General features: G+C 35.0%; 3 protein-coding genes and 1 pseudogene across 5 annotated transcripts; 2 read left to right on the top strand and 2 right to left on the bottom strand.

Moving 5' to 3' along the window:
- Positions 1-14,882: 14,882 nt before the first annotated feature.
- Positions 14,883-19,543, top strand: LOC148611481 (uncharacterized). The gene is made up of 3 exons (XM_088592080.1): positions 14,883-15,346; positions 17,121-17,264; positions 17,986-19,543. The coding sequence occupies exons 1-3, from the start codon at positions 15,160-15,162 to the stop codon at positions 18,123-18,125; spliced, it is 471 nt and encodes a 156-aa protein (XP_088448206.1). The 5' UTR covers positions 14,883-15,159; the 3' UTR covers positions 18,126-19,543.
- Positions 19,544-28,982: 9,439 nt separating this feature from the next.
- Positions 28,983-30,990, bottom strand: LOC148611480 (uncharacterized). Its single transcript, XM_088595251.1, has 2 exons — positions 30,802-30,990; positions 28,983-29,240 (listed from the first exon to the last, which is right to left on the bottom strand). The coding sequence occupies exons 1-2, from the start codon at positions 30,982-30,984 to the stop codon at positions 28,983-28,985; spliced, it is 441 nt and encodes a 146-aa protein (XP_088451377.1). The 5' UTR covers positions 30,985-30,990.
- A 3,247-nt stretch (positions 30,991-34,237) lies between these two features.
- Positions 34,238-36,741, bottom strand: LOC148611479 (uncharacterized; annotated as a pseudogene). The gene is made up of 2 exons (XR_015924132.1): positions 36,623-36,741; positions 34,238-35,619 (listed from the first exon to the last, which is right to left on the bottom strand). The product of XR_015924132.1 is annotated as an uncharacterized LOC148611479 (transcript).
- LOC148611478 (uncharacterized) lies at positions 35,767-41,151 on the top strand. Of its 2 annotated transcripts, XM_088592082.1 has the most exons (4): positions 35,767-35,926; positions 38,197-38,404; positions 39,381-39,524; positions 40,169-41,151. In XM_088592082.1, exons 2-4 carry the CDS (start codon positions 38,221-38,223, stop codon positions 40,306-40,308), a joined length of 468 nt encoding a protein of 155 aa, XP_088448208.1. In that variant the 5' UTR covers positions 35,767-35,926; positions 38,197-38,220; the 3' UTR covers positions 40,309-41,151. The 2 variants fall into 2 exon arrangements, with proteins under 2 accessions (XP_088448208.1, XP_088448207.1); XM_088592081.1 differs by lacking the exon at positions 35,767-35,926 and having other exon boundaries at positions 37,970-38,404.
- Positions 41,152-58,371: the final 17,220 nt, after the last annotated feature.

The raw sequence follows: 58,371 nt of genomic DNA, 5'->3' as shown, positions 1-58,371 counted from the left end.
CACAAAATTCAATAACCCCAAATCCCCTTTCCACAATTACTCATGTAGCTACATGTACAGCTCCATGACGTCAAACGGCTGATGTGCTGGGCAAGATGGGGCCGTGGGACGTCAGAACTACAAGGGATTTTACAAGGAAGTCGAAACGCTGAAAATTCAAAGAAAGACTGTTATTTGTTACATTGTACATCAGAAAACACTATTGCCATTTTTCAATCTATATATACATGAAAATTACACACTGCCTAGTTTCACAAAATTTCACAATATTTGACTCCGTGACCTTCAACGGATAGCAAAATATCTAACAATATATTTTTTCTATTTTGTTAAATAATTCTAAATCTCCTTTTTCAGAACACTAATAATTCCAAAAAAGCATAATTATACTTAATATTGTTAATAATATAAACTTTTATTACACACAAAGTTTTTCACTTTTCAAGAGCGAAAATGTAGTACATTTTACTCTCGAAGCGTGTAAAATCGGTTGTTTTTTTATATGGAACAAGCTCTGACGTCCCACTGCTCAGGAACCGTCAGAGCAATCTCGGACTAACAGTTGGATAACCGGAAGTCATTGCGTATGTAAATATCTAGGTTGTTGCTGAAGAAGCCAATATGGCGGCGTTTTTCAACAATTTTAGTGGCACCTTGTTTTTTCACGAATTCAAAAGGCGTAACTTGTTCCGTAGATAATAATTTCTGTTATAGCCACATTCATAACCTATAACAGCTAAAAAGGTCATTAGGTAAGAAAAAATTGAGATTGATTGATTGATTGTTGGGGTTTAACGCCTGAGCAGCAATATTTCAGCTATATTCAGGCGATGATTATGAAGTGGATGATAAAATGAACATGAAACGATGATGAAATGAAAAAAAGGGATGGGACACAAGGATGATAGGGTCGACAAATTTTGATTGCCACTAGAAAAAAGGAAGGATGGGTAAGGTCGGGCAATTTAGCTTCCTGTGGTGGAGCGCGAAGGTTCCTACTCCGGGAGAATACCAAAGTAGGGTTCTTAAACGTGCGAGAGACGTGGCATCTTCCCCAACACGGAGCGCCACTATGGTTTGTGGTCAGGTTTTCCGTATTATAGCCTGACAACCCCAGCATGAAACACGCCAGGGGTACCCCATTCCACCACCTGGGGCACACAACCCAGTTGCTCTGTGGACAGAGCGCCCTAGCCCCCGGCTAGGGTTCTGAGCACTATTTAGTCGCCTTTTACGACTGAAATCTAGATCTGAGAGGAACAATTTTGAAACATTTACATCAAAATTTCGAATTTTCTTTCCGTTAACAACAAAACTGTATTTCTTCTTTTTCTGTAGGTACAATATAGAACGGTACTATTTCTCATTATTTTAGGTTAGCCTCTTGTGTTCCCTACTTCAGTAAATACTTCCGGACACTGTGGTTGGAAAAATTGTGCTGATACCCAAAATGTTTTATTAATTCCAGACTCTGAGATTATTATCCTTTTAAAAAATTGCAATACATATTTTTTTAAAACCGTTTTATATAAATATTATGATTTTTTAAAATTTATGTGCCTTTCGCAGAAAAAAGGGGAATTAAGACCTCAAACATCTGCTTAAAATACCAAGTTATGCTATGACTTTTCTCTCATTTTCAGTTAGGGAAATGATGATACGACTGGAAAAAAAGTCAGTTTATAGCTCCGTCATTGTTTTAAAGTGGTAAATTTATCCAAAGTATTACTATTGTCGCCTATGGGAAATAAATAGTACCGTTCCACCTGTAAGGATTGCCTCTTCTAAAATGTGTTGTCCTTTGGGCACTTAAGTTCTCATGGTAAACAGTTTTCTATGTCTCTTGTACTTCAATCTCGCAAAATCGATCCTACGATGTTTATAGTTAGAAAACATACAGCTTGTAGTTATGGTTGGTGAGAAAGTAACAAAATATCATTTTCAAAACTCAAAGATTTTACTACATGTTTTACATGTATCATTGTATGTAAACATGTGGCTCAATAATGAATTCTATACATCAAGGAGTTTAGCCCCGCACCCACACCCCTTCCAATTTTAACATGTAGATACTAAAATTGCAAACTCTTTCTATCTCTTTTTCTTTTAGGTAGAACTCCACAAAGGCCTTGGAATGATACCTGTCATGATTGAAATTGATATACATGACTGTACATCTGTAAAAACCTATTTAACCCACAATTTACTGGTTTGCAGTGTAGAGCCCCATTTTGAGTACTGAATAAACATCATATCAAGGAAAAGAACATTGATATATTTTCTTTTTTTTCTGTTTGATTCAGAAGTTTTAGTGATTGGAATTGTTTGTTTGTTTGTTTATTGGGGTTTAACGTCCGAGCAGCAATATTTCAGCTATATTCAGACGATGAACATGAAATTGATGATAAAATGAACATGAAATGATGATGAAATGAAAAAGGGATTGGACACAAGGACAATGGGGTCGACAAACTTTGATTGCCACTGGAAATAGGGAGAGGTGGGTAGAGTCGGGCAATTTAGCCTCCTGTGGCGGAGCCCTATGGTTCCTACTCCGGGAGAATAGCACAGTATGGTTCTTTAACGTGCGAGGAAAGTGGCATCTTTCCCAACACAGTGCACCACTATGGTTTGCGGTCAGGTTTTCCGTATTATAGCCTGACAACCCCAGCATGTGACACGCCAGGGGTACCCCATTCCACCACCTGGGGCACACATCCCAGTTGCTCTGTGGGCAGAGCGCCCTAGCCCCCGGCTAGGGTTCTGAGCACTATTTAGTCGCCTTTTACGACAAGCTTAGCGCTGCTGCAGGCCTATTCTTTTAACACCCGGAATGTTATGAATGGCACGTGACCCCTTCTTAGCCCAATCACTAAAAATACAATTTTTGTTTCCTAGTTTTTCTAGGAATAAGCTTTACTTGGGCTTAATGGTCAATACCAACAATGAAATTAAAATTTTGCAACAAATGTCATGCACTATATGGTCAAGTTCTATTTAATGTAAAGCTTATATATATTTACTGGTGTTGATTTGTTTAAAACTTTACATACAGAGAGTGTTTTTTTTATTTTGTATCTGCGTGGGTCACTGTGTGTAGCCTTTTCAGTGCTGAGAAGAGATCCTCTCGCCCTACTCCACTTAGTTTTTAGAATATAATATATTTAATGTTTCCATTTCTCCTAGTTGATATACATGTACACTGTTGTGTCTTTATAAGCTATAAAACATTTGTTTATTGTAAACAATCAGAAATGATTCTATTAATTTCGCAGCATATCATTTAAATGTATTAATTGTCTAATTTAAAAATAATTTGCGTAACTTTATTGATGAAAATTTAACCTTTTATTTAAAGTTGCAATTTAATCTTCATAAAACATTTTTTTTTCTATTTTATAGGACCAATTCCATTTGTATTTCATATGCAGTGACTAATCTCTATATTTCTAACTGATAAAAGGCCTGTAAAAACGTGTAGTTACTGATAACTATCGAAATCTGATAAAAAACTGATGAATATTTACAATAAATTAGAAATGAAACCAGGTTACAAATTGTTTTACAACAAATAACATAAAAAAGACTAAACTACTCACGACAACAACAAAAAAATAGAATACACAAGAGGGCAAAAAGCAAAAAAAAATCACTTTAAAGATCACACATAGAGAATAGTCATACTATTACATTTCTAATTGACTGCTATTTCTATTTCCGTTTATAAGGGCAATATGCCAATACGTAAGAAACTAAGATTAAATTCACATGAATTTTGTCTTATTTTACCGGAATAAATCAAAGTGCTGAGGCACTGAGTCAATGAAGACCTCATAAATATTCATTTAACCAAATTACAAGCTAAATAAACCGATCAAAAACTTAGTCATTTTAAAGAGAACCATCTGTTTAAATGAAATGCATATTAATATTGCTTGTTTATTAATGAATTTATGGATCTTCTTTTCTTTTATTGTTTTGGTATTTCTGGCTGTGTATGTTTTTGTCCTCAAATTTCATGACACTTTACAACTAAACCAGCATTTCTTCAAAAATATTATCTCCACTGTGAATCACTATCAATATTTGATGGAATTTCAAAGTAAGATAAAATCCTAGTTTTGAAATTTCGGGTTGGAGATGCATGAAGTAGAAATGAATCCTGTGGACTAGGGGAGCTAGGTTGACCATGGACCTAATCTAAAGAGAGAAATGAGCAAAAAAACTTCTCCTTGTTTGTGCTTAGTTTAAACATATTTTATTTGCATATAAACAAAAGAGATTGAACAAAAGTGAATCACACTTACGAGGTTCTCTCCTAAATACAGTATAATATACAATAACAAAATGACATTGAGCATGCATCAACTGTGTATACTTATAATAATCAGTTAAATTTAAAGATAGAAAATAAAGAGAAAGAAATAGAAAAGAAATAAAAAAAAAAAAAAAAATTGACAGAAAAGTAGTGGTGATGATGATGGTGATGATGGTGGTAGGAGAGTGGGTACACAAAGTAATATCTTACAAGTTACTAGACAACAGAAAATCTCTCAGAATCTTTGATAAAGGCTAGAACGTGCTTCAATAAACTTATGTTTTGATCATATGTTAATTCCAAACTACCACGTGTAAGAAGTTCAACATCTATTGTTAAAGTATCAGGAATCCAGTTAATGTGGTTTAAAAGGCGTGCTCTTATTTCATCATATAACGGACAATGAAAAAAGAAGTGATTAACATCTTCCATTCTTCCGCATCTACAAAAAGGTGCATCCACTATATTCATTCTGTGCAAGTCATGCTTTAAGGAAGATACAGAATGTCTTAGCTGGGTCAGAATAATATTTAGTTTCCGTGGACCAAAAGAAAAATGCTTTGGAACTTGCAAGATATTTGTATTACTTTTAAAAGCGGGCTTGAACTTAGAAATTGAATCTAATTCTCTCGTGCAGATATCGAGTTTATTCCATTCTTTAATTGTAGAAGGAAAAAACGACTCGCTTGTCACAGATAGTCTACAAAAAGGCTGCATAATGTCATTTCCATTTCGAAGTGGGTAATTTGTAAGTGACTGGATTTTAGGTGGAATTAGATCGCATAGGTATGCAGGTGCATTTTTATGTTCGATATTATACATCATGTTTAACTTTCTCCTATTACGTCTCACTTCTAATTTTTCCCAACCAGTTTCTCCGTAGAGTTTTTCTGAGTTGGTGAAGATAGGTAAACCTGTCACTATTCTAGCAGCTTCCAATTGAAGTCTTTCTAATTTAGACGAAAGACAAACCCCACAATTATCCCAGACTTCAGGAGCATATTCTAGTATGGGTCTAATGTAAACTAAGTATAATTTCTCTAATGTATTACGGTTAAGTTGGTATTTTAGCTTTCGCAAGATATTCAAGTGTTTTTTAACACTAGTTACAACGTTTTCAATGTGATCGTTCCATTTAGCATTGCTACTAAATGTAACACCAAGATGTTTGTGACAATCTGTGATTGGAACGCTTGTACCGTTTAAGGAGAAATTAAAATCAGGCTTTTCGATGTTTGAAAATACCATAATCTCAGTTTTGTCCGGATTAAATGACATAAGCCATTTGTTTGACCATTTGTCCAGTTCCACCAAATCATGACTGATAACAGAAAATATCTGCTCTCTATCAGAGTCAGAGTAACTGAAAGAAGTGTCATCTGCATACAGTCTGCACAGAGATGTCAAATTCCCTGCAATATCGTTTATGTATATTATAAAAAGGAGAGGACCGAGGAACGAGCCTTGAGGAACTCCAGCCGACAGAGAGCAGCTGTTAGAGGATGATGTGTTTAGAATCACCTTTTGACGTCTATCTAATAAATAACTTTTAAACCAGTTAACAAGATTTCCTGATATACCATACGAATCTAGCTTACACATAAGACCTTTATGCCAGACTTTATCAAAAGCTTTGGAAAAATCGCAAAAAACAAAACAGTTAATTTCTTTTTTCTCAAGTGAATTTAGGATGTTACTATAAATTTCAAGTAGTTGGTGGACAGTCGAATGTTTTGGAAGAAAACCAGATTGATATTTGTAGATGAGATTGTTGCTGTGAAGATGGTTGTACACATATTTGAAAATTATTCTTTCCATTACTTTTCCAACACAACTTATTAATGATATGGGTCTATAATTGGATGGTAAAGATGTATCACCCTTCTTGAAGAGAGCAGTCACATTTGCCAATTTCCAACTAGTAGGAAATTTGCATTGCTGAATAGATTTATTAAAAATTTTCTGCAATGGGAGAGCGATTTTATCAGGACACAGCTGAAGCATTTTATGACTGATAACATCGGGTCCAGATGCTTTATTTGGTTTTAGAACCTTAATAATATCAATAATTTCAGACTCTTCTATATGTACGTCCGATAATTTATGATTTGTTCGGTTTTGAAATTCCGGGACTTGATGATTTTCTTCATCCAATTTAGTGATTGAACAGAAATATTTATTTAGTAATGCACACTTCTCGTCATCTGCATATGCTATATCATTTAAATCCTGATCGTTTATAATATTCTGAAGTGGGGGTATAGAGTTGGAACCTTTGTTTGACTTTATCAACATTTTCATTATTTTCCAGTACGCTTTGGGGTTGTTAACATTTTCTAAAATGAAATTGTCCAAATTACTTTCGAATTTTTCTTTTGCTGATTTTTTAAGATTATTAACTCTATTTCTCTGCCTCTTGTACTTAAGAATGTCATCGTCGGTTTTTGATTTTAATGCCCTTTTCCGTAAACGGTCACGTTTTCTTATTTCCCTTCTTAATTCGTTATTAAACCACGATTTGTCATTTCGTCTGATGGTAACTTCCCTAGTTGGAATGGACCTCTCCGCGACGGCCAGAAATGTTTCTGTAAATATATCAGTCATTTGATCTACATCTGTACCGTCGGGAAGGAGGGCATTCCAATCCAGAGCCTGTAAATCAGCTGAAAACTTTTCTTTATTCGTTTTATCATACAACCAAATATGTCTTTTAAAGGCTACGGATTCTTTATGTGGGCACAGTAGGTATACTACAGCTGCATCGTGGTCCGATATTGATCTCGGAACATCAAAAACATCAGAAAAGCTGTACGACAATGTATCACTAATAAGTATAGGGTCTAATAAAGATCTACGTTGGTCAGTTACTCTTGTTGCTTTCTTGATCACATTAGTGAGATTAAACAGATTCATTGTGTCGAGAAGTCTATTATTTTCTCTGACAAGTAAATCCGTATTCAAATCTCCACAGATCACTAAACCGTGACTGTATAGGTAACTTGTACCTATCGAGTGGTTCAAGCGCGTGTAAAATTCCGAATCTGTACCTGGTGGACGATAAACATTACATAATAGAAATTTTTGACCCTTTGCACTAATTTCGACCCAGATAGTTTCATCAACATCATTTTCCAACATATTCATTCGTTTTACATGGATATTTTCCTTGGTTAATATCAAGATACCGCCACCGAACGCATTTCTATCTTTTCGATGAATGGATTTAGAAAATGATTCTAAATGGATTTCTTCGTCCTTAATGTTTGGATCTAAGTGTGTTTCTGTGATGGAAATAATATCAAAATCTTCACAAAACAAGTTTAAGAAATTAAGTTTGTTTCTGATACTTCGGATATTGATGTTACATATCGATAGTGAGTTGTCGGTGACCGATGACCTAGTAGATGATCCTGGACCAGGGTTCATCTCTATGTTACCGATGATCAAAATAAAATGGAGTACAAAAAGCAGAAAAACAATGTCAATATTAGGATTAACTGACTGCAGGATGGACAGATTGACGACGAGAAATGTACATTTTAGATTAATACACAACAATTCAAAGAAGGTGGATTTTGACGGTTTTAGTGGCCCAGATTTGACAAATCTTCTGTTGTTGAATATACCAATGGCTGCCCTGTAAGTACTAAGGTCACTACCCATCATCTAATACAGGGACAGATATAAGGTAAGTTACCACAGTACAGCCATGGTTATAAAGTGTAACCCGTATCAAATCATCATCACCAAGAGAAAAGATAAACAGATATAAAAATGTACAAAGAGAAACAATATAAAACACAAGATATGGAGACATATACAGGTAAAAGACAAATATCATTTCATTGGGGAATTTAGGGATCATTTTGAGAGATTTTCATGAACACAGAAATGCATTAAAATATGGTAAATCATAAAAGCTGAAAATTTGTATAACTACATGTACTTGTATTTAGTAAATTTAGATATAAAGCATCATTCTAAATAATTGCAGAGATATATCCATCACAATGCACATCGTACCCATTGGGTGGTTTTGTCAGGATTGACAGATCCGCAGAACTGCAACAGCAGAGGTCTAGGACATGTGTTACAGTTCTTCAGGCCTAGCAGCAATCCAAAATCAAAACAAAGTACAAAATACATTACGATGGAAAATACATAAACTACAATATAAAAATATATTTTAGAATAATTCTGAACACGGACTACAGTAACTACAAAACACAAACAAAATGAATTATTCGGGTATCATGAGTAATTTTGAATGCAATACCATGATATTTTGAATTCAAATGACATTATATTTCATTCATACACATCAAGCAGCATTTGTTTTGATTTTAAATAGCAGGAATGAATGATATACACTTGGTACTTATTATATACAATATATTAAATAACTACTGTTTTTTAACAGTGTCTACAAGCAAGATATTGGTATTAAGATTATAAAACCTGGTTAATGAAATTATTCCAAAACGAAATCAACTACTTTTTGATTCGCCGGAAAAGATTTAACTCTTGAAATCGTTTTTATAATTAATCATAAAGTCCAGAGAATTTATGAAGTTGTCGAGGAAAAACAATGAGAGAATGAACATCTTTTAATCACACATGTGAAATTTTCTAGTCAAGGTAAGTGGTCTATTCTAAAATTAGCAACAGGAAAAACCCTATGGTGGAACAGGTGAGTATCAATAACCAGGTAACAATAACAATGAAAGATCACGTGTTTCACTTTGACGTGGATATTTTAGAACCCAATACACAGTTCTAATATTAAAACATAAAGAGTACACAGACAAAGAAAGTATTTGGTTGACAGTTATGAATTGTTAATTTGGCAAAAGTTTATTAAGTTTCTACAAATTTATTTTTTATAATAACTAAGTTATTCAACACCATCATTGCTATTCTGGTCATCATTCCAGACACTTTATGACGGTGGTTGCTTGTTTGTGCTCTCTTTGACAGTGATTTGTAATAGATTAAATGAACAAATATGTCAATATTATTAGTTTTCAAACAGAATTTACTAAAGCTTGTCCTTGTCATTGTTGTCTAGATTAGGCCCTGAGTTGAAAATGTCTAAACTATACATTTGTTTACAATAAATAATTACATGTATCTTTCTCTAGGAATTTTTCAATTCAAACAAGGATACAAACCCTTGTTATGAAAACTACGTTGCAGTTTAAAGATCTTTAAACTAAAAAAAACTTTCTTTGTACCTCATATATTTTAGCAATTAAATTTTCCAATCAAGGTGGAAAGTCAAGGATAAAGAGGTGTAGTGAATACAGGAAATATTATGTCTTTATTTATAACAAATGCACTTTGAATATAAATCATCTTTTCTACTTTCCAAAACAAAAAGGTTACTTGTGAACCAATACCTCTTGACTATCAGTTTTTATGGTGAATCATTATTGCGCTCAAGCGGAGTATTTTATACCTGTCTGCCTTCAATAATGTATGTGCATTTATTTCATTTTTTCTGCATGATAGTTTCACCAATATGTATTATATTAAAATACATGTAACTCTTATGTTTTGCCAACGAATAAGTACTACGATATCAGACTTCATATTTGTAGTTTTTATTAAGAGATGTTACATGTACCAACACTTCAGAATCATGAACTTTGTTTCATGCCTAAATAGTGCCCCAGCACAAAAATAGTCCATTTTGCTTTTGCTTTCTTCTCATTACATTTAGTGAAAATCTAGTAAAACTTAAAAGGGATTACAACTGAAAAAAAAATCAAGGAAAAAATGATAACAGTGCCCTTGATAATTGCAATATGTTACAATATGTAAATGCATGAGAATATACGTGTATTTTAGCCACATCATATGGAAGTACGGAAACCTCCTCTTGATGAGAAATATTCTTACATGTAAATATAATTGTGTGCAAAATCAGGCAAAAATAGAGGTTGGGGGGGGGTTATCATATGATTGAAATTTTGCAAACAGTATTTCTGTAACATTATAATTTCTGTCCTACATTATAAAAAGTTTATACAATACATTTTGTACATATATATTATATTTTAGCGTTCTGAAATGTTATTCTTAAAATTTCTCTATCAGCTATCTTAATTAAGAAAAAATAAACACTTCTTTAAATAATTCATTTTTTTTCTTAAATAAAACATAACAAATCTTGCAAAAATGTAGTGTAGTGTACTTCATGAGCACATCATTGTTTCAATCACTGTTAATAACAGGTAACATAAGTAAGAGTAGAATAGATTACTTTTCACCTGACTGACAGGTGGTCATTGTTAAAACAACATCCCCTCATAACCAGGAAGATCATAAAAGTGGTTTGAAGTGGTGGGTTTAAAGCAATAAATTAAAGTCATTTTATGTACTAGACAAAACTTCTAAATACAGAAAGGGGAAACTTTACTAATGATATTGCTTTAGGGTTTCTCACATGTATGGTTTCTATTTACTTGATGATTCATAATGATGTCTGGACCCCCCATTTCAAAATATCTGGATCCATCCCTGTATGTTGATTTATTTATGAGTAATTAATGTCACACTGTAAAGCATATAACAAATTTGATACATGTATTATTATATTACAAATATCATAATTTCATGTATGAAATCTTTCATTAATACTGCACTGCATATGCCAGTAACCACAGTTAGAGTACATGCACATGTATTTTTGTAGTTTTCAGTAAAAATTTCCTGTTTACAGACATACAAATGTAAACTGCAAATTTTGCTAAGACATATGACAACTGTTCTACACTAGCAATGTTTACCGTAGATCTATTACCAGTTCTGAAAATTTTAAATCATTGTGTACATTGAAAGTATATGAACAAACTTATGTATACCTTCACTTACCTAATACATTGTACAAGTATGAATGTCCCTTAAAATCGGCTCTTAGGAAAGGTCTACTTTTGGGTGCCTTAATATCCATTATATTTTCAATCCACTTTCATGGACATAGAATTTCTAACCTAATTGACTTGTGTCTTTCATATGTCATGAAAGTCTTTTATCTAACTTTAAGATCTGCATTCTAAATGTATATCTTGACAATGCACTAAAAAGAACCATATTGATAATCAATTATGACTTACATGCATATGGATATAATACACATGTGCGTTCCATACTGAATATTACATGCCAAAATCTGTATCGCATGCGGTATCAACACAAGACTCCTATGTCAACCCACTTACAGGGCTATAGGTCGAGGATTGGTACCGCACCAGATACAGATTTTGGCATGTCATGTTCATTAAAACATATATTTTGATTATACTTCAAAAGTGTTCTGTGTACGGTTTAATATAAGGCATGCAATATAGGTCTAGGGTGTGATATAGGGTATGCAATGTAGGTCTAGGGTGTGATATAGGGTATGCGATATAGGTCTAGGGTGTGATATAGGGTATGCAATATAGGTCTAGGGTGTGATATAGGGTATGCAATGTAGGTCTAGGGTGTGATATAGGGTATGCAATGTAGGTCTAGGGTGTGATATAGGGTATGCAATGTAGGTCTAGGGTGTGATATAGGGTATGCAATGTAGGTCTAGGGTGTGATATAGGGTATGCGATGTAGGTCTAGGGTGTGATATAGGGTATGCAATATAGGTCTAGGGTGTGATATAGGGTATGCGATGTAGGTCTAGGGTGTGATATAGGGTATGCAATATAGGTCTAGGGTGTGATATAGGGTATGCAATATAGGTCTAGGGTGTGATATAGGGTATGCAATATAGGTCTAGGGTGTGAAATAGGGTATGCGATGTAGGTCTAGGATGTGATATAGGGTATGCAATGTAGGTCTAGGGTGTGAAATAGGGTATGCAATGTAGGTTTAGGGATGTGATATAGGGTATGCCATATATATGTAGGTCTAGGGGAGTGATATGCAGTATCTGATGTGCATATCATTATGTATTACTGAGAGTGCGATATAGGGTATGCGATATACATGCAGGTCTAAGGGTGTGATATACAGTATGCCATATAGGTCTAAAGGTGCGATAAATATTTGTACAATATACAATATAGGTCTAGGGTATCGCAAAATAGGTTTAGGCTTGTGATTTAGGGTATACAATATAAGTCTAGGGGTGTGATATAGGATATGCGACATAGGTCTAGGTGTGCGATAAACAGTATGCGATATAGGTCTCGGCCTAGGGGTGTGATATAGGGTATTTAATTACAGGTCAGCCACAATGATAACGATTGAAAATTTGAGAATGGGCCAATTTCTGATACAATCAAAATTAAATCAAATTATTTTTAACATATTTAGGAAACTTTTCAGCAGGAATGTCATAAGCGGGGACTTTTTATGCTCTAAAAGTTTGTTTGGTTATATATAAATACTTAATTTGTAATAGATATCCCTCTTTTTGATAGATATAGATCAACTACTGAATGTGATAAATATGCCACATGGCATCATTTCATACCAATCTAATTCAGATTAGATTTTAATTGCTCCCCCTTTTTCCTTTGTCGCATGACCTCATGTGACATAGAAAAAAGGGGGAGCAATTAAGATCTAATTTTAATTATATTGCTTTTCATTCTTACCTTTGAAACAGACAGTTTATTTTTCTGCTTTGAAATCATATTAATTTAACAATTCCATGATTCGAATATTTATTTTCTAGTTTAAATATTTCATATTGTTTGCTACATGTACATTTGTATGTTTATTCATGTACATTGTACACATTGCTTGCATTTTAAATTCCTAGGATCAAATCAAACACATGATATATATATATATATATATATATATAGAAGGGTCTGAAAAATTCCCAACGATGTTAGAACTGTCAAATTTGCGAAGCAAATTTTTGTCGTTCCCTCCGCGGGACTCGAACTCATACCGCTGTGACATCTTTGGCAACACCGCCTGCACTAAGTCCAGCGCCCATGACCACTCGGCCAGCTAGGCTATATAAAAATATAGCTTTCGCTGGCCGGATGATTCCTCCTCGTAGGATTAATCTAGGGCTGTAACTTAGTACACGATGTATGGTAGTACGGGACAATTCATCTAGGTGTTTTTATGTAGGATAGCGAAAGCTATATTTTTATCTGGCCGAGTGGTCTAGGGCGCTGGACTTAGTGCAGGCGGTGTTGCCATAGATGTCACAGCGGTATGAGTTCGAGTCCCGCGGAGGGAACGACAAAAATTTGCTTCGCAAATTTGACAGTTCTAACATCGTTGGGAATTTTTTAGACCCTTCTATAAGTTTACGTTATCTTCCCTGTATCAATTTGATCCGATGGAGCAGTGTAGAGAATAGAGTCGTCACATTCTGAGACGTTGTATATATATATATATATATATATATATATATATGATTTACATGTATTTAACAGTACAATGTGTATAAAATGTAGAACAACTTGAAAACTCTTAGCATATCCTAGAACAATATTTGCCATTTTAGTCAATTTTACATATGAAAATTATAATTTTCCCATATAAAGGAGGGATACCAACTTTCAAAGCCTCTTTCAAAATATCTGGATTCGCCCCCGGTCATTATTTAAGTTAATCCAGGACATTTTTTTCTTATATCACGTAACCTACATTTACATAAACAATGCAATTTATGTAAATTGCGTGAACAGTCGAAGTTGCGCCGTTGACACATCACGTTCTGGCAGTTCAAGTGGTGTAAGTGGTCAAATTTTAAACAAAAATCCGCGAGGGAACATTTTATGTAGCTAAATTGCGCACGGTTCTCTGAACATTTATCTCGTATTTTTTTATTCCGAAATAAAAACTCACGTAATTAAATATCTGTAAAAATCGTCAATTATTGCAAAGCTATGCCTTGTAGAGAGAAATCAATATTATCATTAGAAGCGTGAATCATTCATAGAATTTCTTTGATGTCGTGTATAAGACAACCGGGTTTATCAGTACTTTAGGTGATTTGTTTTTAAAATTGCATATTAAAGGAATTAAAGAGAATAAATATTACGATGCTACCATGACTACATATTTATTTAACGACCACGTGATAATTGTGTTCGCTAGGAAAGGAGGATATAAACACACGCTTACTTTAGTGAAATATATTTTCAGTAATGCAGAAAACGGTCAGGTTTTCCGTATTATAGCCTGACAACCCCAGCATGTAACACGCCAGGGGTACCCCATTCCACCACTACGTTCCACTTCATGTTCATCGCCTGAATATAGCTGGAATATTGCTGCTCGGGCTTTAAACCCCAACAAACAAACAAATCAAATGCACCATCCACTCGTTAAGTGAGGGTATAACATAGTCTATTTGTCGATTATAGAAAACCATAGATAATTTTTTTCGTATTATATATTTATAATGTAACGGTCCAGTAGGAAGTTTGATACTTGACTAAACAACAAAAATTACTTTTAATAACACAGACATCCTCAATTTTAAAGCCTACTATTTAAATTTGAATATTGAGGCGTTGGCTATCTAAGATCAGGTGATAACATTAGCAACGCCCTTATATAACATACTTCACAAAACCAGCCTTGTCTATTTCAAAATTGACTGTTCACTGTAATGCAAATGAAAATTGAATACCTTTAAGGCGCGTCTAAAACTTTTTAGACCTAAAAATATTGTCGCAGTCTATGAACAGTTCTGAAAATCGCTTGGTTACTCGCGTGATTGACATCTTGTAGCAACTTGTTTTATTTTGAGGATATTGCTAGGTGTATTTTCCCGGATATTTGCTAGGTATAAATCAATGACAAATCGTTCTCGAAAGCCGTCATAATCATCTTTCATTTATAAGACCTAGGAATTGAACGATACTAATATGGAGATAGCTGGGATACCACTATTTACCTTTGTGGGCTTTGTTCTTACAATAGCATCTTTTGTGTTTGATATCATTGGATTTGCTGCACCATATTGGTGGAAGTTTGAATCTTCTCACGGAGGAATATGGAGATATTGTTCAAGTTCTATATGTGTTGACTATGCTGATGCCCCAAGTTTGCCGTGTAAGTTTTATGTTGAGATAGATTCAGAAACGTAGGTTCTAACGTATGATATATTAAAAATATTGTATTTAGACCTCCTACATGAACTATGTTTACTAGAATACAGATTCATTCTACAAAAAAAAGAACAAAAAGCAGTATTTTTGTTGTTGTCAATGTACATTTTGTATGTAATTAGGTGGTACATGTAATTAAGCATTACGCTTCAACTCTCCCACTTTACCATCTACTATCTAATGACACGTTGTTTTTTTTCTAGTAAATGTTATTTAAATTAAGCATCAGATAATAACAGGCAGAAACCTCTGATAATGTTAGTACTATCTTTTTTTCCGGGCAAGTTGAGGATTCTTAGTTTTAATGATATACAGAAAAAAACACAGCCGTATTTTTTTCCAACGTTAATGACTGCGTGAAATTTTGAAAAGGGCTGTTATAGTTTAAAAAAAACCTGGACAGAATTGTACAGGTTAAATATCCAAAATGAATTTAGTATGCAGGGATAATGGATAATTATTTAAAAGGAACTGTTAACAATTTATTATATAAACACCAATATTTCCTTTTTAAAAACTCGTCTGAATATAGCCGAAATATTGCTGCTCGGACGTTAAACCCCAACAAACAAACCTTTTTAAAAATTACACGTTTTGTTTAAGTTTTTAATAAGTAACAGTCCTTTGATTGATTTTGATTTGGTTGATTACAGTGTAAGATGAATGCATGATTTTCTCAAAAATGCAGATCTGAATACAGAAAAGACTATTGTTACCTAAAAATATAGCATCCAAAGACGGAAAAAAATCAGTTTTATTCGGTGGGTTTTCATACACCATGAATCACCTTTACCATAAGCATTATCTGAATTTTATATGGACTAGTAGTAAAAATTACTTATTTTGATTCTAGGAACGTTAATCATTTATCTTTGCTTTCATTTGATGGATTTCAAATTTGGTGCGTGGCTTCGTAGGACTGCCGTTTATGGGATGATAGAAAAAAAGATTCTTCACAAAATCCCGCTTCTAAATGGATGGATGGATTGATTGTGGCTTTATATAGAAGGGACATATACAATTTAGGCGATTTTAGTGGTGCCCGATATCAATTTCCTGTGAGGGTTAGGGCATAAATAGAATACAGTGTGTGCAACATCATATTTGTCTTCATAGTTTCAATCTATTGTTAAGCCCCCGATATTTAGGTATTAACGCTGCCAAAGTTATTATTCTAGTTTGGTTATCTTTTTGTAATTTTAAAAGTACTAAACGTCGTCGGTATTCAAAGGCAAAGGCGATTAGACTCTTAGACTCTTGTGTCATTATAAAGCTTTTTAAATAAAAGATATTACGGTAGATAATTTTTACACACGGATGCATACCCCTCCTAATGTTCTTCATTTAATAATATTGACAAATGATGTTTAATAACGTTCTGATATTTTGCTCTGTATTTAATAAAAATCCAAAAGGTGCCTTTGCATTTTAATTTTTGAAAACTGTCATTCCCTGAAAAATTAATAAAAATTATAGGGTGGTCGAACTTGACATGTGCTCAGAAGAAATCAACATTTTACGGATCTTCATCCAAACGAATATAGGATGAACGTACTTGAAGATGAACTTGTGCCGGTATGATAAATTACTAAAATAAACCATTTTCATACGACGAGTTTACGGCTAAATAATATTTTCTTGAACGAAGAAGTGAATTACGATATCAAGATACATGTATCCTCATCGAGCTTGAACATATTGTATTATTATATTTGTAGCATGGCTTAAAGCCGTTCAAGCAATGGAGGTTTTAGGATTCCTATGTCTTTTAGCAGCATTAGTTGTCGTCATCCTGAAAATATTTGTTTTGAAAGATCAATCTATACTTAAATGGGTGGCAGTTGGATGCTTAGCGGCGGCAGGTAATTTAATACTAGTACATCGTATTTCATAATAATTTCTGTATTAGCAAAGTTATTAGCCCGAGACTTTTATTCTAAACATCCGTATTGGCCCGGTTCTAGACAATTCAATTATAGTGGAAATTGATATTGGCATAGGCATTATGACATATTGGACTGGTTAGTCAAGAAAGTTATAATTGCTTGAGATTGTCCATGTTGTCTTAGTTGTTGGTGCACGGCTAGTTATAGTAGATCTCGGCTACAATGCAGTCCAAAATAGCTAGCCTTAGACCAATAACTTGGTCAATATTAAAAACATTCCGCAATAACTGTTAATGCGTTTTTATGGTGGCTTAGTTTATAAAGAAAATGGAATTAAAATTCAATACTCATAAAACATCAAACAAAATAACTGAACAAACAGGAGTGAAAATGTCAATTTTTACCAGAGAGAAAATGTAACTTTTGCAATAATGATATCCGCTTAAACAAAACCTTGAACATAGTGTACACCCATTCAGTGTAATCATACATGTAATATATATAACGTTTTGATTACTTTTTAATATTCCTATGGGTTTTTGGACTTGCTCCTCGGACTCCTAGACAGGACATGAAATTCTGATAATTGTAATGACACTTATGACTAATGAACCATTTAGCAGAAGTAACTTTAATGTTGAGAGTAATACACAGAAAAAATATTTAATAAACTACTTCGTTTTTTATTCCTTTACAGCTTTGTTCATTCTGATTGGTGTCTGTGTGTACGCCGGTGAGGCCGGTACTGATGATTACTTACACTTTGCTTTTGCCTTGGTTATAATTGCTGCCATTGGTGCCATTGTCGCTGCAGTCATGTTTTGTTTGGACAAATAAAAGAAACATGACATTATAATTTGTGTGGTTAAGTACTGATAAAACAACTATAATGAACTATATTTCCTTGTTACTTCTTTATACTCCGTAGTTTAATATGGACGTGTTAAATATGCATGGAATTCGATTTATCTTGCAATGAGGTTATTTGTTAAACGAATAAAGGTATACGGTTATTTGTTTTGCTGTATCCGTACATTAGCAGGTTATCGACTTTCTGGCTCCTCCCACTCACGTGATCGGCGGAACTACTTTTTTTCTTGTATGCGTAAATTAATCATAGCCGCCACCATAGATACAATATATACAAATTGTGATTGCGTATCCGGTTAATCTTTTTTTTGCTGTTTTGTTTCGTTTTCACCAGAATGAAATAAAAGATTTTATGTAAACCAAATAATGATTTTGTTTGTATTTTTTTTCACCGTCATATATGGCAAATCCCAAATCTCGTTCAGATTTGATTCATTATCAGTTTGCAGACGACTTCCCCTGTCATTTCATTTTCATTCATGTCTGACTCGGAGCCTCGCATTTCCTACCCGTTCCGTCGCCTCATCACATATCTTCAATAATTTTCGACAATGTACCTACATTGTATATATAAATGTTTTTTTAAGTGATTGTATTTTGTCCTTCGTATGGTCCTGTATAAATGTACATATTTAACGTTCTTTTAGAGAAAATGATTGCTTTAAGTGGAAAAAAGGAGTGTGACTTGAAGTTTCCGATGTGGAATCCATAATCGTTGCCAATCTAACCTTTTTTGTAGCAAGTAGATGATATTTGATTCGTCATATCGTTTTATTATTTTTTCTTTAAATTCTATTTGATTTGACACAAACAAAATCTGTAGTGTTTAAATATAGGCCGTGCACGTTTTCTATACCAGTCGTATTATTGTCAGTAAAATATTAAGCTATCTCGAATAACACAAGACATGATAACAATTTATGGAATGTTTCCAAACTTCTTGTAAAGTTTTAGATGACTTAAATTAGGTGATATGTTGTTTTTGTATCACAAAATATAGTTTTAAAAGAATAAAAATTGTCTACATCCTACATGTAAGTGCATCGGTTAGTGTAATGCAACTTATCTTTAAATTTCTCTACAAAGAATACACATGGCGCCATAAAACGCGTCAGATATTAGTGTTATATATTATGCTGAGTCAGGAATTTATGCGCCCTAGGAGCGCTTCAGGATACGTCTGTATTGTACTAATAAATATGCAAACAACTTTGAGTTTTTGGAAGGGTTAACAGTTTATAATATGTTCATCGTTTATTGTTTTTTGATCAAATGTAGCTCTCTAATTCAACTCGTTGGAAATTGTGTACATTTAAAACGTTACTCAGATACTAAAGTTGTTTTAACATGTATATTTTTAATAAAAAAAGTTTGACTATTTTCAATTCGTGACAGATTATTACGCCTCTATAGATACAACATTCCATACGATGTAAACTAGTTGTCAACGGAAAACAATCTTTAAGTCATAAAACACCGTATCCACACATTTTTTTACAGCGGAAGGGGACATATAAATACCGGTGTCCGTCCGTCCAGTCACACTTGCGGACGCAACTCCTCCCAAACCACTTGACGGATTAATATGTTCAAGTTTCATACGATTTTTACTCACCATTATTAGTTTATCATACTGCGCCTCCGATTTGATTTGACAAATTTTAGAGGAGTTATGGGAATTTTGTACTGCAAGTTTTTGCGCCGGCGGGGGACATATGGTTACGAGTGCTTGTTTATATTTAAGTCGCTGAATACCACTATTTAGAAGAACACTTTTGTCACTAAAAATTTCTTTTATGTCCATTCGGTAGTGTTGTATAAATGAACATGGTCAAATGTATGATGCCGTTTGACAGCTCAAATAACAAGCCAATTTGTTCAAATAAGTCCATATACATGTAAAATAAAAAGAAATTCTTCTTTACAAGTTCTTTTGTGTTTATCTAAATGTGAAAGCATAAAACCGTGTAAGTGGGGGTACATGTACGCGCGCTACCTTGTGATAACTTATATAGTCAAAGGCTATGGGAGACAAAACAGGCAGAAAACTAAAATGATGGTTCCAATAGCAGGATATATGCACTCATCAGATAGTTAGGTCCCCTTTTATTTCTTAAATATCAAATTTAATTCTATGTTTAAATGCAATAAACATTCTCATTAAACAACTTTTAATGCGAACTAACACTGATTAATTGGATTTCAATTAACAACAATTCAATTAAAAATATTTGACTCTAACCCTTTATCAGTACTGTGTGTACCTGTTCATTTCTATGTTTTACAGGACTAAGTCAGTCGTTCACTGTCGATATATTCAAGTTACCTACAAATGCAAATGTTCTTTGACGCATAATAAAACATTATATGTTTAGCTAGGAATGAAAACCCTATAAATAGTAATCAATCCTAGAAGGAAAATATAGAAGAAATTTCAATGCATTTCAAAGCTCAAGAAAGGGATACCTGGCCATTGTTTGCTGCTCTTTTTTGGGCCAAATCTTAAACAAAAGGGTCGCATTTATAAAAATGGATGGAGCCTTTCTTTGCATTAGACCGACAGGTCGGTAGGTAAAGTTCTATTATTTACGATAATAAAAGACATTTTTATCTACTATCCATCTGAACGGCAAGAAACGCATTAAAGAAACTAAAAAGTGGCAGCTAAGTTTAAAACAAGTTATGAACTTGTCTTAATCCTAAAATATTTTAGTACGGTTACCGCCTCGTGTCATCGGAAGTCCGGAGAATACAAATAAAAATAAAATTTTGCTTAGACGATGGCAGGAATTTTGATCATGCTTTTGTAGATAATTGAGAGGTACGTGATTTATTTTAACGATTGTGACTTAAGATTGAATGCTTTGACCGACAGTTTCGACATGGAGGACGATAAATTGAGTTTCGACTTGATAATTCGGAAACTCGGAGAGTCCAAGTAGTAGAATGTAGTTTATCAAAATGCAGTATGTCGGAGATTTTAAATTAATTCATCTAGGTCTTCCATGTAAACCGACATCGAACTTCGACATTGACAATCGTATTTTTCGCAACTTGAGCACTGCTACGATGCAACGTGAATTTCGTTGTGATTTTAAAGATAAATTTAAAGTAATTTGTAATCAGAATGGTGATTTTAATCCACAGAATTCAATATTTACCATTTACAATAATACGTTTGTTAAGATACGTTTGAAGTCAATCCCAGTTCTTTTCTTTTATCTTATCCCTATGTTTGCAATTTGATGTTTATTTGAGACGAAAAAATAATCAACAATCGACATAATTGATTCAGTACATGAATACTTTGATTATTTCCTGGAAATACCATGCGTACATGAGTACCTACCGAATAGTAAAAGTTAAACTGATCAAATATAACATGTTATAGCCGTTTAAACTTTCGACATCGTCATTTGTACTCAAGCGTAAGATTACAAAATAAGCAAAAATCTGATGGGTCACAAATCACTGACCATGATGAAAATTTAGAAGTTGTAATACTATGAATGTCATTGGTGATTTACAAAAAATATACATCAGAATGGGGGCATGCTGTATTTGTATTATTCTTAAGCAGTAACAAGAGATTTAGATAAACAAATATCGTATCAGTAATTGACTACAAATTAACCAATAAATAATGTGTAATTCCTTTTTTTAAATTTAGAATTTTTAAAAACTCGTTTTCACTGCAGAAGATACTAATCAAAGACTATTATTATATTTAATAAACGTACATGAACATTGATACCGCAAAACAAACATGAACATTGATACCGCAAAACGTACATGAACATTGATACCGCAAAACAAACATGAACATTGATACCGCAAAACGTACATGAACATTGATACCGCAAAACGTACATGAACATTGATACCGCAAAACGTACATGAACATTGATACCGCAAAACAAGTTTTATTTGCACTGTTGTCTAAACACAATACATGCTCCTGACTCGTCAATTAAATAATGGACATTTTGAGATCTTAAGAATAGTGGATCGTTACTTGTACATGCATTGTATTTCTTTACCTATATAACTATCGTATGTCTTCATTTTGTTTAGTTTTGATGTGCGTTTTTGTTTTCACTAAGTCACACTTGGGAATTCTTCCAAGAAATGAATTGACAGTGCTATGCTATTGTACCGTGCTTTTGTCTGTGCCATTCGTCAATATCTTGTTCTTCAATAAATGGACAAGGTGATTCAAAATATATACCACTCACTCGTTAAGTGAGGGTATTACACCGTCTATTTTCTTATCATAAATAAAGAAGAGCATAGATAACAATTCTTGGTATAATATATTTATCATGGCACGGTCAAGTAGGAAGTTTCCAATGGTATAATACTGAAACAACGGGAGTCGTCACGTCTTTTCATTGGTTGATAAATTGATATTTGAAAGTAGGTATCAAGCATATGCAAATTTGGATCACAATTATATTAATCGAGGTTGTTTTTCATGTACATTCCATTTGATTTGTAGTTAAGGCTTTACAAAAGTATACATAGTAAATGTCGCTATTTACTTGCATATGGAAGACGGTGCATATCCTTACTGCATACAAATAGGGCGAATTCTCCGTAAATTGTCCCCAATCACGAGTATTGCCGTCGGTCGTAATTTTACAATCAAATCTTCCAATTGACAACACAAGAAACATTATTTTGCAATTATGTTTGTTCTGAAAAAGCAACACAAAAATGACTAGAGCTATTGCTTTTTTTTGTCAAAAATATATTTGAAGGTCGCCATTTGAGTAAATCAGGGCTGTCGACGATATGGAGTAGAATATTTTGCTGACAGATTGATTTGAGTAAATCAGGGCTGTCGGCGATATGGAGTAGAATATTTTGCTGACAGATTGATTCGCTCTTACTACTCGACCAGTAATGATTTCACGTCATTTTGAGCGGCAAAGTTATACTGTTTCTTCGTATAAAAGATTTTTGTTGAAATTGTACCTACATTTTTGTTTTCATGAAAGCGGGATGTCGATAAATCTGTAACAGATACGTTACATTATTTGTCAATATGTTTAAAAGGTGAATTTTACAATATCTCCAGTTGTAATATGTCGTCAGTGAAGCAATACAACTATAACTGTAAGGTGAGTAAGTCTTCTCCAATCATTCATCATCAATCCGAAATGTCAGAGGTACCATTTCTCCTTTGTTTAATTGTTACATTAAAAATTCAACAGATACGTTACGCATAAAACGAAAATATGTGTTAATTACAAGCGATGAACATTAAAAATATGTAACAATTTAGTTTGAACATGGCCTCAGCTTATATATCTAATATTATTATTCAATCAGCTCTTGCCAAAAAAAATCTAGAACAGAAAGTATAAATGTACAGATTCGTTACCAACAGAAACGTTACCGGTATCTAAACAATGGTAAAAACAAAATTGAGAGTGACGTTTCACCGCATATGTCTCTTCAATTAGAATGTATATGAACGTTGTATTTCCGGCTGATGCAATTGATGATATGAACCAAACTCCAAGGCAGCTCCAGTTCCGTACCGTTGACGTTCCTCCACTAATCACTGCATTCGGCCTTTTTCGTTTGTCGAACTTCGCCGAAGTGACCTCCAAGTTGAACTCGGGTTGCCAGTGAAGCCAACATGGCTGACGACGTTACAGGCTAAAAACCACTAATTCCACTTTCCATAGGCTTCTATGCTAATTTCACAATATTCAATGGCTTCTCTGGACTTTACCTTAACTTTAACCTGCAGAGGACTATATATCAGCATGATTCTACATATGTCAGCTCACAATCCTCAGAATGGCATGTGGGGTTAGCAGACTTGCAGTGCAGTACTGGTCACCGGAAGTGAAGGGTCTATAAATAGCATGGGAAATCCCAGTGTTTTCACAAGATAGGGGTATATTTAAAAATCATTATGGAGATTAGGCTTCACATCACAAGAAGCAAAATGCACCTATAAAATGTACAGAAATGTTTTTCTTTTCAGAAACTGTTTAAATTTTTTAAATAAGATGAGAACTTTTTTCACAGCACTATGAGGAACAGGGGTAATTTCTGCGTAGGACTATTTTTGCGTACGTTCCAAATGCTCATTGGTTGAATTGGTGGTCTGTAACCTACATGCAATACATCCTAGCTTTAATATTACGATTTTGATTGTATGCAAGAAATGTAAAGTGTTACGAATGTTTGACGGTGACGAATATTCGTTTTATAAAAATCTTAAAAAAAAAAATCAATTATACAGATTAGCGTTCTTGATTGAATACAGCACATGTTGCATCGTCTGCTCGACTCTAATGCAATAAATAGTAGTCCCGCCAGTGTTAAATTCAATGCCAATTTATAATTCAGTTTTTTGTCATTTAATTTTGTTATATTTTTTCTTCGTAGGACAGATATTATGCAGCAGCCGGGTAGCTATTATTTACTTGATTGTAAGTATATAAGCTTGTATGGTAGACCGATTTTTATAAGAAAATTTGGCCTAGTGAGAACCTGTTGAAAGTCTTTAATTTTTTTTACTTTGTTCTGCCAAGTTTATAATATGGCTAAAAATTATTTGCAAAACCTTTGATATGAACATACTTGTATTGATTTCTACAAAATGTAAATCAGTGGCAGATCTAAAGGGTAGCAACTGGCCTCCTATTATTTTAGCAAGCATGAAATCAAGCTTCGCTCTGCATTGAATTAAATTTACATCCATCTATTAGAAGTCCTGGATCCACCCTTGTTTATTTACTATTGATAATGAACTTAAAAGTAAATTGTGTCTTGACAGATTGTCCTAATTTTGACTAGAAAGTTATGTAAGAGTATGTAGTTGGTCACAACCTTGAATAGCAGCATGTGACCAATTTTTGTAATGTTTCTCTGTTTTAGATACTGTAGGAGACAGGAGTGATGAATATTTCTTGAATGACTTCATATAGACATTAATTTGTAAGCTAAATTTACATGTTCATATCAAAATAATGAAATAAATGTTCAAAGCTGAAAATACAGAATTAGTTTGATTTGTTTGTACAATGTGTTAAGTTTCTTAGATGTTACTCTTCTTAAATGAAGGAAATAAAGACATAAAAATATTGTCTGTTGATCTGCAGTCCACTATTAACATACTCCTAAATGAAGATAAGATTTTGATTACAAGTGAATTCTTCGCATCTGAAATAGAATTCTTTACAATTGATGGAGGAATGATTCAAATTTCTCAACTGTTTTATTGTTTATCTTGATTTGAACCAAGTTAAATTTTTTTTTCGATTGCTTCAACTCAAAAGAATACAACAGCAAATATTTTCTTTTTACATCAGCTTGCATTCGACATGCAAAGTAAAGAGGGTTGAACAGGTATTGTATTTCGAAATATTTGTAGAACATTCTTATAATATTACACTTTGAAAGCTTTAAGAGCAGAATGTCTACAATATTGAAATTAATTTAGTAATGTAAGTGTACATTTTTTTGTAGGTTTCAAGGATCTAAAGGTAACACAAAGAATGGAATGATGATTGAATTAGCTGTTGAGTTATTTCGTTTTGAAACCAATTGACATTTCAATGTTTTTTTTTTTTTGTGAATGCAATGCTTATGTTATGTTAATGAATGTAATGAATGTAAATTTAGTTTTCTTTGTGAAGGCAATTGCCATACTTTACAGATTAATTGTAAAATGAAGAAAGTCAAAGTGTAATTAAATCAGGACTTAATATTTACTTGAATCTTTAAATTCTGATTGCCATTAGACCACAGAATATGAATTTTACTAGAATCAAAGTGGGGCCTAATTCCTAAATAAATGGTTCCAGTAACAATCTCTAAAATCACTAACGTTGGGCTGTACACATCAAGGTTTAGACAAGAAAAAAACCCTGAAATAAACTCAAAAACAAACTCATTAGTCTTAAACAATAATTCTCCAATAACACATTTGAATTTGGGAATGCATTGTAATGCCCTTTCTACATTTTTACTCAAATCGCCTGCACTGAGTCAAGTTTTCTAGACCAGACTAATTGACCAGCTTACGGAGGTAGACCTAGGTTAAGGGACATAACTCATGAAATCAGTAATATGTTTGTATCACATTCAATTTCACTAAAATCTTTCAAGCTTTCATTTGAAACAGAATGAAATCAGTCCAAGTTACTTTGATGCTTACACGAGATTGTTATGAAACGGAGAATAGAATCGTTCCTATGATTTTTAAGAGTTGTGTCCCTTACCCTAGGTCTACCTCCATAAAATATAGATCCAATTTAAGTCAAGTTATTGTCTGCACAGTTTCTGGCCCATCACAATATTTCCTTCCAAGACTGTTATATAAATAATTCTATAGAATGCTTACCAGTACATGTTTCAGGTCCACAAAATCAATACCAACCTTTCTTGTTTGAACAAATATTCAAATAATTGCATGAAGACAAAGTATCCACAGATGACGAAAGTGCTATACCATCAGAAATGCAAATTTTCTCCCCATCATATAAAAAGTATATGAGCAATCTTGCTCTACTGAAAACTGGGAGCATAAACCCTGTACACTAATGTCATCACTATATGTAATCCATCATTTTCGGTTTCTGTAATTAAATTCTACAGAAAATATGGTGTAACAGTCTCACAAAACAAATTAAGAAATCCATATGAATGTTAAAAATTTATATTCTTGATTTTATAGCATTACAAAAAACTTAAGTAGCACTCCAGCTAAGGATCATGCAAAATTCTTTTGTCAATGTTCGTGGAGGCCATAACAACAATGTTGAAAGCGACCTCCTGCAAGAGCATTCAGTTCACAACCAGAAAACTCTTATAAAACAGTTAGGGGCCAACAAAACAAAAAAGGCCATCCAGAGAGCTTCTGGAGCAGGTGGCGCTATTGCTGATATAGCTGAAAATATTGGGAAATCTTTAGGAATACGAGAGAGATCATCTAAACATACTAGGACAGTGTCACAAGAGTACAAAAATGTCATATCAGCAATGTTAGAAGACATAAGATCTTTTGATTTTGCACCTGGCAGGAAGTTTGATGGGTTTGAAAAACTTGCGGAGACTGTATTTCATAGCATCAATGGCAATAAAATGTATGTAGATTTTGAAAGAATCATAGAAAGAATACTTGCAGGACAAGTCTTCAATGATAGTGACGACTATGATGATGATGATGATGATGATGAAGATAGTATTTCAGAAAATGATGAAGATGATCTGCCAGATCTCTAAAAATAGAAAGAAAATGACTGTTACAGCAGCTTGAAATGAACTGAATAAATTTAGCACTACATCATACATGTACCAATGTGTCCTACTTCACTAATTACTGGAACACATGTGTGCTTTTTTGAATAGCTGTCAATTATGATGACTTTAACCTCTTAATCGTAATTTATACCAGTATGTTTGAGTAGCTTGTATTCTTCATTACTTCATTTCTAATGCTTGTGATTTTTAACAAACAACACTAACTTGTGAAATACTGTGGTTCATATTAATTAAGACTTACCAATAAAAAATCTATTTAGAATACTAAAAATTAATATACATACCTGGAATTGGTATTCAACATAATAACTTACAAATTGATTTGATGTTGCCTAAGACAAAAATTTATATACATCTAGACTGTCTTTTGAGACAGTTTTCTCACATTTTTCTAAAAACATGTTTTCTTTATCAGGAGATTTACTAATTAGTTTGCAACCTCTCATTCCAAGTTTCTTTGCTAGGGACTGGGTCTCCTCCACAGTTAGTGTGCCACTCATTGCTATAAACTTTATAAACTTTGCCTTGTAGAAAATACCAGAGAGTTCACAAATCTTACTGTACATAGGTCTAAATGCATGGTGCCTGATAAAGATTTACAGAATTTAAGTGGAGCATAACCTAAAATATTTTCAGACTATTTTCACTTACACAAAACAAACTCAATTATATTTTATTTGCTTCTTAAAAATGTAATACATGTAATGTATATAATTCTGTAATAGGTGAGTTTTTTTTTATTAAGTGCTTCTTTTAAAAGGTTAAAAGAGCTATTGTTTGCATGGTCACATTACAATTATCTTTAATATTAATGTTTGTAAAAATAACACTGTCTTGTGAGATGGAAGAAATATATATTACATGTATGTTCGATTTTAAGTTAAATTTATATGATTGTAAGCAAATAATATACCGTCATTAAACAATATTTAACTTTACATGTAAATGTATCAATTAATACATATGTTATGTTAACTTTAAAAGTGTACTGAATAATTGTTGTAATTAATATATAATATCTTGTCCATTTGAACTGAATCTAAGGCACTGCAGGTCATCTTGAAATGGGTAGTGTAAACCTGGAATATACTAATGTACATGTTATCTCAAGCATAACACATGAAAATTGTTACTTCCTTTTGTAGTTTTCTCAAAAACAAAAGACACACTTAGTTAATTCTAATATCCCAAACAGGAATATCCATTTCAATTTTAGGATCAACTAAAGTTTAAATGTGAATCAAAACCACGAAACTACAAAATAGGAAGCACAAATACCAAAAGACAGAAAATAAGAAAACAGTAAACAAATAGAGGCTCCGTTGATAGTCTCCATTTAACCATACTTTTCAGATGATATACCATTATAAATTAAAGCATACCTAGATGAAAAGTATCAGTTGATGGAGTGTTGCAATGTACATAGTGCTATTAATACTCTTTTTCAATAAAATACACTTTCATTAAGATGAAAATGTAGATTCTTCCAAACAACAAACATCGAACACTTTAAAACTTTGGTTTTCTCACCATTTTTCAAAAACCAGCAGACTGTAGCAATTTTATACCATTTGGATTTGAAAAAAGTGATTCAGGGTGACAGTAAATTACCCTGAATTTGCCATCCATTATACCCTGAACATCACAGTTACAGACATTGTCACAAACATTGCAACTGACACTGCCAACCATGTCAATTTTACAAGCTGGAATACATCTAAAACATATAATTAAAATAATATGAGTCAAATTGCAAATTTTATTTACATGTATATGTAATTGATACAAACCCAACTTGAATTACTGGACACATATCAAAACATTCTGTTTTGCTACATGTACATGCAACTTGTGCCTACTCTACATAATACTAGGATACATCTATGTAGATAACATAATTTGGTTGACTGATGATTGTAGTGTAGTGTGTTACTTGCAATTCAATACTGTGTAGACATTTATACATGTACCTAGCAACATGTGAGCTCTATGTTTATTACTGTATGAATCTTAATTTCCCTTCAGATTCCCAATTATAATTATGAAAAGTGACATGTCCCAGATGTATAATACTAAAAAGAAGTAACAGGCGAAATAGTTAAAAATTACGATTCAATAAAAACAACTTTTCTATTTCTTTATCGTTCTAAAAAAAAAACCCATCCATTTGTGATACTTGGATACACATACAATGTACATTTGTAAGTTATAAGTCATAAAAAAATTGTTAATTTTCAAATCATTGATACTTAAGTTCTGTCATGGGTTGGAGTCAAATATTATAGTAATATTATACTATAGTGTAAGGTTTTCCATAGCTTAGTTATTGGTCTGAGGCTAGTAGTATTGGAATGAGACGTAGACTAAGTTCAATATGGTAAGCTGAGGACCAATAACTCATCCAATATGGATGACCTTATGCAATTATACCTTTACAGACTAATTAGTCCAATACGTCATATTGTCCTAAGCGGATATGGCTAAATCAAGTATTGGCCACTTTTATTTTTTGTATTAAATTGTCTGTTTTGATCATATTTAGGCTAATATTTGAACGTTAATCAATTACACATATTATTAAATAATCTGTAAAATCAGTCTTAACATGCTAACATGGATCTGATAAATAAGTTTCAAGTTACTCATAATGACCTCTGGACCACTACAGCCTATCTGGAATCAATGCATTGTTCAATACAGAATTGGTCTATGACACTTCATTACAATGATTAAGATAATAGGAAATAGGCAGCATTCATTTCTAGTGAGCATGAGACAGTCAAAATTTACTTGATATGGGGTCACTTTAAAATCTACAAAATACAATGTACAAATAACAATATGTATCTTTCTTTTCTCCACTGTTCAGTTGATATCCTCTGGGTGTTCAAGAACCAAACCAATCTTGGAAAAATATTATCATGATTGAGTTGTCATCAAAACAAAGCTTTCTAAGATAGGAAAGGCAATCATTGAGTTCGTTGTGCTGAAATTCTGTCATGTACATTTGTTTTTACATCCAAAGTTACATTTTGTATGTGTAAAATATTCCCACCATCCGTTGGGGACTGTAATGTTTCCGGATTCTGTACAAATTATGAATCATGGAAATATTAGCTGAAAAAATGATCAGACCCACTAAAGGAATGTGATAGGGGCTAACATGGGGTAAAAGTCTACTAGGTTGTCATACTCCAAAATAAGTGAACTTGTAGCCTTAAGTTTAAACACCTCAACAGCATGCAGAACATTTTTAATAATGTATATTTAGCTATATTTAAATTCAAACCTTTTCTAATAATTTACAAAAATGACATTTATTAAATTCCTAGCTTTGATGTATCAGGGGTGTAACAACCAAAGAAGCAGCATTGGAATCACTAACTACAAATGGAAAAGCCTGATAAATCAGACTTTTCCCATACCCAACAGGTAAATTTAAAATCAAATCCCCCTCTTCTTCGAGAAGATACTGAAGTGCATCCCTCTGTAATTCTTTCAGATGCACACCGAAGTGGCGGAAAAAAATTTCATCCATTTTAACCTTGAGACCGACGTACTAAGTCGTGAATGTGAAACAAGTCACACAAAATGTAGTTCTTTATTCGCTACGACAATGTTACACTAAAACATAAAAATACATATCAAGACAAAGCATTTCAAATCAACAAAGTACCAAAAATATTTTAATACAAGATGGTACACAAGTTCATCCGATTTGTTCTGCGTAGGGAAACGTGTTCGATTTGAACACAAATTTCTTCAAGCCGGTGGCAGTGGTATTCTGGAAGGGCAAAAGTAGTGCAGACGTGGAAGAGACCAATGCTCTTGAGTTTGGATATGAACGTCAGGGGTCATACTTTTTTTACATGTAAGTGAAGTCTGTAAAAAGTAATAAGATCCCATGTACTAAATTTCCATAAGTAAAAGACAATTTTCATATTTAACACAAAGTCATGCAAACATGCATTTAATTGTGTGGCCCTTAATTAGAATATTCATTAGTTCACCGTCATGAACAGGTCAACAACAATAACAACATTTATAAGTAACGTATCTGTTCTGAAAATATAACGTACCTGTTTTTCTTAAAATAATTGTTTGTAATTTCTGCATTTTCGATGCTTTATGGAAGAGATTGGAAATGGGTAGTAAATCACAAATCTATCTGCTTTTTGTCTCATAGCAACATAGAAAATACTTATTCGATAGGTAACGTATCTGTTGAAAATCGATAACGTATCTGCTTTGAATTTTACATATTCAATTTTCGATTCCAATAATCATTATATGCCACATATAGGGATATATTTTGATAGAATTACTCATCTATAGATGAAGCAAGCAGAAAATCAGTGTATTATGTAAATTGTAACTTGTAAGACACAACATTTTATCCAGCAGTAACGTATCTGTTGAAATTTCTGCTACTACAGTTTCCGCTAATATGAAACTGCTGAATGTTAGTAGGACATAAAAGTCGTTAGAAATGCTTTTGTTCAATTGTGTTTTCGTCCAAAATCCTGTCCTTTTATCAGAAAATCAATACTAATATTAACTAATAGTCGATGCATTTATTGAACACGTGATATATTTTTTTTTCAGAATGGACAAAACAAGAGCAGAGATACAAAAGGAGTATCGGGAGAGAAAGAAAAAAAAGACCCTAGAAAAAGAAAGAAAATAGAGTACCAGCAGCATTACTTTCCAAGAAAAAATTAAAGGAAAGGAGGAAGAAAAATACTGAGTATTGTGCAACATACATAAAAGCAAAACAAGAACTACAAAAGAAAGCCAAGAAGGATGTTGAAAATGAGATACAAGATAATGAAATTACTAGCACAAGTTCGCCTATTCTTTCAAGTTCTACATCACATAGCCATTGTTCGACAAGATCATCAGCTGATAAGATGATAGTTAGATTTGACTTTAGTGGAAAAAGTATGCCCGGAAAGAAAAGATCCAGGTCTCTACGAAGGGCTAGATACCAAACAAAAAAAAAATATCGCTTAAACTACAAAATCAAATTCGTATGACGAAAAGATGGCAGAAGAAATTCGAAAGGTTGAAAAAACAAAAACAACGTGAAAATATGGAGACAGAGCCCTTAGCCGAGGCACAGGATACCACTCAATCTACTCCAAAGTCAAAAACACTTTCTTGTTTGTTTGTTGGGGTTTAACGTCCGAGCAGCAATATTTCAGCTATATTCAGACGATGAACATCAAATTGACGATTAAATGAACATGAAATGATGATGAAATGAAAAAAGGATGGGACACAAGGACAATGGGGTCGACAAATTTTGATTGCCACTAGAAATAGGGAGAGGTGGGTAGGGTCGGAGCCATATGGTTCCTACTCCGGGAGAATACCACAGTAGGATTCTTTAACGTGCGAGGAACGTGGCATCTTTCCCAACACGGTGCACCACTATGGTTTGCGGTCAGGTTTTCCGTATTATAGCCTGACAACCCCAGCATGTAACACGCCAGGGGTACCCCATTCCACCATCTGGGGCACACATCCCAGTTGCTCTGTGGGCAGAGCACCCTAGCCGGAGGCTAGGGTTCTGAGCACTATTTAGTCGCCTTTTACGACAAGCTTAGCGCTGCTGCAGGCCTATTCTTTCAACACCCGGAACTGCACGGGGCAAGAGAAATGTAAGTGTAAGAAGACTTCCACATTTCAAGATTAAACTTTTTTAAATTGAACCTTTTATGTGCGGTTTCCTGAATAAATCCTTATTATGTAAAAGACTACGGAATGTCTGCGCACCTAAGACTTGCAGTCTTTTATAAAAGTAAGCTCATGGTTAACTGTCCTTTAAAATTTCGAATACTAAATCTACATACAATGTTTTTTTCAGGAAATCATTCTTTATAACCAGTGGCATTAGCAAATTTGATTTATTTGTTTTCTATATGACAAACATGCTGTTTCCTTGTAAACAATGAAAGTCCGGTCATTCTGCGCATGCATAGAATAAACACATGGGTATGGATAAAGGAATGATTATGAAATTTCAAATTAAGTTTTACAAATTGTTCAGAACATTCATTGAACAAAGCAAACTGTTTTAGTTGATTTTAACCAATAAAAGTTGCAAAACAATGGGTTCGAATTGTAGTTGTTGTGATACGTTAGTGATAATGTGATTTTTAAGTGGAGCTAAATTTACAAGTTTCTTTTATTAAATGAACTGATTAGGCAGTTATAAGGTTTGATAACCAATTAATATATATCTATTGTAAATGTCTATGGTACAGTCACAAAATCAAGCTATTTATAAGATGCTCTGTGAGGTAACACACAACGGACAGTAGAAGTTATCAGTTTTAGATATGTGTTCCTCCTCGGTATAATACTTCAAATGGACCCACTTGAGACAGCTATCACACTGTGCCCAGTTAACAATTTTAAGGCTTATATCCAGTCTCAGTTCATCTGGCTGACATTTTCCACACACGATGCAAGTTTCTGTATCCTCAACTTCAAGTTCATCACCATCCTCTAAAACATTTGAGTTCTTTTCAGAAGTTTTTGTTGACTTTGCAAGCCCTTTTCCTTTAGATTTGTTTTCTTTTGAAGACCCCTTCCTAAATTTTCCATTTGTTTTATTTTGAACTGATTTGTTTGCTTTTGACACTGCATTTGATGTTGATGGAATTTCTTTCTCAATGCTAGCATATGGTGTTTCAAATGGTTTTCTTTTCTTTTGAGCTGGTTCTTCTATCTCAGTTTGACTCAACTCATCATTTTTCTTTTCCCTCTTCTGTGTTTTATATGATTTATTTTTTTTCCTTTTTTGTCTCCTTCTGGATCAGTAAGTCTCTGAATGTTTCTTCAGTAATTGCTCCGCCATAGGGAGGTACAAAAGTTGTTCTTTTCTTCTTGGGTTTCTCAGTTTGATTTGACTTTTCAAATGTTTCTACTTTCTGTGCAAACAGTACTTTGATGGACCTCATATCTGTACGTTCATTCCTGCTAGGCTTGTTTGTTGATGACACTGGATTAATTTGTGGCACTGACCTTTTTGGCTGAACAGCCTCTGTGTTCAGTGGGGAAATCCCTGTCTTACGGAAACCTGACATGATGTTTGCAACGGTCATAGAACTGTTGTATGCAGTGTTAATGAATGAAGGTAGCTGATCACGTGTAATTACTGAATTAGGTTTCTCATGCATACGTTTGTGTAATTCAGTATTCAAACTTTTTTTGAATGGACTAAAGACACACACGTCCAGGGGTTGCAAAATGTGAGAACTATGTGGAGGGAGAACAAATAGATGAACATTTGATTTCCTGGCAGATTCAATTATATCATTGGTTGATGTGGGTAGAGTGCCCATCATACAATAGAATTAAAGGCCGTTGAGTGACATGGACAAGAAAATGGTTATTGAAAAAATCCAAGAAAATCTCAGTGTTAACCCATCCATTAGGAGATGTATTGTATTTGGTACCAGTCATTCCTTTGCTTACCAACTCATGTTTCAGACGCTGACGTTTATATATAATGTAAGGAGGTATGGTCTCACCAAGTGCGCTTACTGCAGCCACTAATGTTGTTGTTGATGACCTTCCTGAAGTAACAGAAAATGCATTACGGCCACGACGAGAAAGTACTTTGGGTGGGGAATGGTCAAGAGAGATTCCAGTCTCATCAACATTCCAGATTTGTGAGGGTTGGTTTATAAGACTATTCATCGAGAATACATTTCAACTCCTCAAAATACTTTGTAATATACTCAGCCTTGACATCATTTCTGACCTTTTCTCTTTTTTTAGGCTGGACGATTTTGACATTAGAATTTCGGGACAAAAAACCATAAAACCAATGTTTAGTCGGAGCTTTGTTTCTTCCTTTTAAAGTGCACATATTAGCTGCCATTTCCATTATTTGCCATCGTGCATACCCATAACCTTTTTCTGCCATTGACACACAATGCCTTGCTAACTCAACCTCCTCTGCAGTTGTAAAAATGGTCGGACTACCCATTCTTAAGTTATCAACCCCTGTAATATTGTTTAAATGTAATCTGAGTGTGCTTGCTGGGACACCATGTCTTCTAGCTGCACCTCTTATACTTTCTCCCCTAATTCTGACATCATCAAAAGCCTCTTTTAACATTTCTAAATGATAATTTGCTCTTTTTTTCCTTTGCATTGTCTAAAATTAAAAGAAATTAAAGAAAATATTTTTTTTCTAAAAGTTTTTTTTTTCATCAACATCAGTATTGCTAACACATTGAAATCTTTCCTTTATTCACTACTTTAGAATGATGTTCTAACCAATCAGAATATAGCACTATCTAAGGTCAATGTCAAAGTAAAGCAGACGCTCTTGTGTGATGATGGCAGATAAAACTTTCGTTTATCTTTATATATGTTTAAATTTGCTTATGGCAAATCATATCGTTCGGAGATTATTAAGAAAGGAACATGGTTTTGAGCTAATATATGAAAATGTATAACAGGTAAGCGATTCTAAATCACATGTAGTGCATTGTTTACTAGGTCATCATTTCATGGGTCATTACACATAAGGGAATCCCCTCTAATCCAGTCAATTTATCGACTTCTACATAATTTTAGAGATTTTTTAAATAATTTTACTTACAAGTGGTATTGAAGTTTGTTTGTTTGTTTGTTGGGGTTTAACGTCCGAGCAGCAATATTTCAGCTATATTCAGACAATGAACATGAAATGGATGATAAAATGAACATGAAATGAAGAAAAAAAAAGGATGGATCACAAGGATAATAGGGTCGACAAATTTTGATTGCCACTAGAACAAGGGGGGTGGGTAAGGTAGGGCAATTTAGCCTCCTGTGGCGGAGCGCAAAGGTTCCTACTCCTATCGAATACCACAGCAGGGTTCTTTAACGTTCGAGGAACGTGGCATCTTTCCCAACACGGTGCACCACTATGGTTTGCGGTCAGGTTTTTCGTATTATAGCCTGACAACCCCAGCATGTAACATGCCAGGGGTACCCCATTCCACCACCTGGGGCACACATCCCAGTTGCTCTGTGGGCAGAGCGCCTAGCCCCCGGCTAGGTTTCTGAGCACTATTTAGTCGCCTTTTACGAAAAGCTTAGCGCTGCTGCAGGCCTATTCTTTTAACACCCGGACCTGCACGGGGCAGTGGTATTGAAAGAACGAAACTTACCAAATATGTCTTGTATTCTTGATTGATATTTTGTTTTACGGATGAAAACAGGTGATTATCAATTTTCTATTTACGGATATGACGTCAGCGCAGACATACCGGATGCGCAGAGTTCGGGGAAAACACTTGTAATTGTCCAATCAATATTTTGATATTATTTCTTTATTTAAAGTAAAGAAAGTTTTATAACTGTCTTCAAATACAAAATATTAGATGTTTTAGATAATAATAAATGGTAACGTATCTGTTCTTATCTGATTTATACCTACCTTGCTGCAAGCCGTATATTTGTTTTTTGCTTTGCAATAGTTCAAACCAGCAACTTTAATATTTCGAAATTAACATACTAGTCTCCATATTAAAAGTGTAAATATGTTGTTACTAAGACTTTATTTTTTTCCCGTTTTCCTCTCACGATTGGGGACAACTTGCAGAGATTCTGCCATAGGTGTAAAACCACTATTAAAATTCCCATTACTTTATATGTTGAATTGAGCAAATTTCAAGGTCACAATCTTTTTTAAAGTTGTTAAAAATTGCAGCATAACTTTAATGGCTTAAAGAAAAAATAGTGATGTGAAGGTAGACAGGTACTAAAAATACTACTTTCGTTTTGGAAATTTGACAAATCAATGGGCTTAAAATCTAGACTCTAAAAAATGTTGTTTTCAGTGTGTAACCGGCCATGATAAGCTTTTAGATGATACCTAGTTTGCACATACTCGCTAAAACGCAAAAAATATACAATGCATCATAAGAACTACTTCGTTTTTACGAACTACTTTCTGGTGTGTGCAGGCGACTGATTCCCCTTAATAGTGGTATTATACCTATATAAGAAATATGAAATCATTGTGTCCAGTAGAAACGGAATAAACTTTAATCCTCGATCTATATAATTGGTCTAGACACAACGCATTGACTTCCTTAAAAGTCCAAAATTGATTAGTTAGCTACGAAAAGCAATCATACAGATAATAAAAGTCGGACGGACAAAACCGTACTATTATACACGTATTCCCAATATGAACACACTATGGTCATTAGTAAAATCTGAATGATTCATGTAAATTCAAATTATAGGGGGTCAACATAATAAAGGAGATAGACCAAACACGACGAACCACAGGAAACAAGTAAAAATAATGGAAGTATTTGAAGATTGAACTTGCCAAAATTCAAGATTGAACATGTTGGTGGTTGTTATGGTTAAAAATATCATAATTGACTAACCCACAATATCATAAACTGTAACGCCTACCATTTAAATTTGAATATTGTTTTGTTGGCTATTGAAGGTCAGGTGATGAAAACGATAACGCCTTACCTTGTGCCATACTTTATACATTTCAAAATTGACTGTTTACTGTGTGTAAATACATTTGCGAGTCAACCTTTTGTTTATAAAACCTAAAATATTGTCGCATTCTGTTGTCAGTTCTGAAAATCGCTTGGTTACTCGCGTGCTTTTTATTGCATGTTGCAACTTGTTTAATTTTGAAGATATTGCTAGGTGTATTTGCTTATTGATAATTCGTTCTTGAAAGGCGTCATAGTCATTTTTCATTTAACAGGCCTAGAATTTTATCGATAATAAGATGGAGATAGCTGGGATACCACTATTTACCTTTGTGGGCTTTGTTCTTACAATAGGATCTTTTGTGTTTGATATCATTGGATTTGCTGCACCATATTGGTGGAAATTTGAATCTACCCATGCAGGATTATGGAGACAGTGTACTGGTTCTGCATGTATTAATTTCAGTGATTTTGATTTGAATAGTAAGTTCCTTATTCGGAAAGATTTAGAAATAAACGTACATGTAGCTTCCAACCTATGGTATATCAGATATATTTTGCAGTTCATTTAGGTTTCTTCATGAACGATTATCATATTTACTATCATATTGACAAACATATTTGTTCTATTGTTTGAATCCTTATGTATTTGAGATGTAATATGACATTAAGCTTATTATCCCTAGTTGAATAATACGTCGGTCGAATCTCTGATAGTTACTCTCTTTTCGCACGATTTTAATATCGTTTACTTTCTACATACCTATATCCAAGTCCGAAACAGTCGTACTTTTTCTTCTCCGATACACCTTACATATAATAGCTGCTTAGAATTTTAAACTGGCTGTTGGTTGTGATAAAAAAAAAACTTTTTTTCTTCAATTTTCACGAAATACGCATTTTTTTAAGTGCTATGACAACGTTGTTAATGTTAAATATCCAACAAGAATTATACATGATGAAGATTTTATCATGACATCAAAGTTTCTTTTAATAGAAGACTAAAGATTAAGAATGGCCACTAAATGGCACTCAGAACCCAGACCAGGGGCTATGGCTGGGTTGTGTGCCCTGGAAGGTGGTTTGTTTGTTGTTTGTTGGGGTTTAACGTCCGAGCAGCAATAGGGAAAGGTGGGTAAGGTCGGGCAATTTAGCCTCCTGTGGCGGAGCGCAAAGGTTCCTACTCCTATCAAATACCACAGCAGGGTTCTTTAACGTGCGAGGAACGTGGCATATTTTCCAACACGGTGCACCACTATGGTTTGCGGTCAGGTTTTTCGTATTATAGCCTGACAACCCCAGCATGTAACATGACAGGGGTACCCCATTCCACCACCTGGGGCACACAAGCTTAGCGCTGCTGCAGGCCTATTCTGTTAACACCCGGACCTGCACGGGGCCATTTAACAATGTAAAAATGTCCTCATTGCGTTTGAAAATATTTGTTTTTTATTTTAAGCATGGTTTGAAGCCGTTCAAGCAATGGAGGTTTTAGGATTCCTCTGTCTATTAGGAGCTTTAGTTGTTGTAATCCTGAAAATATTTGTTTTGAAAGATAAACCTATACTTAAATGGGTGGCAGTTGGATGCTTAGCGGCAGCAGGTAATTCTATAATATTATGTTGTTACAATGTCTGTAATGGCAAAGTTAAAGATTCTTAGCATCTGTATTGGTCCGGTCCTGAACAATTCAATTATAGTGGACAGGGCATTGTGACATTAGACTTGTTATTCAATGAACTGATAGTTGCTTGAGATTTTCCATATTGTGTTAGTTGTTGGTCCTCGGCTAGCCATATTAGACTTCGGATGCGACACAGTCCAATATAAAAAACTGTTTATTGCGCAATAAAGAACATGCACATGGAAGATTTATGTTATTTTTCAATAGACAAAATTTTTATTATTGCCAATTCTTAAATAATCTACATTGAACTAACAGAGGTGAAAAGTTCAATGATTACAAGTTTTGCACTAATAATATCTACAGTATCCTGTGCATATTGTACACCCATTCAGTGCAATCATACATGTAATATAAATAAAGTTTTGGTTATTTGTTCAATACTCCTGTGGGGTTTTTGAACTTGTTCCGTTGGACAAGACATGAAATTATAATGATTGTAATGACTTTTATGACTAATAAGTCATTTATAATTGTAACTGTAGTTCATTTGTAACTTTAATGTGAAGAGTACTACGTAGAAAAATATTTAATAAACTACTTCGTTTTTTATTCCTTTACAGCTTTGTTCATTCTGATTGGAGTCTGTGTGTACGCCGGTGAGAGTATTTATGATGATTACTTACACTTTGCCTATGCCTTCGTTATAATTGCTGCCATTGGTGCAATTGTCGCTGCAGTCATGTTTTGCTTGGACAAATAAAAGAAACATGACATTATATTTTGTTTGGCTAAATACTAAGTACTGTTAAATATGCATAGAATTCGACATGAATGTTTTTTTTAAGAGATTGTATTTTGTCCTTGGTATGGTCCTGTTAAAATGTACATATTTATCGTTCCTTTTAGTAGAAAATGATTGCTTTAAGTGGAACAGGGAGTGTGACTTACGTTTCCGATGTGGAACCACCACTCGTGGCCAATTTAGACCATTTTGTTATCAAGTCTCATAAAATAATAACATAACATTTGATTCGTCATATCGTTTTATCAATTTCACTCATTTCTTAAAATTTTATTTGATTTGAGACCTAACAAATCTGTAGTGCTTAAATTTAAGGTTTGCATACAGTTCGTAATCTTTCAGAAAGTACACTGTACAAGGCAAACTCATCTAAGACAAGACATGCTAACAAATTATGGGATGTTACCAAACTTATATTAAAGTTTCAGATTACCTGAATAAGTTAATTTGTTGTTTTATATCAACAAATACAGTTTTAAAAAATACAAATCGTCTACATCCTAAATTTCTCTGTAAAGACTTCACATGGCGTCATTAAACGCGTCAGACACTTAGTGTCATATATTCTATTAAATCAGGAATTTATGCGCCAAAGGAGCGCTTCAGGATACTAATAAATATGCAAACAGCTTAGAATTTTGGAAGGGTTAACAGTTTATGATATGTCCATCGTTTATTTATATCTGTTTTAGATCAATATACCTTTAAGTTAACTTGTTGATAATTGTGTACATTTAAAACGTGACTAAGATGCTAATAGTTTTTAACATGTATTATTTTTAATAAATAAGTTTGACTATTTTCTATTCATTACATGTTATTACGCCTCTATAGATACACAACATTCCATACGATGTATACTAGTTGTTAACTTGATATAATCTTTAACAGACATTAAACACCATGTCCACTTATTTTACACTCCAAACATAAAATCTAATAAGATATGGCTATCACATGCGTACATAATTGTTCCTTTGGTCCATCAGATTATGGTGGTGGTACGCCCATTTTTGTGTTTGTAAATTTTTCAAAGTTCAAGGGCCATAACACGGACATAAATCAGCGAAGCGGGACGAAATAATAAACTTGATCCACATAATAATTGTTTGTTTGTTTGTTGGGGTTTAACGTCCGAGCAGCAATATTTCAGCTATATTCAGACAATGAACATGAAATGGATGATAAAATGAACATGAAATGAAAAAAAGGATGGGACACAAGGACAACAGGGTCGACAAACTGACTGCCACTGGAAAAAGGGGGGATGGGTAAGGTCGGGCAATTTAGCCTCATGTGGCGGAGCGCAAAGGTTCCTACTCCTATCGAATACCACAGCAGGGTTCTTTAACGTGCGAGGAACGTAGTGGTGGAATGGGGTACCCCTGGCGTGTTACATGCTGGGGTTGTCAGGCTATAATACGGAAAACCTGACCGTTTTCTGCATTACTGAAAATATATTTCACTAAAGTAAACGTGTGTTTATATCCTCCTTTCCTAGCGAACACAATTATCACGTGGTCGTTAAATAAATATGTAGTCATGGTAGCATCGTAATATTTATTCTCTTTAATTCCTTTAATATGCAATTTTAAAAACAAATCACCTAAAGTACTGATAAACCCGGCTGTCTTATACTTATACACGACATCAAAGAAATTCTATGAATGATTCACGCTTCTAATGATAATATTGATTTCTCTCTACAAGGCATAGCTTTGCAATAATTGACGATTTTTACTTCAAATTAAGTTTATAGCTATATAATATTGTTTGTTTGTTTGTTTGTTGGGGTTTAACGTCCGAGCAGCAATATTTCAGCTATATTCAGACGATGAACATGAATTTGATGATAAAATGAACATGAAATGATGATGATGAAATGAAAAAGGGATGGGACACAAGGACAATGGGGTCGACAAATTTTGATTGCCACTGGAAATAGGGAGAGATGGGTAGGGTGGGGTAATTTAGCCTCCTGTGGCGGATCAGACACAGACCAATGTCGATTTAAAATGGAAATGTTTTAAACTTATAAAGTTATGCAATTTCAAAGAATATCTAATTTATAGTAGCAAAAAAAATTTTCTATATTAAAATAAACATAGCACCGAGTATTTTAATACAATTCAAACATGTCTTTACAAATAATTATTGATTATTGTGGATTTTTGGTGCATTTTATTGAAATACTACCACAAAAAATTTGCAATTTACATTGATCCATAGTATTCAACAAAACAGGAGAAAACACAATTTCTTTAAAATGCACCGTTGCTTTTGAATAAAACACAACTCTCGTAAGAAAAAAAATCTTCAATTCTTCTTCAGTTATTTAAGGATGACAAACAAATAAATGTTATAAAAGAGTAATCAAGGGAACCAAGGTTGTAGAGGTAATCAAAAAAATGTAATCCAGGGACAAAGACCAGACAGACCAGAAAGAAATCACATAATTCTGACCGGAACGCTTTCTCTCTTAATGAGGGGTGGTCACGTTCCGAATACTCGAATATTATATCTTGACATTTGAAATTCAATAGCTATATGCACTTTTTACAACACTTTGGTTAATACAAGAGTACTCTAACCCTTATTTCTTAAAAATATTTGTAACTGCTTGATTTTTCCTTACAAAACGTAAAAGCTACAACTGATTTTGGTCTGTTTTCTTCGTTCACCAATTCAATTAAATTTATTTACTTGTTATCTTAAAATAACTGAGTCAGTACCGTTTTTTTTTCTCAAGTATTTTTGACAAATGTTACAGAAAAAGTCCGAGCAGCAGTATTTCAGCTATATTCAGACGATGAACATGAAATTGATGATAAAATGAAATGATGATGAAATGAAAAAGGGATGGGGACATAAGGACAATGGGACCGACAAATTTTGATTGCCACTGGAAATAGGGAGAGGTGAGTAGGGTCGGGCAATTTAGCCTCCTGTGGCGGAGCCTTATGGTTCCTACTCCGGGAGAATACCACAGTAGGGTTCTTTAACGTGCGAGGAACGTGGCATCTTTCCCAACACGGTGCACCACTATGGTTTGCGGTCAGGTTTTCCGTATTATAGCCTGACAACCCCAGCATGAAACACGCCAGGGGTACCCCATTCCACCACCTGGGGCACACATTCCAGTTGCTCTGTGGACAGAGCGCCTAGCCCCCGGCTAGGTTTCTGAGCACTATTTAGTCGCCTTATACGACAAGCTTAGCGCTGCTGCAGGCCTATTCTTTTAACACCCGGGCCCGCACGGGGCTCTTCATTTGTGTATGACGAGAGATGTCTACCTCCCTCTGTATCGTGCAGGTCCGGGTGTTAAAAGAATAGGCTTGCAGCAGCGCTAAGCTTGTCGTATAAGGTAATAAAATTACCCATATATTACAAATTAATACAATACTGACAATTTTTATTTAAATCAAATTTGTATTCAAAATTATCAAAACATGTCAATTGCTGAGCTTATAAAACAAATTCAAAAAAATTATCATTTGTTAGGTATAAGTTATCCAATGTAGTTCGTATGATGTATCTACACGTAACGGTATCAGAGTAAGTATGGTGAGAATTTTGATATGTTTCTTTCTGTGTCTCGAGGTGTGAAAATGGTACAAAGAAAATGTAGCAAGGTATAAATATAAGATCGGTACACACAATGGACAATTGGAAATTCAAAATAAATCAAGTTTTGACTTGTTCATTCATCTGCACATACAATTACTCTCGGTGTATTTAAAAAGTGTTTTAAATGTAGAGTTACAGTAGATGTTCTCCTTTATTTGTTTTAAACTTCTATGTGTTGAGGATAATTTCAGTCACATTTTGATGCAATTTTCAAAAAAATAATAAAAATACAAATTTCCTATAAAAATTTCTATTGAATGCTAGTCTATTTAGATACACCTGACTTATGCAAGAACAATTTACTTCGTGATGTTCATGTCTGCCACTAGGTGTCTATTTCTTCTATTGATTTATAGGGATCATTAAGAGTTTAGTGTTTTATGTGCAAGTCGTAGTTAGTGTTGATCGCTTGATTGTGTTATAAATTACATGTACAAATGTATTTTAATAGGTCGTGGCTACTAGACTCGACTAGGAAATGGTTTGTATGTGAAGGCCTTTTTGATTTTGTTGTAATGTTTTCGCCATGTTAAACATTTAAAGTACGTTATTCAGTTGCTTATAAGAAAAATCATCCATCACTAGTAAAAGTCAATTATCAGAGAAGTAAAAATTGTAAACAGCTTCCCAGGGTTTTAAAAATCGTTAGTAAATCATTTATTAGGTAATGGTTATAAATTAATACCTTTCCTACCAAAATAAATACAACAAAAATGTAGGGACAAAAATCAAACAAAAGGAACATCTTTACGGCCAAATTGATTATTTCACTTTCATTTCTTTATTTTTGTTTCTGATTATGCGATATAAATACAAATGTAATATGCATTTGTTTGATATTATCAACTTTTAATTTGTTAAATGATGACTGAAATTTAATTTTGTGAACGTGACTTAATGCAGCTTTTCCATTTGTTTAGATAGTGGTATACACTCCATTGAATATGACCATTCCAGATTGATTTGGATCAATGTTTGAAAAGCTTTATACATTTACGCAATGTGAATATGTTAAAGAGTTATCAATAGAACCAAGATTCGAGCGGAAATCAAACCAATATATTCCAGGGAAAATAGACCTACATATCTCAAGTTCTTAGGAGTAGATGCGATATATAAAATCCACGAACTAGGGTTTTAGGACAATACACACGTCATCTAATGTAAAAAAAAATGTTCTGTGAAAATTTGATTAAATACAATCCAGTGAAGTAAGCGGAGTGGCGGATAAGAGAAGGGTACCACTCAGCGTGTAATACGGACAGATTGACAGACATCCCTATCACGTTATACGTCTTATTTAAAAGCCGTAGAGCCCCGTGCAGGTCCGGGTGTTAAAAGAAGAGGCCTGCAGCAGCGCTAAGCTGGTCGTATAAGGCGACTAAATAGTGCTCAGAAACCTAGCCGAGGGCTAGGCGCTCTGCCCACAGAGCAACTGGGATGTGTGCCCCAGGTGGTGGAATGGGGTACCCCTGGCGTGTTACATGCTGGGGTTGTCAGGCTATAATACGGAAAACCTGACCGCAAACCATAGTGGTGCACCGTGTTGGGAAAGATGCCACGTTCCTCGCACGTTAAAGAACCCTGCTGTGGTATTCGATAGGAGTAGGAACCTTTGCGCTCCGCCACAGGAGGCTAAATTGCCCGACCTTACCCATCCCCCCTTTTTCCAGTGGCAATAAAAATTTGTCGACCCTATTATCCTTGTGACCCATCCTTTTTTTTTTCATTTCATGTTCATTTTATCATCCGTTTCATGTTCATTGTCTGAATATAGCTGAAATATTGCTGCTCGGACGTTAAACCCCAACAAACCCTCTGTATCGTTAGCATACAGAAATCAATTTATTGGGATAGGAAAATTGCGGTCTGAATCAGAACGGACTTAAAATACGGTAATCTATAGTGATTTTTTGCCCTATCTGTTCTTTACATATCGGGGAATGTAGCGATCGAAGCATTAAACATAAATCAAGTTTCTGGCCTAATTTAAATCGTTGCGTATTTTCTGGAAACCAATAATAGCATAAATCAAGTTGCTATCCTAATTTAAATCATTGCGTATTTTCTGAAAACCAGTAATAACATAGAAGTTAAAATTCTTGAAATAAATCGGGTCAAGTAATACTCTTTCTGCGCTTCTAAATTTTCTCTTTGAAATACAAAATAAATTAAATCACGAAGTCAGGTTGAAACCAAGGTCAACACAGCATAATACCGGGCTGTGCCAAATTAATGCTTAGCCAGAAAAACAATATTCAGTAATTAAATTTACGACGAAACAAAACAAGGCTACTGTTCAGTGTATTTTTCAAATGTGTAATTACAGTTATTAGAAAACAAAGTTTTCACAAGATTATATTGACGATAGCTTGATCATTTGCCCCGTACAGGTGTTAAAGGAATGGGCCTGCAGCAGCGCTAAGCTTGTCGTAAAAGGCGACTAAATAGTGCTCAGAACCCTAGCTGGGGGCTAGGGCGCTCTGCCTTAAAGTCAGGGGCGTCGAAAGTACGGCAGGCAATAATTTTTGTTTGTACTGCAAGCCATACATGAAAGTCGGATAAAAAATTGAAAAAATAATGTTTAAACATAGCATTCCCGTCGTACGAATCGGGATTCAATACAGCAAACTTATAACAATTTAAGAATATTTGATCTTGTTTGAAGTAGTCATTGACTTACTCGCTATTTATGCCATGTAATAGAAAAGTGTTTTTATTGCTACATAAATAAACATTAACACTTTCCGCTTTATAAATTTCTGAAGTGAAAATCTAAAACATGTAGAGAAATACCAATCTGTAAGTGTTCACGAGTATTTTGTTTCATATAAATCATATTCTTAAGGTCTTATCAGTACCTTTATGACATCATAACAAAAAAGAAATATTTTAATACAAACATAGTAACTCTCATCTCTAATTTATGATGGCATACTATAATGAACGGTATTGCTTAGTACAGCTCTTGAATGGTATAAATTTACAATTAACACTACATACCAACTCCACCCCCACCCATTTCGCTCTTTCCTATTGTCCCTATTCCCAGTAGAGAATTCCCTATTCCCCACAGAAAAATCCCCATTTCCCAATGAATTTTAAATATTACACGATGCTATTTAATTGTATTGTTTTAAATATATCAAATTAAAATTTTTATTTTCAATAACATTTGATATTTTGTAAATATATTTAAAAAAATACTTCAAACACTTATTTCCACTCGCATTCAACCTATCCCTCCATACACTACTACATAGAATGGCAAGTTTTCAGTCAGGAACTAATTACAATGCCTTGTGAGGCCACCCAACTGCCTACAATCAATAGCTGGGATTTATCAATGTAAACTTCCAAAACAAAAGGGTGATTTTCGATTTATCATTCGCGTATTAGGCAACATGAAATATTTTATCTTTTTGTTTTCCTACTCTGTGGCCCCGTGCAGGTCCGGGTGTCAAAAGAATAGGCCTGCAGCAGCGCTAAGCTTGTCGTAAAAGGCGCCACAGAGCAACTGGGATGTGTGCTCCAGGTGATGGAATGGGGTACTCCTGGCGTGTTACATACTGGGGTTGTCAGGCTATAATACAAAAAACCTGACCGCAAACCATAGTGGCGCACCGTGTTGGGAAAGATGCCACGTTCCTCGCACGTTAAAGAACCCTACTGTGGTATTCTCCCGGAGTAGGAACCATAGGGCTCCGCCATAGGAGGCTAAATTGTCCGACCCTACCCACCTCTCCCATTTTCCAGTGGCAATCGAAGTTTGTCGACCCCATCGTCCTTGTCTCCCATCCCTTTTTGATTTCATCATTTCATGTTCATCGTCTGAAGATAGCTGAAATATTGCTGCTCGGACGTTAAACCCCACGCCCCGTGCAGGTCTGGGTGTTGAAAGAATAGGCCTGCAGCAGCGCTAAGCTGGTCGTATAAGGCGACTATATAGTGCTCAGAAACCTAGCCGGGGGCTAGGCGCTCTGCCCACAGAGCAACTGGGATGTGTGCCCCAGGTGGTGGAATGGGGTACCCCTGGCGTGTTACATGCTGGGGTTGTCAGGCTATAATACGGAAAACCTGACCGCAAACCATAGTGGTGCACCGTGTTGGGAAAGATGCCACGTTCCTCGCACGTTAAAGAACCCTGCTGTGGTATTCGATAGGAGTAGGAACATTTGCGCTCCGCCACAGGAGGCTAAATTGCCCGACCTTACCCATCCCCACTTTTTCCAGTGGCAATAAAAATTTGTCGACCCTATTATCCTTGTGACCCATCCTTTTTTTCATTTCATGTTCATCGTCTGAATATACCTGAAATATTGCTGCTCGGACGTTAAACCCCAACAAACAAACAAACATAAAAGCCGTAGAAGGAGGAAAAATCGGTCAATGTACTCACAAGCTTTACATGAAAGTACTGACATCTATGGCAACACATAGTTGCACAAAGTCCAGCGCCCTAGACCACTCGGCCAGCTAGGCTATATAAAAAAAAATTGTTGCTGGCCGGGCCATAGATGTCACAGCAGTACGAATTCGAGTCCCGTGTTACGTCAAAGCGAAAAACATGATTTAAACGTGAACACTTGGAACAGACGATCTACATACACAAGGTTGCGAACCGAATAAAAAAGATTACGCATAAGACCAGGGAAACAAGGCGTCAAACGAAAGAAAAATTGCACTAGCAGTATGAACGGTCACAAAAATGATTGTTTTCACGATAATGTACTAATAAGGAATTAATCTTATGTAAAAATGTGTTATAAAGCGTAAAAAGACGGGAAACAAATGAACAAAGACTACGATTTCCACATCCTGGTAGAGGATTCACCAATTTTCTTGATTTTTTCAAAATAATTAGATTTGGTTTTTCAACGCGTCTTGGCGACAAAGTTGTTGTCAAGAAACACTATAGATACATTAATTGTAAAACGCAATAACTTATGTTTAAAAATGTCATAAAATAGGTATTGAAAACTGCAAATCAAAAGTTTTAACTATTTTGATTAACTTTCCACATCCTGGTAGAGGATTCACCAATTTTCTTCATTTTTTCAAAATAATTAGATTTGGTTTTTCAACGCGTCTTGGCGACAAAGTTGTTGTCAATAAACACTATAGATACATTAATTGTAAAACGCAATAACTTATGTTTAAAAATGTCGTAAAATAGGTATTGAAAACTGCAAATCAATAGTATTAACTATGTTGATTAACGCTTTGTTTAATGATATGTAATCTGAAAAAGAATCATGTATTTTTACTTTTTTTTATTTTGTATCCTCGCGTCATGAACGGTTTCCAACGTCGTGTTATCGTGTTTCTACGCTTCTGTGATACCCCGTGCAGGTCCGGGTGTTAAAAAAATAGGCTTGCAGCAGCGCTAAGCTTGTAAAAGGCGACTAAATAGTGCTCAGAAACCTAGCCGGGGGCTAGGCGCTCTGCCCACAGAGCAACTGGGATGTGTGCCCCAGGTGGTGGCCGATAGGAGTAGGAACCTTTCCGCTCCGCCACAGGAGGCTAAATTGCCCGACCTTACCCATCCCCCCTTTTTCCAGTGGTAATCAAAATTTGTCGACCCTATTATCCTTGTGTCCCATCCTTTTTTTTCATTTCATGTTCATTTTATCATCCATTTCATGTTCATCGTCTGAATATACCTGAAATATTGCTGCTCGGACGTTAAACCCCAACAAACATAAAAGCCGTAGAAGGAGGAAAAATCGGTCAATGTACTCACAAGCTTTACATGAAAGTACTGACATCTATGGCAACACATAGTTGCACAAAGTCCAGCGCCCTAGACCACTCGGCCAGCTAGGCTATATAAAAAAAAAATTGTTGCTGGCCGGGCCATAGATGTCACAGCAGTACGAATTCGAGTCCCGTGTTACGTCAAAGCCAAAAACATGATTTAAACGTGAACACTTGGAACAGACGATCAACATACACAAGGTTGCGAACCGAATAAAAAAGATTACACATAAGACCAGGGAAACAAGGCGTCAAACGAAAGAAAAATTGCACTAGCAGTATGAACGGTCACAAAAATGATTGTTTTCACGATAATGTACTAATAAGGAATTAATCTTATGTAAAAATGTGTTATAAAGCGTAAAAAGACGGGAAACAAATGAACAAAGACTACGATTTCCACATCCTGGTAGAGGATTCACCAATTTTCTTGATTTTTTCAAAATAATTAGATTTGGTTTTTCAACGCGTCTTGGCGACAAAGTTGTTGTCAAGAAACACTATAGATACATTAATTGTAAAACGCAATAACTTATGTTTAAAAATGTCATAAAATAGGTATTGAAAACTGCAAATCAAAAGTTTTAACTATTTTGATTAACTTTCCACATCCTGGTAGAGGATTCACCAATTTTCTTCATTTTTTCAAAATAATTAGATTTGGTTTTTCAACGCGTCTTGGCGACAAAGTTGTTGTCAATAAACACTATAGATACATTAATTGTAAAACGCAATAACTTATGTTTAAAAATGTCGTAAAATAGGTATTGAAAACTGCAAATCAATAGTATTAACTATGTTGATTAACGCTTTGTTTAATGATATGTAATCTGAAAAAGAATCATGTATTTTTACTTTTTTTTATTTTGTATCCTCGCGTCATGAACGGTTTCCAACGTCGTGTTATCGTGTTTCTACGCTTCTGTGATACCCCGTGCAGGTCCGGGTGTTAAAAAAATAGGCTTGCAGCAGCGCTAAGCTTGTAAAAGGCGACTAAATAGTGCTCAGAAACCTAGCCGGGGGCTAGGCGCTCTGCCCACAGAGCAACTGGGATGTGTGCCCCAGGTGGTGGCCGATAGGAGTAGGAACCTTTCCGCTCCGCCACAGGAGGCTAAATTGCCCGACCTTACCCATCCCCCCTTTTTCCAGTGGTAATCAAAATTTGTCGACCCTATTATCCTTGTGTCCCATCCTTTTTTTTCATTTCATGTTCATTTTATCATCCATTTCATGTTCATCGTCTGAATATACCTGAAATATTGCTGCTCGGACGTTAAACCCCAACAAACATAAAAAGCCGTAGAAGGAGGAAAAATCGGTCAATGTACTCACAAGCTTTACATGAAAGTACTGACATCTATGGCAACACATAGTTGCACAAAGTCCAGCGCCCTAGACCACTCGGCCAGCTAGGCTATATAAAAAAAAAATTGTTGCTGGCCGGGCCATAGATGTCACAGCAGTACGAATTCGAGTCCCGTGTTACGTCAAAGCCAAAAACATGATTTAAACGTGAACACTTGGAACAGACGATCAACATACACAAGGTTGCGAACCGAATAAAAAAGATTACACATAAGACCAGGGAAACAAGGCGTCAAACGAAAGAAAAATTGCACTAGCAGTATGAACGGTCACAAAAATGATTGTTTTCACGATAATGTACTAATAAGGAATTAATCTTATGTAAAAATGTGTTATAAAGCGTAAAAAGACGGGAAACAAATGAACAAAGACTACGATTTCCACATCCTGGTAGAGGATTCACCAATTTTCTTCATTTTTTCAAAATAATTAGATTTGGTTTTTCAACGCGTCTTGGCGACAAAGTTGTTGTCAATAAACACTATAGATACATTAATTGTAAAACGCAATAACTTATGTTTAAAAATGTCATAAAATAGGTATTGAAAACTGCAAATCAATAGTATTAACTATGTTGATTAACGCTTTGTTTAATGGTATGTAATCTGAAAAAGAATCATGTATTTTTACTTTTTTTTATTTTGTATCCTCGCGTCATGAACGGTTTCCAACGTCGTGTTATCGTGTTTCTACGCTTCTGTGATGCCCCGTGCAGGTCCGGGTATTAAAAGAATACGCCTGCAGCAGCGCTAAGCTTGTCGTACAAGGCGAGTAAATAGTGCTCAGAAACCTAGCCGGGGGCTAGGCGCTCTGCCCACAGAGCAACTGGGATGTGTGCCCCAGGTGGTGGAATGGGATACCCCTGGCGTGTTACATGCTGGGGTTGTCAGGCTATAATACGGAAAACCTGACCGCAAACCATAGTGGTGCACCGTGTTGGGAGATGCCACGTTCCTCGCACGTTAAAGAACCCTGCTGTGGTATTCGATAGGAGTAGGAACCTTTGCGCTCCGCCACAGGAGGCTAAATTGCCCGACCTTACCCATCCCCCCTTTTTCCAGTGGCAATCAAAATTTGTCAACCCAATTATCCTTGTGACCCATCTTTTTTTTTCATTTCATGTTCATCGTCTGAATATACCTGAAATATTGCTGCTCGGAGGTTAAACCCCAACAAACAAACGGTCCTCGCACGTTAAAGAACCCTGCTGTGGTATTCGATAGGAGTAGGTTTTGTTTGTTTGTTTGTTGGGGTTTAACGTCCGAGCAGCAATATTTCAGCTATATTCAGACGATGAACATGAAATTGATGATTAAATGAACATGAAATGATGATAAAATGAAAAAGGGATGGGACACAAGGACAATGGGGTTGACAAATTTTGATTGCCACTGGAAATAGGAAGAGGTGGGTAGGGTCGGGCAATTTAGCCTCCTGTGGCGGAGCCCTATGGTTCCTACTCCGGGAGAATACAACAGTAGGAACGTGGCATCTTTCCCAACACGGTACACCACTATGGTTTGCGGTCAGATTTTCCGTATTATAGCCTGACAACCCCAGCATGTAACACGCCAGGGGTACCCCATTCCACCAACTGGGGCACACATCCCAGTTGCTCTGTGGGCAAAGCGCCCTAGCCCCCGGCTAGGGTCCTGAGCACTATTTAGTCGCCTTATACGACAAGCTTAGCGCTGCTGCAAGCCTATTATTTTAACACCCGGACCTGCACGGGGCCGATAGGAGTAGGAACCTTTCCGCTCCGCCACAGGAGGCTAAATTGCCCGACCTTACCCATCCCCCCTTTTTCCAGTGGCAATCAAAATTTGTCGACCCTATTATCCATGTGTCCCATCCTTTTTTTTCATTTCATGTTCATCGTCTGAATATAGCTGAAATATTGCTGCTATGACGTTAAACCCCAACAAACAAATACTACTCTGTGTACATTATAAGATCGATAAAGAATTCAATTCGTGGAAAACAAATATAATAAAAGAAATAAAGATTAAATTTTACTTGATCTTAGGTAAAATTTATTAGGAAAGGCAATTAAAACAGAGATATCGCTTATCATATACTTGACATCAGCCTTGTACCGCCAGTTTTCTGTCGAGCTTTGTGAATTGTGAAAAAAATGTCCTCGTGCCTAAGTAAACGCCATTTATACTTATTTACATGTATGTTAAAATTGTCTCTATTTTGTATCTTCACCACCAGCCACCCTTGTTACATATTTTCTAAGGATTTTCTGTGTGTATTCAACTACGACTAATGATTATGTTTTTAAAACTATATGATAAAATTACCCATATATTACAAATTAATACAAAACTGACAATTTTTATTTAAATCAAATTTGTATTCAAAATTATCAAAACATGTCAATTGCTGAGCTTATAAAACAAATTCAAAAAAATTATCATTTGTTAGGTATAAGTTATCCAATGTAGTTCGTATGATGTATCTACACGTAACGGTATCAGAGTAAGTATGGTGAGAATTTTGATATGTTTCTTTCTGTGTCTCGAGGTGTGAAAATGGTACAAAGAAAATGTAGCAAGGTATAAATATAAGATCGGTACACACAATGGACAATTGGAAATTCAAAATAAATCAAGTTTTGACTTGTTCATTCATCTGCACATACAATTACTCTCGGTGTATTTAAAAAGTGTTTTAACTGTAGAGTTACAGTAGATGTTCTCCTTTATTTGTTTTAAACTTCTATGTGTTGAGGATAATTTCAGTCACATTTTGATGCAATTTTCAAAAAAATAATAAAAATACAAATTTCCTATAAAAATTTCTATTGAATGCTAGTCTATTTAGATACACCTGACTTATGCAAGAACAATTTACTTCGTGATGTTCATGTCTGCCACTAGGTGTCTATTTCTTCTATTGATTTATAGGGATCATTAAGAGTTTAGTGTTTTATGTGCAAGTCGTAGTTAGTGTTGATCGCTTGATTGTGTTATAAATTACATGTACAAATGTATTTTAATAGGTCGTGGCTACTAGACTCGACTAGGAAATGGTTTGTATGTGAAGGCCTTTTTGATTTTGTTGTAATGTTTTCGCCATGTTAAACATTTAAAGTACGTTATTCAGTTGCTTATAAGAAAAATCATCCATCACTAGTAAAAGTCAATTATCAGAGAAGTAAAAATTGTAAACAGCTTCCCAGGGTTTTAAAAATCGTTAGTAAATCATTTATTAGGTAATGGTTATAAATTAATACCTTTCCTACCAAAATAAATACAACAAAAATGTAGGGACAAAAATCAAACAAAAGGAACATCTTTACGGCCAAATTGATTATTTCACTTTCATTTCTTTATTTTTGTTTCTGATTATGCGATATAAATACAAATGTAATATGCATTTGTTTGATATTATCAACTTTTAATTTGTTAAATGATGACTGAAATTTAATTTTGTGAACGTGACTTAATGCAGCTTTTCCATTTGTTTAGATAGTGGTATACACTCCATTGAATATGACCATTCCAGATTGATTTGGATCAATGTTTGAAAAGCTTTATACATTTACGCAATGTGAATATGTTATCAATAGAACCAAGATTCGAGCGGAAATCAAACCAATATATTCCAGGGAAAATAGACCTACATATCTCAAGTTCTTAGGAGTAAATGCGATATATAAAATCCACGAACTAGGGTTTTAGGACAATACACACGTCATCTAATGTAAAAAAAAATGTTCTGTGAAAATTTGATTAAATACAATCCAGTGAAGTAAGCGGAGTGGCGGATAAGAGAAGGGTACCACTCAGCGTGTAATACGGACAGATTGACAGACATCCCTATCACGTTATACGTCTTATTTAAAAGCCGTAGAGCCCCGTGCAGGTCCGGGTGTTAAAAGAAGAGGCCTGCAGCAGCGCTAAGCTGGTCGTATAAGGCGACTAAATAGTGCTCAGAAACCTAGCCGGGGGCTAGGCGCTCTGCCCACAGAGCAACTGGGATGTGTGCCCCAGGTGGTGGAATGGGGTACCCCTGGCGTGTTACATGCTGGGGTTGTCAGGCTATAATACGGAAAACCTGACCGCAAACCATAGTGGTGCACCGTGTTGGGAAAGATGCCACGTTCCTCGCACGTTAAAGAACCCTGCTGTGGTATTCGATAGGAGTAGGAACCTTTGCGCTCCGCCACAGGAGGCTAAATTGCCCGACCTTACCCATCCCCCCTTTTTCCAGTGGCAATAAAAATTTGTCGACCCTATTATCCTTGTGACCTACCTTTTTTTTTTCATTTCATGTTCATTTTATCATCCGTTTCATGTTCATTGTCTGAATATAGCTGAAATATTGCTGCTCGGACGTTAAACCCCAACAAACCCTCTGTATCGTTAGCATTCAGAAATCAATTTATTGGGATAGGAAAATTGCGGTCTGAATCAGAACGGACTTAAAATACGGTAATCTATAGTAATTTTTTGCCCTATCTGTTCTTTACATATCGGGGAATGTAGCGATCGAAGCATTAAACATAAATCAAGTTTCTGGCCTAATTTAAATCGTTGCGTATTTTCTGGAAACCAATAATAGCATAAATCAAGTTGTTATCCTAATTTAAATCATTGTGTATTTTCTGAAAACCAGTAATAACATAGAAGTTAAAATTCTTGAAATAAATCAGGTCAAGTAATACTCTTTCTGCGCTTCTAAATTTTCTCTTTGAAATACAAAATAAATTAAATCACGAAGTCAGGTTGAAACCAAGGTCAACACAGCATAATACCGGGCTGTGCCAAATTAATGCTTAGCCAGAAAAACAATATTCAGTAATTAAATTTACGACGAAACAAAACAAGGCTACTGTTCAGTGTATTTTTCAAATGTGTAATTACAGTTATTAGAAAACAAAGTTTTCACAAGATTATATTGACGATAGCTTGATCATTTGCCCCGTACAGGTGTTAAAGGAATGGGCCTGCAGCAGCGCTAAGCTTGTCGTAAAAGGCGACTAAATAGTGCTCAGAACCCTAGCTGGGGGCTAGGGCGCTCTGCCTTAAAGTCAGGGGCGTCGAAAGTACGGCAGGCAATAATTTTTGTTTGTACTGCAGGCCATACATGAAAGTCGGATAAAAAATTGAAAAAATAATGTTTAAACATAGCATTCCCGTCGTACGAATCGGGATTCAATACAGCAAACTTATAACAATTTAAGAATATTTGATCTTGTTTGAAGTAGTCATTGACTTACTCGCTATTTATGCCATGTAATAGAAAAGTGTTTTTATTGCTACATAAATAAACATTAACACTTTCCGCTTTATAAATTTCTGAAGTGAAAATCTAAAACATGTAGAGAAATACCAATCTGTAAGTGTTCACGAGTATTTTGTTTCATATAAATCATATTCTTAAGGTCTTATCAGTACCTTTATGACATCATAACAAAAAAGAAATATTTTAATACAAACATAGTAACTCTCATCTCTAATTTAAGATGGCATACTATAATGAACGGTATTGCTTAGTACAGCTCTTGAATGGTATAAATTTACAATTAACACTACATACCAACTCCACCCCCACCCATTTCGCTCTTTCCTATTGTCCCTATTCCCAGTAGAGAATTCCCTATTCCCCACAGAAAAATCCCCATTTCCCAATGAATTTTAAATATTACACGATGCTATTTAATTGTATTGTTTTAAATATATCAAATTAAAATTTTTATTTTCAATAACATTTGATATTTTGTAAATATATTTAAAAAAATACTTCAAACACTTATTTCCACTCGCATTCAACCTATCCCTCCATACACTACTACATAGAATGGCAAGTTTTCAGTCAGGAACTAATTACAATGCCTTGTGAGGCCACCCAACTGCCTACAATCAATAGCTAGGATTTATCAATGTAAACTTCCAAAACAAAAGGGTGATTTTCGATTTATCATTCGCGTATTAGGCAACATGAAATATTTTATCTTTTTGTTTTCCTACTCTGTGGCCCCGTGCAGGTCCGGGTGTCAAAAGAATAGGCCTGCAGCAGCGCTAAGCTTGTCGTAAAAGGCGCCACAGAGCAACTGGGATGTGTGCTCCAGGTGATGGAATGGGGTACTCCTGGCGTGTTACATACTGGGGTTGTCAGGCTATAATACAAAAAACCTGACCGCAAACCATAGTGGCGCACCGTGTTGGGAAAGATGCCACGTTCCTCGCACGTTAAAGAACCCTACTGTGGTATTCTCCCGGAGTAGGAACCATAGGGCTCCGCCATAGGAGGCTAAATTGTCCGACCCTACCCACCTCTCCCATTTTCCAGTGGCAATCGAAGTTTGTCGACCCCATCGTCCTTGTCTCCCATCCCTTTTTGATTTCATCATTTCATGTTCATCGTCTGAAGATAGCTGAAATATTGCTGCTCGGACGTTAAACCCCACGCCCCGTGCAGGTCTTGGTGTTGAAAGAATAGGCCTGCAGCAGCGCTAAGCTGGTCGTATAAGGCGACTATATAGTGCTCAGAAACCTAGCCGGGGGCTAGGCGCTCTGCCCACAGAGCAACTGGGATGTGTGCCCCAGGTGGTGGAATGGGGTACCCCTGGCGTGTTACATGCTGGGGTTGTCAGGCTATACTACGGAAAACCTGACCGCAAACCATAGTGGTGCACCGTGTTGGGAAAGATGCCACGTTCCTCGCACGTTAAAGAACCCTGCTGTGGTATTCGATAGGAGTAGGAACATTTGCGCTCCGCCACAGGAGGCTAAATTGCCCGACCTTACCCATCCCCACTTTTTCCAGTGGCAATAAAAATTTGTCGACCCTATTATCCTTGTGACCCATCCTTTTTTTTCATTTCATGTTCATCGTCTGAATATACCTGAAATATTGCTGCTCGGACGTTAAACCCCAACAAACAAACAAACATAAAAGCCGTAGAAGGAGGAAAAATCGGTCAATGTACTCACAAGCTTTACATGAAAGTACTGACATCTATGGCAACACATAGTTGCACAAAGTCCAGCGCCCTAGACCACTCGGCCAGCTAGGCTATATAAAAAAAAAATTGTTGCTGGCCGGGCCATAGATGTCACAGCAGTACGAATTCGAGTCCCGTGTTACGTCAAAGCCAAAAACATGATTTAAACGTGAACACTTGGAACAGACGATCAACATACACAAGGTTGCGAACCGAATAAAAAAGATTACACATAAGACCAGGGAAACAAGGCGTCAAACGAAAGAAAAATTGCACTAGCAGTATGAACGGTCACAAAAATGATTGTTTTCACG

Source organism: Perna viridis, chromosome 7 (genome assembly GCF_037379345.1).
Source record: "Perna viridis isolate PV_CMFRI_1.1 ecotype Kerala chromosome 7, ASM3737934v1, whole genome shotgun sequence".
In the NCBI taxonomy this organism is placed as follows: Eukaryota; Metazoa; Mollusca; class Bivalvia; order Mytilida; family Mytilidae; genus Perna; species Perna viridis.
Note: the sequence above shows the minus strand (reverse complement) of the source record. Positions and strands in the feature narration are given on the sequence as shown.

Coding starts and splice junctions, on each gene's coding strand:
- LOC148611478 (XM_088592082.1), top strand. CDS start 38,221: ATGGAGATAGCTGGGATACCACTATTTACCTTTGTGGGCTTTGTTCTT. Junction 38,405..39,380: donor CAGTGATTTTGATTTGAATA/GTAAGTTCCTTA, acceptor TTTTATTTTAAG/CATGGTTTGAAGCCGTTCAA. Junction 39,525..40,168: donor TGGATGCTTAGCGGCAGCAG/GTAATTCTATAA, acceptor ATTCCTTTACAG/CTTTGTTCATTCTGATTGGA.
- LOC148611481 (XM_088592080.1), top strand. CDS start 15,160: ATGGAGATAGCTGGGATACCACTATTTACCTTTGTGGGCTTTGTTCTT. Junction 15,347..17,120: donor TGATGCCCCAAGTTTGCCGT/GTAAGTTTTATG, acceptor TTATATTTGTAG/CATGGCTTAAAGCCGTTCAA. Junction 17,265..17,985: donor TGGATGCTTAGCGGCGGCAG/GTAATTTAATAC, acceptor ATTCCTTTACAG/CTTTGTTCATTCTGATTGGT.
- LOC148611480 (XM_088595251.1), bottom strand. CDS start 30,984: ATGGATGAAATTTTTTTCCGCCACTTCGGTGTGCATCTGAAAGAATTA. Junction 29,241..30,801: donor CCAATGCTGCTTCTTTGGTT/GTTACACCCCTG, acceptor CAGTAATTCAAG/TTGGGTTTGTATCAATTACA.